The 72089-nt window shown below is 36.2% G+C and overlaps 4 protein-coding genes across 6 annotated transcripts; 2 read left to right on the top strand and 2 right to left on the bottom strand.

Moving 5' to 3' along the window:
* Positions 1-25631: 25631 nt before the first annotated feature.
* Positions 25632-26750, bottom strand: LOC131598100 (uncharacterized). The gene has a single exon (XM_058870734.1). It carries the CDS (start codon positions 26748-26750, stop codon positions 25632-25634), a length of 1119 nt encoding a protein of 372 aa, XP_058726717.1.
* Positions 26751-32493: 5743 nt separating this feature from the next.
* Positions 32494-36971, top strand: LOC131595550 (exosome complex component RRP45A-like). 3 transcript variants are annotated; one of them, XM_058867917.1, is made up of 8 exons: positions 32494-32833; positions 34191-34639; positions 34746-34860; positions 34944-35024; positions 35111-35299; positions 35415-35677; positions 35908-35966; positions 36535-36971. In XM_058867917.1, exons 2-8 carry the CDS (start codon positions 34197-34199, stop codon positions 36732-36734), a joined length of 1350 nt encoding a protein of 449 aa, XP_058723900.1. In that variant the 5' UTR covers positions 32494-32833; positions 34191-34196; the 3' UTR covers positions 36735-36971. The 3 variants fall into 3 exon arrangements, with proteins under 3 accessions (XP_058723900.1, XP_058723901.1, XP_058723899.1); XM_058867918.1 differs by having other exon boundaries at positions 34188-34639; XM_058867916.1 differs by having other exon boundaries at positions 34169-34639.
* Positions 36972-38926: 1955 nt separating this feature from the next.
* Positions 38927-41488, bottom strand: LOC131599972 (uncharacterized). The gene is made up of 5 exons (XM_058872208.1): positions 41113-41488; positions 40872-40983; positions 39896-39988; positions 39365-39565; positions 38927-39259 (listed from the first exon to the last, which is right to left on the bottom strand). Exons 1-5 carry the CDS (start codon positions 41430-41432, stop codon positions 39047-39049), a joined length of 939 nt encoding a protein of 312 aa, XP_058728191.1. The 5' UTR covers positions 41433-41488; the 3' UTR covers positions 38927-39046.
* A 3947-nt stretch (positions 41489-45435) lies between these two features.
* Positions 45436-47763, top strand: LOC131595549 (F-box/kelch-repeat protein At1g30090-like). The gene has a single exon (XM_058867915.1). It carries the CDS (start codon positions 46336-46338, stop codon positions 47551-47553), a length of 1218 nt encoding a protein of 405 aa, XP_058723898.1. The 5' UTR covers positions 45436-46335; the 3' UTR covers positions 47554-47763.
* Positions 47764-72089: the final 24326 nt, after the last annotated feature.

Raw genomic sequence — 72089 nt, 5'->3', positions numbered from 1 at the left:
GTCTTTGACACTCTTTGAACTTGAGGAATTAGGGTTGGCCGTACACAATGATGTGAGAATGAGTGGGAAAGAAAAGAGGAATGATTATGAATGAATGGGGATGGGTCGGGTCGACCAACAGACCCAAATTTGGGAATTTTTGAAGCAGTAGGTCGACCTAAATGAAGGCTGGGTCGACCTAACAGAGAAGCCTTTAAAAAATTGCAGATTAGGTCGACCTAAAAAGAGGGTAGGTCGACGTAACTGGCCATTTTTGGTTTCTGCTGAAAGTTTTCTTCTGTAGGTCGACTCAGATGCAGGTTAGGTCGACCTAAGTTGCTTCAAATGTTTGAAATGCCTTAGGGATGTTACTATATGATGCATTTATGTTTAGTTACTTGCTTGTATGCCCAAAACATGATATGTTATGAATGGAGGTGATAGACACATATATGTAATTGAGATATATAGATAAACATATATGAAGTCACTATAAGCATGTTAATTGATAGCATATTATAGTATCAATAAAAAATTTGGAAGTGAACAATAAACATGTTACCGCTTTCTCAATATGTAGGTGTTTTGTCATCATTGTGTGGAATCCTCTTGTCAGTGTGCCATACTCCTAAATTTGATGATGAATTGTCTTGATAGAATGTTTCATAACTTGATTGCTTGATTTTGCGAAAAACTCATCTAGTATCGATTACTTGATGTTCTCCCGGATGCGGGACAGGGTCCCAAACATTATTCTGCTTAGAATAGGTTTAAATTTCCTTGCAAAGCAACTTGCCAATTGCACATCAAGTAATGCGACCTTTGTGTTTTTCGGGTTAACTTGTATTTGTGATGTGTCTTATACATTAGTGGTGGCCCGGTCACCTACATTTCTTTTGCCAAGAATAGTTCTTCATAGATGACATACCAAAAGTGATATGTCTCCCTTTATGTGTCTTGAGCACCAGCTGTCAAGGAACCACCACCTTTCGGCGATGTCAAGACACTTTTCCTGCAAAATTAATTTAGAATGGAAGGTCCCCAATCTTCATTGGGTCCTAGGTGGTGAGTACAGAAGTTGTTGCACTTAGGCAACCATTGAAATACTCCTTTAGGAACTAAAATTCTCCTAAATTTGCATTTTTCAATGGTATGTCCCTTTTTGCAACAATAATGACAGGTAATGTGATGAGAATATGCTGTTTTTCTAGTTGATACTTTTGGTACAAAAGTGTATTTACTATATAAAGGAGTATACGATCTTTTGAACTTATTTGGATCAACTGCAAAAGTCACTTTTGGTTGTAGAGCCTTGTCTAACTTGGCTTTTAGATCTCTTACTTCTTTTTGCCAAATGTGACATGTCTCACAACCAAACCATGATGTAGGATCTATTTCAACTTTATCCTTTTGAATGTCTAGCATAGATTGTTTTAAAGCTTCCATATCCTTTTCGGTTTTCTCAACTTTTGATTCAAGATATGAAAAGATTTTCTTATTTGAGGCCAAAAGTTTGAAAGCTTTAATTGCATCTCTATGTAATTCTTAAAAAGCAAGTTTTAGTTGAGAATGAGATACCCTATCTACGAGTTCAGGTTTAAGATGACTTACAGCTTTCTTTTTCTTGTGTTGATGAGCCATAAAACATAGGTTTGCTGATTTTGCTTCATCGCTTGATGAGCTTTCACTAGATGAATCACTTTCCCATGCTATGTAGGCTCTCTTAGATTTGTTATGACCTTTGCTTTGGTTCTTCTCTTTTTCCTTCTTAAGGTATGGACAATCAGGTTTGTAGTGACCGGCTTTCCCACAATTAAAGCAAGGGCCTTTGATTTTTCCTTTGTTGTCGTCATCTTGTTTGAACTTGTTTGATTGCTTTCTATAGTTGATCAATCCTTTGTCAGAATGTTTTGCTCCATTTTTCTTTAAATATTTGTTGTATCTTCGCACAAACAGTCCTATTTCCTCATCATCGGAGTCTTCGTCATCACTTGTATCACTGTCCTCTAGCTCTTGTCTTGAGGTCTTGGAGCTTGAAGCTTTTAGAGCTATTGACTTCTTCTCTACCGCTTTCTCCATGTTCTTTTCTTTCTTTGCCCTTTTCTCATGCATGTCAAGGCATTTAAGGTGTTGTTCATGTTCCTCTAGTTTACCAAAGAGAGTGGTAATGTCTAAGGTGTTTAGATCATTTGCTTCCTTTATTGCTGTAACCTTGGGTTGCCATTCCCTGTTCAAGCATCTTAAGATTTTGTTAGTAGCAACTGCATTGGAAACAGGTCTATCAAGAGAATTTAACTGATTTTTCAGGTGAACGAATCTCTTCTGCATGTTTTCGATGGATTCACCATCTTCCATGTGGAAGAGTTCGAACTCTTGAGTTAACGTATTGATCCTAGCTAGTTTGACATCATCCGTTCCCTCGTGGGCAACTTGCAATGTGTCCCACATAGCTTTAGCGGATCTACAATGGGAAACGCGATAGTATTCATCAACTCCTAGAGCTGAGATTAGAATGTTTCTCGCTTTCCAATCGTATGCATATCTCTTTTCATCTTCAACATCCCAAGTATTTTCTGGTTTTGGAACAACTGCACCAGCTGCATTTGTCATGGTGATCTGAAAGGGACCATTGACAATAGCTGTCCAGATGTTCCTATCAATTGCATTGATGTGGACACACATACAATCCTTCCAATAGCCATAGTTTTCACCGTTGAAAACTGGAGCTCTATTGTGAGCCCCTTTAGGTCCGGAAGCCATCTTTCCAATAAGTGTTTCACGTAGCACGGAATAAACCAGAGCTCTTGATGCCACTTGTTAGACGCTGGCCTGAGGATCTAGAGGGGGGGTGAGTAGATCTCACAGAGTTTTTAGGAATTATTTCGAACTAAAGCGAAAGCGGTTCTGAATCGACTTGCGTCTATTCCAGACCTTTATTGCAAGGGTCGAATATGTGACAAAACCACAAAATAATTGAGATTAATGATGAAGTGATATGTTATCGAATCAATACGTTTCACAGCTGAAAATCAATTATCTTCTAAATTGACAAACTTTGGTTTGCAATGCAGTAATAGTGGAATAAGCAAAACGACAAACACTTGGTGATAATGTTCAAATTGATGATGATTCAAGATGTGGTGAATTGTGATGTTTATGCAAAACTTTAATTCACAATTTTAGCACTTGAATCGTTAATCAATTTTGCAATTATGACCAAATATGAACAGAACGTAAATGAAAAGATAAAAGCGACAAGAACACGATATTTGTTCAGGCAGTTCGTCGATCGTCCTCGCTAAGACTACGTCTGCCCCCAATTCCAAATTGAAATTGGGAAATCTTCCATTAATGTTGAAAGTAGTATATACAAAGAAGAAAACAAAGCGATAAACAATAAACCGAATTTGTCGATCCTTTGAATCTTCTTCCCCCTTAATCTTGAGTCAGATCAAGGTGATCTAAGAGCTTCACTTGATCCCTTTTCTGCAGTGTCTTGAATTGCCTTGAACCCTTGTTCTTCAATCTTCACACTCAGATGGATCCTCGATGAAACCTCTTGATAAAAACCCCCAAGAAACACCTATCTTGGAGGACAAAACCCTCGGATTTTATTCACCAAAAACCCCACAAATCTTCACCCACTAGGAATCTTCAATTCCGTTCCATGGACGTTATCGAACTCGATCACTAACCCTCAACGCAAGAATGATTATGTGTAATTGTGTTGGAGATGACGAAGAACGAAGATTAGAAGCCTTTGTGTATCTTTCAGTCGTTGGTGTTGTTTTCAATAATTGAACCTTGGACAATATATATGAGAGCTTTTCAGTTGATGCAGAGAAAACCAGAAATTTTGGCAGTTTTGATCAGATAGGTCGACCTAATTTAGGGCTGGGTCGACCTAACAGAGCTGCATATCCTTTGGAAGTCAGTTTTGATCAGATAGGTCGACCTAATTTAGGGCTGGGTCGACCTAACAGAGCTGCATATCCTTTGGATGTCATTTGTTCCCAGTTAGGTCGACCTGTCAAAGAAGTAGGTCGACCAGAAACCACTTTAGATGCGTTTTGGGGAAATTTTCTCAGATTAGGTCGACCTAGTTGTTGTGTAGGTCGACCTAGCAGAATGATATGTAAATTTCTTCATTTTAGGTCGACCTGTGTTGGGAGTAGGTCGACCTGACTGCTGATTTTCTGAGTTCCTCTTATTTTGCTTGTGTTGAGTCGACCTGTATGCATAGTAGGTCGACCTGCTCTGTTATGAGTGACCAAAGCTTGCTTTTCTTTGAGTTCTTCTGCTTGTACCTTGTTGCTTGTATGCTTGTTGAGTTTGCCATGAATCAAAAATATCTTTGTAAGTGTGATCTTGTATTCACAGCATGGGGACCCCCTATCCCCTTATATTTTTATTCTCATCACTAAAGGCCTATCATCTCTTATTCGAAGATCTGTCGCTTGTGGGGATCTCCACGGGATTCAGATATGCATAGGAGCACCTAGTGTGTCTCAATGCTTTTTGCTGACGATTGTTTTTTGTTTTGCATGGCAAATCTCACTGAGGTTCACAATATTATGGAGACCCTTAATCTTTATGCGGACGCGTCTGGTCAAGACATTAACCTATCAAAATCTGAGGGACTTTTTAGAAGGAATATTAGTATACCCGCTCAGGAGGATCTAGCTAGCATTATGGGGGTTCGTCACGTTCTTGGTACGTGAACTTATCTGGGACTCCCGTTCCTAATAGGTCGAAGTAAGAAGGCCATATTTGGTTATGTGAAGGATAGGATTTGGAAGAATATTAATTCGTGGAGGGGATGACCGATATCTAAAGCAGGGAAGGAAGTGATGATAAAGTAGGTGCTTCAATTTATTCCTACCTATGTTATGAGTCTCTTCATGCTACCCGATGGTATTATGTCTGATATTGAGAAAATTCTTAATTCCTTTTGGTGGGGAGGTGGTAGTAATCAAAATTGTATCAGGTGGATGTCATGGGATAGATTGACAGGTGCTAAGAATGAAGGGGGTTCGGATTTCATGATCTTAAGTCAATTAATATGGATATGATGGCTAATAGAGGGTGGCATCTTTTGTCTATGCCTTATTCTTTAGTTTCCAAAATCTATAAAGTAAGGTACTTTCCTCAAACGTCGTTCTTTGATGCTAATCTGTGTAATAATCCTTGCTTTATCTGGAGAAGTATTTGGTAAGCTATGAAAATATTAACTCTTGGTTGTAGGTGGATCAGCATTGGTGATGGAAGGAACATACCAGTGATGGATGCCCCTTGGCTTAGGGGGAAGAACGAGGGAATATTGAAAGGCCCTCAACGACAAGGTGTATATGATATTACTGTTAATGAGCTCTTGTTTACTAACGGTAAATTTTGGAACGCCCAATTAATAAGGGATCTGTTTGATTATGTAGTTGTGGATGATATCCTCCAAACTCCTTTAGTTGAAGACGTGGCTGAAGACAAATGGGTTTGGAAAGAGGAGTAGAATGGTTGTTATAGTGTTCGGTCAGGGTATAGATTATGGATAAAGGAGCATCGAACACCGGGTTTTAGTGGAGTGGGAGGAGATTGGCGTAGCCTTTGGAATACTAAGGCACCACCAAGAGTAAAACACCTTCTTTAGAGGATTTGTAGGGATTGTCTGCCCAGTAGAATAAGGTTGCAACACGTTTCTTGCCCGGTCGTGTGCTCGTTTTGTGATCATCAAATGGAAGATTCTTGGCATGTCTTCTTCGGTTGTAATACTACTAATCAGAGTTGGCGTACATCAGGTTTGTCTCATATTATTGACCCCCACACTCATACTTTTCATGATCCTTCTTCTTTGATTCTTGATATTTGTAGTCTCGAGGATAGAATGGTGGCGGGGAGAGCCGTAGTTTTAATTGACAGTTTATGAAGAAACCGTAATAACATGATTTTGGTTCATACCCAATTCTTGAAGCGGACGTGTTGGCTCTTAAAGAAGCTATCCATATTACTATATAGCTGCATTTAGAGAATGTTACTGTTGAGAGTGATTCTCAGAATGCGACTCAAGCTATTCGTACGGATCTTATTGGTTCCTCTGAATTTGGTTCTATTATTTATACTATTAGTAATTTATTGTTTAATTATCCTAATTTTGAGGTAAAGTTTGTAAAGCGCCAAGCAAATTCGGGTGCTCACGCCATAACGAAGGCGGCCGATTCTTAGATTTGGCGTAGTTTCTTTCATATGGTACCTCCTTGTATTGAACTTTTGCTTATTAATGATATGAGTTAATTTTCTTTTGGTAAAAAAAATAATCAAAAATTTCTAAAAAATTATGTTATTTCAATTTCATTACCGCACACATATATCATAAATTAAAAAAAAAAAAACAAACAAACTTGTTGATCCTTTAATCAAAATATTTAGTTGAATATTTAAAATAATCACAAACAATTTCAAATCAAGAAAGAGCTTTTCAAATGTACTGGAGATTTTAAATCACTTCATATACTTGTAGTAAAATTCTTGGTTGATATTGAGGGAGAAATTCATAAAAATCACGAAAATAAAATAAAATTTATTATTAATAATTTTAAAACATCAATAAATAACCCTTATTATTGATTATATCCTATCGGATATATCACACATTCTAAGCTAGATTTTATTCATCTAGATGTGTTTAGAATCTTTGAGCCCAAGAATTTTAGACCGCCTGGACAAAAACTTTACACCATTGATTATTCATATGTTTTAATTTTCACACCCTATTTTACTAATTTTTCCCCTAATTTTACCTCTAATTTTGTCGAAAAATTGACTATTAAATTGGGGGGAGTACAAAGAAAATAGGGGTTGAGCTCGGACGCCTGTCCGGGCTAGCTGGGCCTTGGCTCCGCCCCTGCATACATTGAAACTATCTTCTTCAATTTCTTCTGATTCCAGACACTCTTCATCTTCCTGTTTTGGAGAGTGTTCTTTCAAACTATCCAACATAAGACCTTCGTGAATTTTTTCTGACTTAGTGGTGTTTTCTTTTACACGGCCTTCATAAATTTCCTTTGATTTAGAACACTTTCCCTCTTCATGGTTGAAGAGTCTTTGAAAATGTTGTTTTTGACTCTCCATGTAACACTTTCCACAAATTGTTTTGATACCAGCATGGTCATAAATTCCACATCCATTGTTAGAACAGAGCAATGGAACCATGTTTTTGTCAATCAAATTGGCTTCAGAAATAATGATAAAACAAATCACAATCAATGAGAACAAATTATGTGACTAAATATAAGAAAATTTGGTTAACAATTGAATGGGAAGAACTTTATTTATAAATAAATTAATATCATAAATGCATTACTTATTAAAAATAATATCCAAAAGGACCTATCCGAATCTTTTAAAGAATTTCAATAAATAATAATTGTCATTATTATTGAAAATTTCTTTAGCCACCTCCCTATGGGGTCACCCCCAGCGAAAATCCCAAAATACCCCTGCTTCGGAAATGAACTTCTGAAGCGCTTTTTTTTTAAAAAAAAATTTCCATAATTCGGAAGTGCATCTCCGAAAACACCTCATGGGGGGTGTCTTCGGAGATGAACTTCCGAAAACACCTCATGGGGGGTGAATTCGGAAGTTCGTTTCCGAATTATGCAGAAACTGTGTTTTTTTTTTATGTTTTATCTAAAACAGTCTCGCATTTTAATTAAACGTAAACGCCAAATAAAATAAGCAATAGATAAACTGAAAATACTAATATGATAAATAAACAAAAAAAAAATACTAATCCGATGAAAATAATATATAAAAACCGAAACAAATAAAAATAGTGTGCTAAAGATACAATCCGAAAACAAAAAATAAATAAACCCGACCACTACTGGGTGTACCTAACCCTCTCACCCTGGGCCCTCCTCTGTCGCCTGTACCCCGCCGCACGGCCCGCATCAGTGACGATCATCTCCATCACGGCGACTGCATCTGGACCGCCCTGCTGAACGACACCTCGATCCAACGCGTCCCGCCCAAGCATCTCTATCCGCTGGCAGATCGGCAAGAGATCAATGGCGTGGTCATCCTCGGCCTGCTGGTTCTCTAGGATCTCCTCATGTGCTGGCCTAGGAGCGCCGGGAACGTCGGGTCTCAGCAGAGGATGGGACACCCGGTAGAACCATGTGACGTACCCCTCCTCACTGTGCCAGTCCTGTGTGACCCGAGTGAGACGGTACTCCTGCGGTACCACATGATGTTTCCAGTCCTCCCATATGGCAGTGAGCTGCACTCGGGTCACTGTGTCGGGAGCAGCCTCAAAGGGTGACCTGGGTATCCGCTGCACGAATCCGAACTGACGCATGCACCGCTCAGGGAGATACCGGACCATGATGCCGGTCCCACATGCCAACCAGCCTGAATATAGAGCAATGCCGTCAAAGGGGACAATCTAAGCGTAGTCGACGAACGGCCTCCAGGTGACGTCGTCGTGCATCGTGCGGTCCAGGTACAAACGGTATGGTCCCACCGCATCGTTCCCCCTTTGGAGAGCGTATCTGGCGGCCCTGGGCATGGCGTCCACGTACGCAGGATCGATGTGAAAGTCGTGGATGCGGGAGAAGTAGGAGATGATCCAGCTCTGAAACAGAAACACGATAATGTATTAAAAATAAATACGAAACATAAATAAATAAATAAATACGATAATGTGTTAAAATAAAACGTACCGTAAGCAGTGTGCAGGATCCGACCAACTGCCTCGTCCTCCAGTTGGAGGCCTCATTCAGCTTCTGGTAGAGATATGCCAGAGTAGCTGCCCCCCAGTTCCACTGGTGAACGGTATCCAGGTCCATGAAGTAGCGGAGGTAGGTCACGTCGACGTACCTGGCACTCTTATCCACAAAGCATGCAGCGCCTACCACATGCATGTACCAGCACCGGAGAGCGCAGCCGCGGTGATACTCTGTGAATAGCTCGTCACCCTCACCCTCAGCCTCGGCAGCCGCGTCCAGGTGGTGCTCAAAATAAGTGCTTAGTGTGGTGAACCGGACATGAGGCCCAGATGTCGTGACGCACTCAAAGTGAGCAACCTCGTGCTCCATGCCCAAATAGAGCGTCATCCACTCAATGGCCTCGACCCTCTGGATCCGGGAGTGGTGCAACAGTGGCCCCCTAATAGGCAGGTGGAGAAGACACTGCACGTCGTGCAAGGTGATCGTCATCTCCCCAACCGGCAGGTGGAAAGAGGACGTCTCCTTGTGCCAGCGCTCCACAAATGCCCCCTGCATGCCGGTGCTGATGGTGGTGTAACCCGTCATGCAGAGCCCGCAAAGCCCTGAACCTCGCACATGGTCGTTAAACCACTCAGCTGTTGGTTTAAACAGACTAAATATCTTCCGAGCGTGGTTCACCATTTTCAACGGCTCTCGCTTCTGTTGAAAAAAAAACAAATAAACGACATATATTAAATAAGCGACATATATTAAATAAGCGACAAATAAACGGTTAAACTATAAAAAATGGTGACAATTAAATGGTTAAATTAAAAAAAATACCTCTCCCTCCCAGATCCGCCGAGCGACGTGATCGTGGTAGTGAATCAGCACAGAGGTGTCAAAGGGCCCTCCCGGATAGCCGTCCTCCTGCTCATCCTCCTCCCCGGCTGGAGGGTCAACTTCCGGTACCCCCTCCGGCTCGTGGTAAGTCACTGCCGCCACCTCCTCCTCCTCCTCCTCCTCTCGCTGGCGGGAAGAAGATGCCCGAGCCAGCCGACTCCTAGATCCTGAACCAGATGTACCCTCTCCCACGTCCACGGGAACTCGCACACGGCGTCCCCGGCCCTGCCCCCGTCCCTGGGTCGATGCCAGCTGCGCCGCCGCCCGCTCGCGTCTAGCCGACGCAGTCTGGGACTCTCTCCCCTGTCTGATGCGTGCTGGTTGGTTGCCTGACATGTTCCTGTAAACAATCGAAATAGATTAATATGCGAGGCAAATGAAAAAACAAAAAAAAATGAACTTCTGGTACAGTTCGGAAGTTCATTTCCGAAAACTGGGATGGAGGTGTTTTCGGAAATGAACTTCCGAAACACCCCTGCGCAGACCTTCAATACAGCCTCCAATGGCAGACCCAAAAAACCTAAACCAAAACTACTTTTATGCCTACTAAACATCCTAATATCAGTACTAACCTATCTTAATGTGATTTTTTCAGTTTCTAAACACCCTATTAGAGTTTATTCAAATAGATCTAAAACTTGAAAAAAACAATGTAGAACTTACCAATTAGTGTTTGATGATGAGTTTGGAAGAAGACTTGGGAATGCTCTTTGATGTTACACTTGATTTTGGCAGAAAATTTGAAGAGGGGTTGTGTTTTGATTTGAGTTAGGGTAAATGAATGGGGGAGGGGGAGTGTTTTGTTAAATCTGCAAAACGCGCAGTATTTCGGAAGTGAACTTCCGAAATGCTGTTTTCGGAAATGAACTTCCGAAATAAGACAATTTTTTCAAAAAAAAAGGCGCTTTCGGAGATGCATCTCCGAAAACGCCTTTTTCTTGCATTTCGGAAATGAACTTCCGAAGTCAGGGGTAGTTTGGGTTTTTCACCAGAGGTGACCAAGAAGACATGGGGGTTGATAAAGAAATTTTCTTATTATTTAACCATAACGTATTAAAAAATAATTCAGTCAAATCCAATTAGGAAATATATTTAAAAAAAATATGAAACAAAGTGCATTAAAATAAGGGTAATGCTAACTTATGCCCTAAGGGCACAAGTTAAAAAATCTATTTTTAAAAATTTTGTTTTGAAAAATACAATAAAGAAATTAATTTTATACTTTCTTTAAAATCAATGCACGAATTTCAGAATATTCTTTCTTTAATTAGCTCTTAACATAATTAGGTTCGTAATCGTATAGATAGTAAGTAGTTAGAATATTTATAAAAAAATTAAATAGAAAATATAGGTGTACAAAAAGGAATAAAGGAACGTACATGATAACCAATTAACCGGAATATGGAAGAAAATAGCAATTTGGACTAGAAAGTTGGAAGGGGAGGAGGATGATTGCCTTTGAATTTTATAATTGATATTCATTTTGTTGTAAGAAAAAGGTTAAAGATGGTAAGTTAGGAGTTGTTTGACTAGTTACAATTTGATCATTTGGTAGGTTAGAAATGGAATTTGTTTTCGGAATGAAGGATGGAATCTTAACAATAGGTGTGGTATATTAAAATGTTGGTTTGGAAATGGTTCTTTTATGGAGAAATTACTCATCTAAATGGTAGGTTTTACGAATTTAACAAAGACCTTTTGTTATTTTTTTCGTAAATTTAATTGGTTTGTGATCTCTTTTGTCGAATTTTTTTCATTTTCAATGTAGGTTGGAAAACCCTTATTTCTCCCTTGTATTATATTTTACTTAAAAAAACAATATTTTATAAGAAAAACATTTAAACTTATATTTGATTTTATTTACTTCTATACACTCCCTTCATTAAGTACTTATATTTGATATTTTTATAGATTCATTTAATAACTAATAATATATAAATTAAGTACATTATATATAAAAGATACATTTGATATATAAGATAATTATTTAATTATAAATAAAAAATAACTTTTAAAAATAATATCCAAAAGAACATATCACAAAAACTTATTATTTAACCATAACCTATTAAAAAAATAACTCAATCAAACCCAATTAGGAAATCTATGGAGTACATATGAAATAAAGTGCATTTATATACATAACAAGTAATTCGAATATTCTTGGAAAAAATAATTTAGTCAGAAATATATGTAAAAAATGAGTAAAGGAAACATCCAATGCATGATAACAAATTAATAGCTATTTCATAAAAAATACATTTAAATTTATATTTGATTTTATTTATTTCTATGTATTTATTCTCCCTTCATTCTTTATTATACAAAAGGGTTAATAGTAATTCACTCCTGTAATATTAGCGAATTTTGTTTTTTCCCCCCTCTCTATCTTTTGGCAACGGTTTTTTCAAAAAAACCGTTGTCGAAACCTGTCTTTGACAACAGTGGAGATAAACCGAAACACGTTCATATTACAGGAGGATAAACTACTATTAACCCTATACAAAATTATATTTTTTATTGGTTCTGTTTTATAACTTATATATAAATCAAATACATATTATATATATATATATATATATATATATATATATATATATATATATATATATATATATATATATAGGGGACGACTCAGGTGAGAACACTTGGTTATTATGAGAAATGAGAACAATGAATCACGGCCATTAAATTTTGATTTTGTTGATTTTAATGGACTGGATTGGTTTCTCTTTCTAGAATCCTTAATATTTATTTTAAATCAACATAGAAAGAGAAACCAATTCAGTCCATTAAAATCAACAAAATCAAAATTTAATGGCCGTGATTCATTGTTCTCATTTCTCATAATAACCAAGTGTTCTCACCTGAGTCGTCCCCTATATATATATATATATATATATATATATATATATATATATATATATATATATATATATATATATATATATATATATATATATATATATATATATGATATAATATGGAGGATGATTATTTAACTATAAATAAAAAGTAACTTACTAAAAATAATATCCAAAAAAAACCTATCCAAATCTATGAAACAATTACCATAAATAATGATAGTCGTTATTTCTCAACCATTAAACTATTAAAAAATAATTAATATATTCCAATTAGAAAATCTACACTACTGCAAAAACACCTAAACAACAACGTCAAAGTCACTACGGTTCGTCCCAAAACCGTGGTGACACTTCTAGTCTCATGTGCTGACAATTATTTTTTATTTTTTATCAAAAATCTCAAGGTTATAATTACAATTAATTAATTAATCGTGGTGATATAATCCAGCTTTTCTGAGTTTGACCCTCAGATTATTCAAATAGTTAATCTATTTTACGTTAATGTGCGTATATTCAATTTTATTTATATTGAATTAAAAAATAATAGGTATATCACTACGACTCCTTTTTAAAACTGTTGTCACAGCTAACCGTAACATGCATATCTTCTTCTTTTCTGCTTTTCCTTCCAAAGCATTTGTGAAGGGAAAAAAATGGTTTACTCCAACAACATCCTCCTCAATATTCATTTCCAGCCACCCGTATATGTTTCTCCATATTCTCAGGCTGATGATACACTTGAAAATAAGTGCTCTAAATCTTCGAAGTCGTCTCCACATAATACACAAACCTTCTCATTCTAATTATGAATGACCTCTATCCTTACTAATTGATCTTTGAATGTCATTCTATTAAGCAGCACTCTTCACCCGAAAACATTTACTTTTTGAAGGAACGCTACTCTTCCACATCCTCTACAAAGTCTCGTTTGTATCATTAGTCACTACATCTTCGAGATCTTTCTCCCTCAAGCAGTTGTAACAACTCTTCATAGAAAAATAATCATCCTTGTTATGCCGCCATTTATACGAATCATTCTCTTTTGGATTCAAGTCCACCATCATCAATATCTCTAATAAATCGAAGTCTTCCAATGCTTCCTCTGGATCAGCCTAGACTGCATCATCCGCAACATGCATATCCCAGTTCCAACTGTGTGCATTCCTACTCCTCATATCGCAGACTAAACCAGCTGGCTTTGTACAATATTTAAACATCCCAAGGAAAGTGATCTTGAGAGGATATTCATCAAACTATCTGTTGTATCAGAATAGAACAATGCTACTTGCACAAGTATTGAAACTAATACTACTTGTAAAATAGTTAGAAACGTTAGTTTTCACTAAGCTTGCTACTAGCATATTCTTCCACCAAGCATAATCTTTTTTGTTTCTTTTGAAATCCTTGCCCATTATCACATTGTGTTATATATCACCATATCCCGCACTCAAATTTTGTCTCCAAATAGTACCTTCCTCCTTCAATACTCTCCACTTCCACTTGCAAAGCCAGGCTTTGTTGAAATAGCCAATATTTCTTATGCCAAATCCACCTTCCTCTTTTGGTTTACATACGTTGTTCCAACTCACTCAACTAATACACTTCTTACCCTCCTTACCGCACTATAAAAATATGCTATGAATTTTGATCACCTCCTTTATAGTCTTGACATGGGCTCTACAGAATGACATAGTATAAATTGGAATACTATATAAAATTGAGTTCAACAATGTTACCCTCCCCCAATAGATAAGAGATGTGCCTTCCACATTGAAAATTTTTTGTCAGACTATCCACCACAAAGTTCCACGTTGCACATTTGCATGGATTCGCTCCCACTGGTATGCCTAATAATTTAAAGGGATGACATCCATGCAACAATATAGAAAATAGGATTCACACTCCATAAAATCCTCTTTCACGTTCACCTTGTATATTTTTCTTTTTAAAGAATTTGACTTTGAGATGAGAAACAAGCTCGAACCCCCTGGAAATTACCTTAATGCACCAAAGATCTTTCCACCAACCCTTTCCCACAACCACTGTATAGTACGCAAATTGCATGAGCTTTACTTATGTATCTCCATTCACCTTATAACCTTCGAAATGACCTTCCTCCCCAGCTTTTTGAAACAGCCCAGCTAGACCTTCTACTATCAAAGTGAACATGAAAAGGTGATAAGGGGTCACCTTGTCTTATCCCCCTTTCAACCATAAAGTCTCTGGTTGGGCTTTCGTTTACTAAGATTGACATGGTGCTATTGAATATGCACGCTTCCATCCATTGGCACCACTTTGAGCCAGAGCCAAATTTGACAAGCATCTTTCGCAAATAGTTCAAATTAACGCAATCATAGGCTTGTTAGAAGTCCACCTTAAAGATAAAACACTCCTTCTTCTCCTTGGATGCATGATCAATAATTTCATTGAGAGCTAGTACTCCATCTAATATTTTTCTTCTTGGGACAAAAGTTGTTTGAGTTGGTGATATTGTACCATTAAGAACCCTTCTAATTCTGTTGGCACGAATCTTAGACAGAATTTTGTACAAGCACCCCGCTAAACATATTGGCCTTAATTCATTCCGCCCTTGAGGATTAAAATTCTTAGGGATTAAGGCAACGAATGTAACGCCCCGAATAATTCGATTAATTTTTCAATTAATTGTTTCCGAATTATTGGATGAATTGTGAATTATTGAGTTTACGTAATTTCATTGGAATTAACTAATTTATTCGCAATGGAGAAATAAGGAAGTAATTAATTAATTGTCGTTGTTTTGATTTATTGTGATTAATGTTCAAGTGAATTATTGTGATTGATATTCATGTGATTGTCGATTATTATGTTGCGGGTTCGTTGGAGAAATTATGAATCGGAGGAAGTCCGGAAACTAAATTAACAGAACAGATGAGGAGAACAAGAGGAGTTGGCTAAGGAAGAAATAAGAAGGGGTTATGGCGGGGGGGCCATATACCAGGGGTGGGCGCTCCAGGTTACTAGTAAAGAAAGAAAAAAAAGAATTAAAGGACGGGGGCCACAGGAACATGGGGTGGGCGCCCCAGATTGAAGAAGCAAGTGGGGCGGGCGTTTCACATTAGTGGGGTGAAGGCCACTCATTTTATTGCCCTATTGTATTGTTTTATTTATTTTTGTACATGTGGTTAGGAGAAATTCATGTTTTAAACTACTATATAAAATACTATAGTGATATATGGTTGTGAATGATGATTAGTTATGTAGGCACTTGCTTATTAAGGGAAACGAAATCACTTAGTTGCATACTTTAGTGGAGAACATAATGGAGACTAACACAGTAATCTAGTAGTGAAGGTTGATAAGGAAATAAATTAGTGGAGGAATAAAACCGTAACTAGTTGCTAGAATCAATAAGTAGATAATAGCAATTAGAATAATAATCAAAGGTGGAAATTAGAATGGAGTCGTTGACAGTAGTATTAACTAATATAGCAAAAGAAAATATAGTGACAATTGGTGTATTTTAGAAGTGAATATCAGGGGAATAAACTTGAAGTGTTTGGAAGTAGAATAATGGATAAAATAAGAGACTAATACATAGAGAGTTAAGGGACTTTTGGGAATACTTTGTTATGCTGCTATTTTCATTATGATTACTGTCTTGTTCTGTGATGTTTTGTCAATACTATGATGCTGCTTTATTTTGTTGACAACGTGAAGTTGAGTACCTGTTGATGATATTATTGTGACGATGTTGTTTTGATTTTTGCGATGTAATTATATTACTGTGTTGTTGTTATGATGATGCTATGGCAAAGGTGAAACGGTTTATAATGATAAACATGCGACGATGCGATGTTGATGAATTATATCTAATTGTCGGTAATAATAGTGATATAGGTGTATGCCTCGGATAAGTTTCGTTGTGATTTGTGTATGTGATGTTGCATTCATCGAGTCACATACATTTGCATTTTTGTGAAGGCCTGGATTGGTAATAGTGACGAAGGCTTATGCCTTGTTTGATGCCTCTATTAATTGGCAATTGGTGATGGGGGCTGAAGCCTTGTGTACCACATGCATGTGCATTGTTAGCGTCTCATTTTATGATGCATAAGTTTGATTTTGATGTGAATTGCTGTGACTTAAATTGTGACTTGAATTGCTTGTCGGATATAATAATGTAAAGTGAAGTGAATTGTAAGATGTTGATGTCGTGAAGTGGTGATTATAATTACTCGAATTTTGATATATATATATATATATATATATATATATATATTGTTTATCATACACCTGTTTATATAGTTCGATATCTCACCCCTTCTATTTGAATGTTACCCATATGTTGGTAACGCACATGTTAAGAAGATTAGTGCGTGTTCAGAGTGGCTTGGAAGATGTTAATTTTCTTCTATTTACTTCGAGTCGGGTCATGCTCTAATATATAACACTTGGGAAGGGATGAACGTTTGGTTGTTATGATTAGATGTAAAATCTTTCGATAACATTAATACAAATATTTTCCGCTGTGTATTAAAATGTGAAGTTTGATATTTAAGGAAGTTTACTTTGGTTCATCCAAATATAAGTGTTATGTATCCATTTAATTAAAATGAACAGGTTTTGTTACGATGTATGAGTTAATGTGAAGTGTGACATCCCCTTTGTTGTTAAAATTTTTATAACTCTGATTTTGATTATAATAACTGAGGGTAGAATTGGGGTGTTACAATGAAGGATGATGTTATTGCCTTAGGAAGGCACACGTTTAAGTATAACTCATGAAAAAACTTGCCCATGTCCCTTTCTAAAAAGTCCCAACATTCTTGGATAAATTTAAAGTTGATCTCATCTGGTCCAGGGCTTTTGTTACCATCTGAGTCCCAAATAACATCCCTAATTTCCTGCCTTGTGAATTTTGATTCCAATGAGAACCTCTCGACTTCAAATATACTCCTAAAACCAACCCCCTTCATAATAGCTCTTTCCGCCACATCCTCCTTGAATTTCTCCATAAAAACCTTGAAAATCTCACTACAAATACACTCCACATTTTCCATTATCACGCCTTCGCTATTTTGAACCGACAATATAGAATTTCTCCTCATCCTTTCCTTGATAACTGCGTGGAAATATCTGGTGTTTAGATCTCCTTCAGCTAACCATTTATGTTTTGATTTTTGTTTTAGTAAACATTCTTTAAGGTAGAGATGTTTCCATATTGCCTCCTTAGCCTCAACTTTAGAATTCGCCATAGTGTTGCTAACAAATTGTTCCTCATCAATTGTTGCCCTATGACATTCATTCAACTTCAGTACAACCCTATCAACCTTCAAATCCACCCACCCCAAATTAATCCTTATTCCAAACTCTCAACTTATTTCTCAAAACTTTAAATTTTTTCTTCAGAACATAAGCTTGTTTTCCTTCCACTTCAATGGTTTTCCGCGCTTCCCAATCCATATCATTTTCCTTTAACCATATTGGAGCACTATCTGAGATGTCTTTGTCCCTAATACTTTGCCCCAAAATCTTCTAATTATCCACCAAAGCCTTCGATAACAGGAACCTATCCAATATACTCTTAGCACTACCTTCTTTGTTTGACCATGTGAATCTGCCTCCAATGGATGGTACCTTAATCAACTTCATGCAATCATTAAATTCAATCGATTTTGTGCCCCTGAACAAACTATTTATCCCCACCCTTTCAATTTTATCTTTGATTATGTTGAAGTCTCCCCCAATGCACCACCACCCAGGTCCAAGGTTGTTCTTTTTATTCACAAGCTCAGACCACAACACTCTCTTTCTCTCTATCAAACACGGTGAGTATATGTTGACAAAAGAACATACCTGACCCATGTACATTGCACATATCCCCGACAAACCTTCTGTTTGGAAGCTGAATAGAGGTTCCACCACCTTTTTCCTCCACATGATTAGAACACCTCCGAAAGCACCTTCTAAGTCCTTCGCTGCTTGATAGAAGGGTATAATAGTTATTATTTATTATTATTGTTATTGAATTCTAGTTGTATTTGGGCTTTTATTAGGTGTTGGGTTTTTAGGTTTAATATCCATCAATAGTAGTATATATTGTAGTCTCATAGAGACATTTAAAATCATCAAAAGAAATGAAATGAAATTTATTCTTATCCCTTTTATTTTATCTTCTTCATATTTTTGATTTTACAGCTTTTTAGTAGTTTTGTTAGGGTTCTAGATCAAGCATCCTAACATTGGTGCTTTCATCTTTGAATCTCAATCCTTCCATGGCATACTCATATCCCTCATCTTTCACTACATTTTATCCTTATCATCCCAACACCACCACTCTCACTTCCTCACTCCCCTCTTATCCATCGGAAAGTTCTCCATCTTATTCCCCTAACATACCTTTCACTACCCCATCACAAAACTTCTCTTATAACCATGGATACACACCACATCAACAACCACCATTCACCTTGCCTCCCACAACAATACCACTTACAACATCTCCTCCATACACATCATATACACCTTCACAGAACCCACACATTTCATACCAACAACAACCTCAAAATTTCAATTCACAATCAGAAACATTTTATCAAGATCTAGAAACTCTAAAATAATATTTGATTGAAACTCATGAAATCCAAAAAAAATCTAGAGAAGATTTGAAGAAACATATTCAAAATCTTTCTGATTCATTCAAAGAGTCACAAAAGTTTTTGAAAGAAAAATATGTGTTCAAGAAATATGTAGAAAAACCTAAAGCAACAGAAGAAGAATCAAAGGTTGAAGATATTGCTTTCATACAAAAAACTGTCAAAAATAGAACAACTTCACAAGAAACAAATTTCAAAGACCTGATTCAAAAGCCACATCTTGCGCCACCACCACAGTCTTCACCTCTGTCTTCATTGAAACCACCAGATCAACTACGTAACTCATTGTCAAAACCTTCATTTTCAATTTCATCTTCTCCTATTTTTCCTCCACTGCTGCCTATGCCTCCAGATCTAATATTGAAACCATCATTTTTGAAGATACCACAACACAGTAAACCATCACATTCTCTTGAGGTTGGTTTTTCAGGTTCCTCGGATATTTCATGTCTTGAGTACGAGGAAAGATTTTCGACATCGTATGCAATGTCACTGAAGAGGAAGGTAGTGCACGCCATTACCGCAACAGTAAAGTCTCAACAACACGCCAGTTTCACTATCGATCTTTGTGGCAAACAAAGAATCATCTTCGATCCCGGCAAAATGTTGGCAAAGGCCTCATACTTCGACATTAATCACCCTTCCCGAATGCAGATCTTCCATGGTTTTCTGTTTTCTTTTTCTAAATTACTTTTCAGCATATCTCTCTTTGAATTTCTAAAACATGCTTTTAAGAACAAAGTTTGTTTATGTGGTGATGAAGTCTTTGGTGTCGTCTCTAGTTGGCTGTTGGTTCCATGGGATTCAAAAATAAAGATGACGGTTACCTTAGTAAAGTTGAACGAAGAAGAAGGTATAAGGGCAATTTGGAAATTAGAGTCATTAAAATCCTCTTTTGACCTAATGGGCCATTTAAATGTTGGGCCATTTTTGTCGTTATATTTGACTGCCAAAAAGAAGACTGGGGACTTTCTCAGCCAATGGAACAACTTGCAAATTTTTGTAGTATCATCAAGCTTTGTTAATTGGGATCCTGGTGGAAAAATTAGTTCAAAAAGACACTCCAGCCCCTCAATTGATGCTATCAGATATGGACCATTCATCCCTAAACATATTTTTCTACACTCAATTAAATCATCCTTTTCAGAACCGGGCCCCACACAATTTTCTCCTTTTCATAATCACTCTCTACAATGGTCAAATTCAATATTTTTTCCAACACTATTTCTGACCAAACCCTCTCCATCCTTATCCTATTATTATCTCACCATACTCTCTAACTACATGCCATCACATGGACCCCATTCCACTTACAATATGTCACGCAAAAAAAAAATATATCCAGCAATCAACTGTTCATCCAACCAATTCTCTCACCACACTATCTCAAATTGACCCCACCACTTCAATACCACCACCTCCCATGTGCTATGCTTTTGTTTTCAATATTCATAATGAAAACGTAGCATAACTTTTAAATTAAAAAAAAATCAGTCCAAATTCTTCACTCATTATATTATCTTGGCTCATTAATTGGACTATTAAGTTGAATTTTATTTCAATCATATTTTTAGAACCTTGAGGATAAGGTTCAAGTGGACCCGGCGGCAATGATAGGGAGTTTAATAAAATAATTTATTATTAGTTTAATTAGTATTTTGATGTATTAGATGATATAATGTTTTCTAGAATATTCTAATAGTTTTTGGGTTTTTAATAGTTTTTGGGCTTTTAGTTATTTATCCATTAGGAGCATATTATATATGTAGTGTCTTTGACACATTTTAGAGTATCAAAAAGAAATCAAATGAAGTTTAATTTTTCTAGTTAGTTTTTATTGTCTCTTTTATTTTACAGCTTTTCTCTAAGTTTTGTTAGGGTTTAGAGTTGCTTCCTAACATTGGTGCTTTCATTGAGAGTTTCTCTAAGTTTTCAGTTTGTTATACAAACTAAAATGGAAGTCCATGATACTCAACAAGGAAAAGAACCTCACTGCAGTGCTATTTTTTTTTGCTATTCTTTTGCAAATTCCCAAACTATTGACCTTTTAAGTTGTTGTGTGGCAGTCTGTGACATAAAATCAATTTTGATTCTTCTCTTGTTTGGAAACAACACGCATGCTTTCAAAGTGCCTTAAGCCAAAATTCAAGTTAAGGAGTCAAGGGAAAGCTATTTTGGTCATTAATTTAGAGATTTGTCTCAATTACAACCTTGAGGACAAGGTTGTTTTGAAGGGGTAAGCAATGATAGAAGGGTATAATAGTTATTATTTATTATTATTGTTATTGGATTCTAGTTGTATTTGGGCTTTTATTAGGTGTTGGGTTTTTAGGTTTAATATCCATCAATAGTAGTATATATTGTAGTCTCATAGAGACATTTAAAATCATCAAAAGAAATGAAATGAAATTTATTCTTATCCCTTTTATTTTATCTTCTTCATATTTTTGATTTTACAGCTTTTTAGTAGTTTTGTTAGGGTTCTAGATCAAGCATCCTAACACTGCTCACTGAACATCCTTATCTTCCCATAATGATGTAACTATTGCATCGTCCATCCATTGCATTTTTCGTTTCTTGAATGGAAGCCATATCTGTTGTTTCTTAGCTAGAATTTGGGTTAATCTCCTTCACTTTAAGGAGATACTGCATCCTCGAATGTTGAACGATACTATATTTATTTCAACACATTATTCTTCCCCATCCTTGTACTTATTTCGTCTAGATCTCTTTTTTCCATCCCCTAATTGCCTCCACAAAGACCTCCACCTCCCCCTGAAATCCCTAACTGATTGATTTCATTCCAAACTTTGTTAGCCAAATCATCCTTTTTACCTATCTCATTTAGATCATTTCCTTTTATAGTCTTGAAGCCCTTAATTGATTTGCTACAAATAATCGACCCCTTAGATGATTCGACCGAAGAACACACTGAGTTTGTTGTTGTGTTGTTGACTGTACTTTTCAACGCCTTATTACCAATTACCTTCGAGGTGGTTCTCAGAAGAACAGAGAAAACAGATTTGAAAATCTTCATATCACTTTCCCCATGCTTTCCTTTGATTTCATGTATGAGTGAGTGTTTGTGTTGATTGGCAATAAATACACCCGAGTCTTCTTGTTTGATGAAAGATTGTCAAAGAATTAATTGTTTCATCAAAGTATTTACTCCTCCATCCACCTTTCTCTAAAGCGTTGGTCTTTGTCTCTTGGACAAAAGTATCACCCAGTGGCTCTTCGTCTTCCATATTACCTTTCCATTCACCATCTTCTTACTCCGAGGAGTCTCCTGAATCACTACTCACTGAGGAAGTCTTTCTTTCAGAATTCAATGCTATGCGGATGAGACCATGCAAATCTTCGACCACTTTAATTGCAAAGGTGTTATCATTGATTAAGAGGTTGTAGGTTTCATTCAAAACCAAACAATATTTTGTTCTAATAATAATTCTGGCCTCATCCATGTTCGTTTGTCTCGAAGTTCCTTCATCCGCACAAACAAAACAACCCACAATTTTGAGTATAAATTTGAAAACCTTTGGGTTCCAAGCATGGCAAGGTAGACCAAATACTCTTAGCTAGGTTAATCTCTCATTGTCCACATCTTGGGGACGCCATGGTCTAATCTCTACAAACCACTTATTAATCCATTTAGAAGCCTCGTTGACTAGCGCCTTCAAGTTTCTCTATTCTCTTTCTTCAAGTAAGCAAAGGTTGGCTCTCATTGGTGTAACTTTAATCCTAAAATAGCATTCCATTCCAAATAGAATAATGTGATGATTTAAATTATTTTTCAACAATGATCAACGATGCGTGAGTTTTTAGTCAAATTTAACAACATATAAAATGTTGATTTTTTGGTTGACTTTTCAAAAATGAAAGGGTTAATACCACTTTTCACCCCTATAATATAGGCGAAATTCGATTTACCCCCTAGTAATTTTTTTTTTAGTTTCCCCCTGTAATATTTTTTGTTTGGATTACGCCCTTAAATGTACAAATTAAACACCAAATCTGGGAGGAAATCAAACAAAAAATTATTACATTAGGTGATAAAAGACATAGTATTTTTATATTTTATGGGGTGTTTGAAAAAAAAATTACAGAAAAAAACGAATTTCGTCTATATTACAAAGGATTTTGTATATTTAACCCAAAATAAAAATATACATTAAATAAATAAATAAATAAAAGAATATGACATTCACATAAGCTATTATTTGAGACCCTACTATTTTCGTCTATTAAAATATAATAAAATGCGTTAAAAAATATTTATTTAGAGAAATAGCATAAGAATATCAAAATTGAAAAAGGTGAATTTGTAGCTTCACAAATTCAGAAAAAAAATCCAAATAACCATGTTTAAAAAAATATTTACACCAAAAACCAGGTTTTCAGGAAAATTACCTGTATGACCAGGTTTGGGAGGTGGTCTCCACATAGGAGCCACCTCCCGTGGCGCCAACACACAAATCTCCTCCTCATATGTGCCACCTGGGGTGGCGCCATAGTGCATTTTGATGATTCAAGCCACCTGGGGTGGCACATACATGCATGCTCTTTTTTTTTTCTTTTTTTTCTTCTTGTTTTAACATATTTTTTGTTTAATTTTTTTTTTTGATTTTTAAAATTGTTTTTATTTTAACATATTTAAAAAATATATATGTTAAATTAGCGCAGATAAGATCAGTGAATCAGCTAACACGAGCGTTCATGGAAAACATTAATTCATTCATTAATTAAAAGGTACATTGAAAATAACCAACAAAAAAAAACTAAAACATCTAAGAAATTACTACGATTAAAACAATGTCATTGGGTCCATGCATCATTTGAATGCAATCAATGTCGTATTCCACGTTATCCCAGAAACTTATCGTTGCTCCAGTCACAGCATCGACCCTTGTTTTAAGCCTCTTGATGCTTCTTATTTGTTCGCCTGATTCGTACTCCCCCTCTAAAAAAGTCATGAGAGTCCTCTTGAGTTGCTCGACGGAAGAGATATTCCAAAACATAACCGGCATGGGAGGTTTGACGGGAGAGAATATGACATGTCCGTTCCTTCTGCGATACTCCGGTTCAGGTTCGATACGCCATGTTGATCTCCGCGGCGGCGGCTCTGTTGTCCGGTGACATCCATCTGGCCGAATGCGAGACATTGTTGTGTTTGTGTAATTGTTTGGTGTTTGGAGTTTGTGTTTCTGTGTGTAAACTCAACCCTAGGAACCCTGAATTTATAATAGTAGTGGGTAGAAAAGGAGTATTGTTGCGCACTGTTTACAAGCACGCCTAACTTGTATGATAAATGAAGGCACACTGATCAATGCATGGCTTGATGGGACTAGACGAAAGCATGCGTATTTGACTGTCCAAAATACAGACTGAAAGTATGGGTCATGAAGACAATTTCACTACAAGACAAATACATAACTAGTTGATTTAATAAGACATAATACAAATACATAAGCGGTACAAATACAAATACAAATACAAATACTTAAGAAGTACAAATACAAATACAAAATACAAATGACATACAACTAATTGTTGGTGGAGGCTGATCCACGGTTAGGACAGGTATTTTTATAGTGCCCGACTTCACGACATATGCCACACTTTCGTACCATTTTCTCATGATCCATCTCGGTTTTAATCTGGGTGCTGTTTGGTCGACCTCTTTTCTTTCTCCGCATGTTGTCATTATGCCACACCACGTCCCCTTCATAAGCAGGCCAATAATCCTCCTTTGCCATCACTTGAAATACATTGTTGTACACTCTGAGCAAGGTATCCGCCTTGTAAATGGGAGATAAAAGTGATAACGGATCTTGATGCGCATACGAACATGCTGCAATTACATGAGAGCATGGCATGCGAAAGGCTTGAAATTTTCCGCAATCGCACCACCCTTCGTCTGTAAGAACCTTGTATTGTTGTCTCGAAAGGCCCTCGTTATGGTCAATTGTTTCTTTAACACTAAAGGTCCGGTTGAATCGGTCGAAAGATGTCACAATGTGGCTGTTGGCTTTGGCAGATTGCTCTTTCATGAATTTGACGCAGGTTTCGCTGAATACTTGCCCGGATTCTAGAACTGCACTCCAACACTCATCTCTTCGTGCGAAAAGAGAAGCCATCCTATAGTATGTTGCTTGCACCAAGGCCGTAATCGGAAGGTGTCTGATGCCCTTAAACACTCCGTTCATAGACTCCACGAGATTTGTAGTCATGTGCCCCCATCGCTTCCCGTTGTTGTATGATATGGTCCATTTCTCTCTAGCAAGATTGTCTACCCATTTGCCTACATCTGGATTTGCCGCTACAATTTCATTTCGATAATATTGGAACGTCGGTTGAGTCAATGCATATCCGGCATTGACAAGATTCTTCTGAAGAGTTATGTCTTTTATGTCTCGCATGAAATTTTGTGCAATGTGTCGAATACAGTAAACATGCGTTGAAGGTGGGTTTTGCCACCCGTTTGCTGGATTGTTTTACGCACTCTCGATGGAAGCATGTCTGTCTAAAATCAAACAGAGTCCAGGTTAGGGGGCAACGTGTGTCCGAAGATTTCTGAGAAAGAAACCCCAACCTCCAGCAGTTTCTCCTTCCACAAGAGCGAACGCAACAGGAAAAATGTTACAATTTCCGTCTTGTGCCACAGCCATCAACAAGGTCCCTTTATATTTTCTGTACAACCAAGTGCCATCTATTTGAAGAATTGGTTTGCAATACGCAAATCCTTGAACACATGGGCGGAAAGCCCAGAAAAGCCTGTGGAATATCACATTTCCTTGAAGGCACGTTCCGTCTGGAGATTGCGCCGGAAGGGTTTCTAAAATAGTAACGGTTCCAGGAGCATAAATTTGAAGCGCATATAAGAAACGTGGGAGTCGTTTGTACGAATCCTCCCAATTTCCATACACAATTTCGATCGCTTTGGTCTTCGCCAGCCACACCTTTCTATAAGACGGAGTGTAATTGTAAGTTGCAACGATATGAGAGATTATCGTTTTCACCTTTAACGATGGATCTTTGTCAACTAGAGGCAAGATTTCTTGACATATAATGTCATAACTTAGCTTACGGTGATCTTGTGAAACATTTGTGTTAACACACGTGTGATCTTGGGAAATATATCCTATCACCCATGAATAACTTCTCTTTCTGTATGATGCATGCAACCTGAATCCACAAGCAGTGTTTCTACACTTAATTTTGTACCTCTCAACATTGGCGCGATCAACTTTAAAATCAACATTGTTTGCCATATGAAATCTTTTTATGGCCATGATACATGCCTCCTTTGAACGAAACCTGTCTCCTTCTTTTAGCCGTGCATCTGTTTGAGTGTATGGATCATAGAAAATATCTGTCAATGGTTCATCCCCATCAAAGTTCAAGTTCCTCATGTGCGTTGGAGGCATATGCACTTGATCTGGTGGCACAACAACATCCGGTTCTTCTTCACTTTCCTCGTTGACCAAGTTATCAACTTTTATTTCCGGTGCTTCTTCTTCTTCATCTACAATATCGACCTCTGCTTGCTCGTCTTCAAGTGCATCAATGACTTGTGACTCAACCAATTGTGTGGGTTGAACTTCTGGTAGAGTAACATACAGTTCTATGTAGTCGTAACCAGAATACTCATGATTGGCGAACATATTTTGCACGTCTTCATCATCTTTGATCTCAACTTGGATAAAATTGACCGGGTTGTCCCCACGAAGAAATCAATATTGGTAAAAAATTTGGAATACACCACCCAGTGCAAGCTTCGTCTCTAATCTCTCTTTGAAGTAACTGAAATTTGCTTTTCTGCTTAAACAAAATCGTGTAACCTCAGTGTTTCTAAACAGAAAACCAACTTCTTCGTTGTCATATGTCTCTCCAAAAACATAAGCGTTGATAATGTATTGTGGAGGGGCCATTGTTGAGTGTGTAGTCAGATGTGTAATGAGATGTGTAATGAGTTGTGTTATTTTTCACATTAGAGGCTTCCTTTATGTAGATGAACATTGGGTGAAGTCAATTAGGGTTTATGAATGCGAATACTGAGTTGTGCGTACTGTACAATCACATGCGAATAAAGTTGATGGAAAATGAATGCGTGTATCGTCACAGACGTACTGAGTTAATTTGAGGTATGCATGACACTGCTGCATAGTCGACTTGACCATACACAGCCATACTGAGTTGTGCATACTGTATAATCACATGCGAATAAAGTTGATGAAAAATGAATGCCTGTATCATCACAGACGTACTGAGTCGAGTTGCGCATACTGTGCACTAATTATTTGCGGTGAAACAGCAACAAGAAACCCTAAACAAAATAAAAAAAATTAAAAAGCATGTTGGCGCCACCCCAGGTGGCGCATAAGTGAGAAAACTTAACAGGAAGGCGCCACCCCAGGTGGCGCATATGTGTAGTTGTATTTTTTTTGCCCTAATTTTCTTAGTTGGTCCCCACACGTAAAACCCTAATTTGGCCCACTCTTATGCGTGCATGTGATCTACCTGCAACCAAACACTGTATGCATGCATGCTTAGTCAATTCGGCACAGAACACGGGATGCAGGCACGTCTAGTCTATCCTGTACAGAAACAGACACTACTAGAAAATTCGCTTTTAGTGACCGATTTAGTGACCAAAAAATTTTGGTCACTGTAGTGACCGAATTAGCCATCGAAATATGATATTCATGAGCCAATTTTAATAGGTCACTAAATCGGTCACTAAAATACATTAGCCACCGATTTAGAGACCAAAATCTAGTGACCGAAATTTCAGTCACTGTAGTGACCGAATTAGCCACCAAAATTTGATATTCATGAGCAAATTTTAAGAGGTCACTAAATCGGTCACAAAAAATATTTTTTTATGCAATTTAATTTATATATATAAATTAGAGACCGAAATTTCGGTCACTAATATTTTTTGTTTTGTTTTTTATTTTTAATCCTCTTTATTATATTATTATTTCCTTTCCATTTTTTAAAAGATTTTAATTCTCTTTCCATTTTTAATTTTTAATAAAACTTTCATATTTTTTATTGTTTTAACATATAATATATTTGTAAAAAATTATATAAATATATGTTTAAATATAAAATATAAGAATAGATGTAAAGTGGTGTAGTGGTAAGTTCTTCTTAAAATTTGTAGAGGTCACAAGTTCGATTCCTAAGTATCACAACTTTTGATTTTATTTTATGAAAAATAACACTAAAATCGGTCTCTAAATCGGTCACTGAATTCGGTCACAAATTCGGTCTCTAAATTTCGGTCACTAAATTCGTCACAAATGCTTAGCAACTAGCACTTTTTCATCCTAGGTATCACAACTTTTGATTTTATTTTATGAAAAATAACACTAAAATCGGTCTCTAAATCAGCCACTGAATTCGGTCACAAATTCGGTCTCTAAATTTCGGTCACTAAATTCGTCACAAATGCTTAGCGACTAGCACTTTTTCAACCGAAAAATAATGGTCACTAAATCGGTCACTAAACGTTTTAGTGACCGATTTTTAAGCATTTTCGGTCTCTAATTCGGTCACTAAAAGCGAATTTTCTAGTAGTGAGAATGCATGCACGCCTAGTCTATTCTGCCCAAAACACAGAATGCATGTGAACCCATCTTTATTACTTTGAGATCTGTATCACATGCATGCTCACCACTTGGCTGTCATGCACTAAACATCAGCAACAACCATCCCCTCTATAAATACTCTCATAGAATACTCTCCTTTCATCAACATTTCATCTGTTATCTTCACAAACACTTATCATTTTCAAATCCGCAGAAAACTTTCAGAGTTCTTGAAAATGGCTCAACAACTTCTTACCATGGGTGAAACCCACAGAGGAACTAGAGCGAACTTGGCGACATATGTAAGTTCATACTTATTTATTAGAGATTACATCTATACTTATATGATAGCCAGTTTAATCTATTTATTTGTGTTTTTTAGAATGTTGACCGATTCCGTACACGTTCTCACGCCTATGTTGAACTTGACGAGAGGATTATTCCGAATCTACAAGCATGTGGCTTCGGACATGTCATAAAAATGCACAACAACACCATAGACAGAAAATTCATCCTTGCCTTACAAGAGCGATGGAGGCCTGAAACCCACACATTTCATCTTCCAATAGGTGAGTGTACGATTACTCTAGAGGATGTATATATGTTACTTGGCCTGCCCATTGATGGCAAGGCTGTTAATGGATCTGTTCAACATGCTAATTCACTATGTGAGAGAGTGTTGGGAAGAGATCTAGTTGTGACTACTCAAGGTTCAAGAGGCCAGGGTATCAGTCTGGCCTCCCTTAGATCTTATTATGATGAACTCATATTGAGCGACAACTCTACCGAGGACTATGTTTGGTTAATGACTAAGGTCTATATCATGCTGATGTTTGGTAACCTTTTATTCCCAGAGTCGACAGGTAACACTGTCAACTTTTTTTATTTAAGTAAATTTGATAGTATTAGCAAGATTAGGAAATATAGTTGGGGGTCTGCCGTTTTGGCGATGTTATACAAATCGCTTTGTAAGAACGCGGTTGCCGACAAGTGCACCTTCTATGGATGTGCGTTCCTCCTATAAGTATGGGGTTGGTGGAGACTGCCTACGCTATCCCCTGCAGGCAGGAACAACTACACGTTCCCTTATGCAACAAGGTACGTCTTTTTCAACGCTATCCCTTGACTACTAACTCTCTTTTATATAAAAATCTGAAATGACTTGCTCTTTTTTTATAGGTTCTGTGGTCCTAAATTGGATTACAGTAAGAATCCGAGGGGGAGTGTTGTTTTGTATCGGCAACTATTGGATCACCTCCGAGCTGAAGATGTATTACCACTAAACTTTTATATGATCATATAGATGTATTACAATCCATCATCTTTTTTAATAATATATTATTCTTTTCTCCTACGCAGTTTAATTGGAGACCATACTTGATGCTAGACCATGAGCCCAACGAGAGTGACCAAGAAGTTTGGACTGCAGTGACACCTATAATAAGGTTCAACATCATGGAGATGCACCAATCTGACAGTGTGAGACTCCAGTTTGGCATGCATCAACCAATCCCGGATCCCCCCACTAATCTGGGTCGTTGGCATATTAGAAGAGTCAATCACCAATGGGATCACGCAGATTATCATTCATTCGCACCTGAACTTTGTGAGATGTGGAAGCAGCGTCGCCACCGTCTACTACAATTCCTTGTTGCCCAACTCCCCATATATCCAACCGCGGACTATGTTGCTTGGTATAGAACAGTCACAACCCCCGATATGTATGTGTCCGACCCCTACTACCTACACGACCCCCGCCAACAGCAATACAACCAACAACCACCCCAACAACGTCAACAACGCCAACAACGCCAAACCTCCGAACAACCTTACCATGAAGAATATCAAACAACACCAACGCCCTACCAAAGTCAACCCATCCAACAACAATCATGGGGCTTCACCCAACAACTCCATGACGCCGACCCCTCCACTAGGCTACCCATCCAACAACAATTATGGGGCTTCACCCAACAACACTACGACGCCGGCCCCTCCACCTCCACTAGGCAACCCATCCAACAACAATCATGGGGCTTCACCCAACAACACGACGACGCCGGCCCCTCCAACTCCAATAAGCAACCCAGCTCCGACATGGGTCTAGATGACGAATACGACCCAAACGAGCAAATGATCACTCAATCGTCACAATACCAACAACATGGCTACTCCACACCCCAACTATCACAACACCAACAATATGGCTACACCACACCCCAACAAACAATGCCTTTTTTCCAAGGCCAATCAAGCGCTGGGTTTTACCGACCATATGACGCAGCTCCACCGCCAAGACCAATCTTTGAGGGCATGGGGACCCGACTGTTTGACAGCAGGATCCAAGACTACATGTCCAACGAGCGCATGGAGGGGCTAATCCGAGGCCCACCGACCCAGACACAACAAGAACAACCAAGGAATAGGGGGGTCGTGGAGAAGTGGGTCGTCGAGAACCTTCCAACCGGATTCGAACAATTCCAGATTGCGGAACTGGCGGTCAGAGGGGTCATGGTCCGAGGGGTCATGAATAGCATAATATCCATGTTTTAAAAATATTCTTTTTTTTTTCTTTTTCGTATTTGTAATGTTTGTCCCGTACTTCCCGTATTTGTAATGTTTTTTTCTGTATTTCTCGTATTTGTAATGTTTCTTCCCTATTTATATCATTAAACACTACCTGTCTAATTATTTATTTAATAGTTTTTTTTAATTATGTTAAAACAATTTAAGAAAAATCAAAAACCAAATAAAATAAACATGTTAAAACAAGAAAAAAAAACAAGAAAAAAAAAAGAAAAAAAAAAAGAAAATGCATGTATGCGCCACCCCAGGTGGCTTGTTGGTTGGAAATGCACTATGGCGCCACCCCAGGTGGCGCATATGAAGAGGAGATTTGTGTGTTGGCGCCACGGGAGGTGGCTCCTATGTGGAGACCACCTCCCAAACCTGATCATACAGGTAATTTTTCTGAAAACCTGGTTTTTGGTGTAAATTTTTTTTTAAACATGATTATTTGGATTTTTTTTCATAAATTCATCCCCTTTTTCACGATACAAATTTTAAAAACTATTAACAAAACTCATACTGGAGTATCAAAATTAAAAGGGTAAGTTTATTGTATTAGAAACCCACTCATTTCAAAACATAAAATTTAAAAATTAACAAATTTAAATATACTTATTTTACTTAAATAAAACTATACACAACCTAAATAAAATGTTTTTAGAAGATACCTAATTATTATTTAAGTTTAATGATAGTGCATTGTCAGTGTGAAAAATATTACATAGACATGAAATTAAATTATTTTAAAATGCTAAATTATATCAGTAATTTAAAATTTAAAAATTGACTTGATAAGATACATAGTAGTCATTGGTTGAAAATGTAAATTGCACTCTCGGTCCATATTCACTTTTCTCTTATTATTTTATAATTTTCTATCAATTTTGTGTAGGGGTGGCAAACGGGCATGCCCGCCCCGCAAAAGCCCGCAAAAAAACGGGACGGGGCGGGGCGGGCTTTTTTAAGAGTGCGGTTATAAAACCTTGCCCCGCCCCGCAAAAAAGTGAGGGCAGGGCGGAGAAAGCCCGCGGGCATTCGGCTTTTTAAGCCTAAAAATAGAAAAATTCTATGAAAAAACAAATGCTCGCAAAAGCCCACAAAAAAACGGGGCGGACACATTAAAGAGAGCGGGCCTAAAACCTTGCCCCGCCCCGCGAAAAAGTGCGGGTAAAACGGGCTTTCCCCGCGGGCCGGGCCCGTTTTGCCACCCCTAATTTTGTGTGTGACTACTTTACAAGACTAAAATTTTGATTCACTCCAACTAAAACCCTAAAACAATAAAACTCAGCACTGACCTAAGCTTCGCCGTGAAAAGTAAAAGCTGCCGGAAACGCAGCCGGTATCGGAAGTCGGCCGTCAGAACAAGCGAGAACGTGCATCATTATTTCTTCTCCCCGTTCAGCAAACTTCACGCGCATCACTCTTTCTCCTTTCCTTTCAGCAACCACAGCCGCCGCCGCCGTCAATTCTATTGCGCCGCCGTCAATTCTATTGCGCCGCCGTCAATTCTATTGCGCCGCCGTCAACTCCATTGTGTCACTGTTATCTATTCTCCTTAGCAGTTCTATTTTTCTTCAACCGAGGTACTTTTCTCTCTCCATCTCTCTTTAATCTCTAGTTTTTCAAAAATCAACATTCATTCGCACTCACAAGCTGTTTGTGAAAATACCTCAATGAAGTTCATACATGTTACAAAAAAAGAAGATATTACTTCATGATTTTGAATAAACAAGTAGATTGCTATACGATAATATTGGAACTCATACACAACAATCCCTAATTTTGAAATTAGTATAAAATAAATCTTCCTAACTTCTTCTTAGTGAATAAGCAGTTTTCAAGCTTCAAAATGTTAATTCCAAAACAACCCGAAAGTAAATTTTGTTCTGCTTTGATAAACAAAGCAAATATTACTTCTTGGTTTAGATTTCCTTCGTATTAGGTTGCTATAAGATAATATTGGAACTCATACACAATCACCCATTAATGTAAATTTTTGTTATTTCTCCTTTATGTTATGATATTATGAAATAACCCCTTGCTTGTAAAAAGAGTGAATTACATTTTTTTTTGTTTCAGTTACCGTGGCAATTGTTATGAGTTAAGGGTTGTTAATTTTGAACCAAATTGTTCATTCTTGTTAGCAATAGTTATGGCCTAATGGTTGATTTTGTTGAATTTCTTAATAAATTTAACTCTTATTTTCAACATTATCATGGATTATTATGTCTTTGTTATACAAAAATAAAAACAACTTAGAGTTCAAATGTTTTGATTTAGATGTCAAACTTAGATTTTGAAGTTGGATTTGGAATTGTTGTATAAATGATTTTAGTGGCTTAGGTGATATGGGACAATTCAACTTTGAAAAGTTTGGTTCTTAATTGGAGATTCTTATAATGACAGAGGTACCGTTTGTTCTTTCTTGGTCTGCAATTGAAGTTTTGAAATCAGAAAATATGGAAAACTGACTTGCATTGTATTGTGACTTTATTTTGGAGTTTTATGATATGTGAGGGGTTTGGTTTACCTTGGTTTGGTGTTTTGTCGTTTCTGGTTCATGAAAGCATTGTTTTTTTTAATTGCATTCTTACTTGCAATGTAGTCAAGATCGTAAGATTTTACGATCTGAAATTCCCTTTTAGTGCCAAGTTCTTACAAAAAACTTTTTTGTGTGCTTTTGTAGTCAAGATCGAGACCTTTAAGGTAAGATCGTAAAAACCATAGTGCTGGGCCTGTTTTTTTGGGCTTTCTAACCGGGTTGAATTTTTTTAAGTGAACCCATTTTTTTGTTTTACTTAAGTTCTCTCTTTCCTAACCCTAAAACACAAAACGCAACACGACTACAGCATTCATTCCAAATACGATACTCTCCCCCTTCAATGAAAATCTAACTACCTTGCTTACTTGGTTATCAGCCTTTTTCTTTTTGTTAAGCAGAGAGACATGGAGCAGAGATTAGCTAATTGTTGGCGGTTGACAGTTAACGAAAAAAAATTCATTGAAAGTGCTCTACTATCAGATCTTCGAGTGGATGGCCGTGGCCCCTTGGATTATCGCAAGTTAAACATTAAATTTGGAAGGGATAATGGATCCGCAGAGGTCCAATTGGGTGAGACACGTGTGATGGGTTTTGTGAGTGGTCAACTTGTGCAGCCTTACAGAGATAGGCCTAATGAAGGTACATTTTCCATCTTCACTGAATTCTCTCCCATGGCTGATCCTTCCTTTGAGCCTGGCCGTCCTGGAGAATCTGCCGTTGAGTTAGGACGGATTGTAGACCGCGGTTTACGGGAAAGCAGAGCCATTGACACTGAATCACTCTGCATTCTTTCTGCCAAACTTGTCTGGGCTATTCGCATTGATATCCATATATTGGACAATGCAGGGTGAGAATCAGCTTTGCTTCTGTTCTATTTTTCTTTCTAACCAACTTACCAATTTGCTTATATACAAACTAAGACTAATTATTATTATGTTTTAATTTGTGAATAGGAATCTTGTTGATGCTGCAAATATTGCTGCATTGGCTTCTTTGATGACATTCAGAAGGCCTGAATGCTCATTGGGGGGAGAGGATGGTCAACAAGTTGTAGTGCATCCTCCTGAGGTTAGCTTCTTCAGTTTAACAGTTTCTCCTTTCGCCCCCGATTTCTATTTAGCTTCCTTAACTGTTATATATATGCATTGCAGGAGCGCGAGCCACTCCCTTTGATTATACACCATCTTCCAATTGCTGTCACCTTTGGATTTTTCAGTAATGAAAATCTTGTGGTACAGATCTTTCTCTCTCTGTAATTCTTTTGGCACATATGGGAACATATATGATGAGTCCTCTGATTTTATTTGACGCTCAATAGGTCTTGGATCCGACATACCGTGAAGAGGCTGTAATGACCGGACGCATGACTACAACACTTAATGCAAATGGTGATGTTTGTGCCATTCAAAAGCCTGGGGGGCAGGGAGTCTCTCAACGGGTTATCATGCATTGCTTGAAACTTGCTCATGTTAAAGCTGGTGATATTACAGCCAAGATAAAGGACGCAGTGAGTTCTCCTTTTTTATGCTTAAGTTTCGAGGACATCATTTGCTTTTAATGCTTATGAACCGATCGATGCATTTAGTTAGTCATCTCTCTTTTTATTGTCTTAATTGGTATAGGTTGAAAAGCAGAACACTGAAAGAGCACTACAAAAGATTAAACGCCATTCTTCCTCTGTAGCCGTGGATGTATGCGGAACCACTGCCAGATTAGCTCCCAAACAAAATCAATCAGATGCTGATAAAGATGGCAGTAATCTAGCCCAATTGAAGCTAAAAGATGGGGCGAGTTTGATGGAATGTGATGCTACCTCATCAGAACAAGGACAGAATAACAAGAAGGATGGAAGCTCAAAGAATTTCATTGGCGGTCCCTCAAGCTGGTAAGGTGTCAGTTCACCAAGAGCTAATAGCTTCTTGTTTGTTGTTTAGTTCATTCATATAGCCAACATATAGATAATTTGTAAACCTATATGGCATAAGCTGTTAAAGTAACATTCACAGGACGTGAACTGCTGAAGTTAAGTAGTAGTATTATTGGCCGTTTTGGTTTTTACCATTATGAGATTTGGATATATTGAGAATAACGTATACTTGGTCTTTCACTTCTCAGGGATCCCTATTCAGAGTGCGTCAATTCAGATCTTCTAAAAGCTTCTCTAGCTTCTCGTGGTAATTGCTTCTCTTTCATCTTCGTTGTAATTTTGGCTGTTTATGTGGCTTTTGATTGCACCAGGGACTCTATTTGCTTGCACTTGGGATATTTCCAAAATTCCGAAAAACTGAAATCTTGCATTTCTTAGGCTACTAATTTGTTTGAATATGAGTGTCCAATTGGATGTTTTAGAATTATTTGCCACTCATTATGTTTGAAAGACATTCACTTATAAATATTTTGATATTTTGGAGGCTTTGTTGATTGAGAAATTATGCATGCTCAAACAAAACTCTCACAAGTTCAAAACAATAATTTAGTGGCTGAGACTTAAAGTTATCCATAACTTTAAGCAACCATACATCTACACCAGATTCATTATTCTGTGAAGGGTTTGTAAAGTTTTCATTTAAATATGCATCATTTCCCTTGTTGATTTCATCTGTGCTTTTGGTTGGACTCCCCTTTTAAATTTCAATATATTTAATTATCATTGGTGTATGTGCTTCATATAGTTTATGCACGTATTTACGTAGTTTAACGAGTACAAAATTTCACTGACTACAACTGATCTAAAATAAGCAGGACAATCAACTCCTAGTAAACAAAAGGATTCAAGACGGGAGACTAAGGCGGAAGAACCAGCACAGGAAATCAAGGCAGATTCGGAATCAATTGACACAGCTCTAACTGCTGCGCAGAGTAATGAAGGTAAGACTCTGAAGGATGCTGTCAAGCCCAAAAACAAGAGGAAGAAAAAAAGATCTTCCAATAATGGAAATTAAGCGATGAAATGTGCAGTCAGTTGACACATTATGCTGTAAAATTTTGATGGGCAATGAAAGATAGTCTGTTTGTTTGTGAATTTAGGCATGCCAAAATCAGTTTTGACTAAAGAAAGGGGAACTTTTATTAACTGTACTATACCAGAACAGAAGGTACAAAATGGCAATGTAAGAAATTATGATCAACTGGGAGGAATGCTGTAAAATAGTTTCCACATCACAACTTCTTGAATTTCAGACTAGCAGTAAAGTGGTTTTCAAACTCAGGTCTCAGGGTGTTGAACTGAAACTGATATACTAAGGTTCTCTCCAGAATCACTTGTTATGATATTCCAACATCTATGTATATCCTGTCACAGTTCAGTTTCAGGGAGAAGAAAATAATGCAAAGAAGTGACTAAAATTTTATCAGTACATAAATAAAACTAAAGAGCAAATAGCAATTTGAACCATAGTATCCAAAAATCTGGATAAGAAACATTTACATACCGTAAAAGGACTGACATGCAAAGTTTTGGCCACTAAATCAGAAGGTGGATTGAAAACAAAGGTTACTCTTTCTAGAAGTTGAATCAAATTGTGTCCTTTAATTCTTAGATAAAATTCCAATTCCCATTGAAATATCTTTAATTTGCACAATTCTTAAATAAAGATCATTGTTGCATTTTATTCTTTAAAATGCATTTTGTTATTTTAAAATAAATTCTTATTCTTCAACGATTCTAAACAATTGCTATCTCCATCCTAAATATATAAGACATTTTAAAAATTTTACAAAAATTAAAAAAAAAAAATTATATAAAAATGACAAATTATGTATGACTTTACAATATAGTCTTTTATTTATTACACATAAAAGATAAATTTAAAGAATTAAAAAAAAATAGTAAAATGATAGAAGTTATATTGAAATAAATATTATTAATGTTGCATTGTAAAATGTAAACTAACGTTTAATTTGAGACAAATTTTTTTCAATGTGTCTTACAATTTCTCTTAATTTTTTTAAAATATAGTAAATCATACAACCACTTTTCTCTCTTAGAATAGATTGATTTGATGGAACTGAATAAACAAATTTTAAATATTCGTCTTTTAAATGATGGCCGAGTGGAGCGTAAGGTGCATGATTGAGATTAATAAATACATATTGACCGAGTATGAAAAGAAACTGTGAACGAGATGTCTGGCGGCGCTGGTGGTAGTGGTAGATTATAGTATACCTTTATAATTTATTTAATTTTATGCACATAAAACTATAGTAATAGAAAAGAAATGGAGGGTAAGAAATAGAGTGGATCCTACTCTATAGAGAGATGATACTATGATGTTTAGTTTTGATCATTTAGTTGTTGGTTTTTAAATATTAAATTATTGATCCTACTCTATAGAGAGATGATACTATGATGTTTAGTTTTGATCATTTAGTTGTTGGTTTTTAAATATTAAATTATTGATCATGTCATGTGATTCTGCTTTGTTAGAAATTTGGTTTGTTACATTTCAATTACATGTTAGTTATATGCAACTTATATAGATAACTAAATGTCTTTGTTATTTGTGTTGAATTGAATGAGATTTTCTTGCCAAATCTTTCTGTGTGACTATGAGAACTTGATTAATTAGGTTCTATTTTAGTCACAATCATTGAAGATGAAGCCCAGGGCCAACTGATTTTGCTGGGATATTCCTTCTTGGATTTAGAATCTGCTCCCTCCATTTCAAAATCAGAGTCGTTTTAACAAATAAAATTTATTTTAAAATAAATATCATTCTCATCTTTCAATATAATAATGATTATGATTTTTCCAATTTTATCCTATACTTTTTGTTCTCTTCACTACTTTCAACATAAGGTTAATATAAGGTTAATATAGTAAATGTGCAATATCTTATAACACTATAATTACATTCCTTAATCTATATGCAAAAATCTTAAACGACACTCATTTTAAAATGGAGGAAGTTGTTGGTTGGATAAACATTTTCTAAATCTTTACTAAAATAAACATTTATTCATAAACTTGCATAAATTATTTTTATATATTTATAAGTTGCTCACATAAATTATTTTGGAAAAATCGAATTTGTTTTTCCAGTTTTAAAATTGGAACTGTCTGATCAAAATCTGACGGTCAAATACGACTGAATGTGCGAATGAAGGTTGATATGACTGCAGAAAATCAGTGTCCTAAAAAAAAGGGTAATAATGAGACATTTCAAACAAAGTGATGATAGACAATAGTACAGACCAACCAGAATACAAAGTAAAACTACATGTTTAACCTTTGGGAATGTTTGCTTGCTATTTTCTATGACCAAGGCCATTTAGCATCATTCCATCTAAACCACCTGTCTCTAGGTTTTGCTTCAGATAATAAACCATCCTTGTTGTTTTCTCCTAGTGCACTGAATCCACAACACTGCAGAGTTCTATCTCGTATTAAAGCTTCGTCTCTGTACATCGGAGTCGCATATCTAGGGTGTTGTATAAACTGCACATTTTTCCACCACAACTTTATAGCCTGGAGGGTGAACAAATAAAAGACATTATAACATAACAGAAATGGCACAAAATACTTGTCGTTAAAAACACGGAAACAGGATTGTAGAGTAAAACTGAAGCTTACATGCCAATATATCCACACCGCAACCTTATGAGGCATCAACCAAAAGAAAACTGCATGATCTGACGCTGATGACGAGTGCAGCTTTTTGGCTTTCAAACTAGCAGTAAAATAGTTTCCAAACTCAGGATGATGAACTGAAATTGATATGCTAAGATTATCTCCGGGGTCACTTGCTTTAATGTTCCAACTTCCAAGCATATCCTGCCATATAGATCAGGGAGATAAGCTTACCGATAGAATTCAGAAAACTATTTTAATTTATTGTCAGTTTTATATGATGCAAACCGTGATATACGTTGAATGTTGTCAAAATTAGGACTATTTCGTTTATTTATTATCGTTGATACGATTTTCTCAGTTCAAAGCAATACTACACAATGACCACCAGAAGAGGAGAACAAAATAAGAATCAGGTGAAACTCTGAGGAAGTAATTGTTGTTTTCTCATTACATAGATAAAGTTCGAGAACAAATATCAATTTGACCCAAAGGGTCCTAAAATCTGCATAGGAAATGGCACAATTTACATACCATAAAAGGACTGACATGCAAAGCTTTGGCCACTAAATCAGAAAACGGATTGAAAATAAAGGTTACTCTTTCAGCCCATGGTGTATTTGTTACCTGCAACAAACAAACAAAATTAGCAGATTTTCACTATACTCTACTTAATGACAATATTAATAGAAATGGAATTGGACGGTTTTGATTTATCAAATACTCCATTAGAGTTCAAATTAAATATCCCACATAAAAGTTAAAAACACCACAGACTGCTTTTCCCTCAAGAGAAATCCTAGAAAAAAAAGAAAGCATATAAAATGCAGTTGAACACCGAATACCCAAAAAGTGAAACTCAATTCAAGGCCCAAATCTATAGGAAGGCCTTATTATACTACCACGACCTTACTTGAACCGGATCTGTTCTAAAGGCTCTAATGACTGTATCCTTGATTTCTAAGGCTTATTTCTTAGTACTAAAATACTTCTAATCATTGCAAATCTTCTTTTGATCCCTAAATTAAAAGTTGAGAAGGTGTCCCACATTTTGAAACTTTAGGAGTAAAATATCAGATTTACAAAAAGGAAGACAAAATTCGTGGGCGAGAAATAATAGGGGGCTGAAATTGCAATTTAACTAAATTCAGATGCTCTATATTTGAAGGAATAGCAAAATGATAGGATAAACCAGAATCAACAAATTCCTAACCAGAGAGAAAACTTTCCTAACCAACTCTAACAATGCTTATGAATGCGTTTCCTCAACGTTTATTTCCCTATTCGGCTAAATTGTCGAGCTTCCCATAGTACTATCAGTGTCAACGTGTCAGTGTCGAAATGTCTGGTGTATGTGTCTCATAGGTAAATCAGTTTTGGGAGAAAGTAGTCATTGGTTAGAGCAAGTGTGAAATGAAGTTGGTAGTGAAAAAGGATGAACCACTAATGATACATATACAAATTGAAAAAGCATCAGAAACGAATAAAAGAGAGTGCAATTATCACAAACCTCAGCAATGCATTTCTTCAAACATGTGGCAGACTCTTCAACATCATAGCAATAATACACACTCAATGGATTCTGTTCGTATCCCACACTAGGTGGAATCGTCAAAAGCAAACTACAAAATCATGTTCAACAAATCAATCAATTTCAAATCAAAAACTTCTCAACATAGAAAAGTTGAAATTTTGAATGGCTCTGAAGGAACCCAATAGGGAAAAAGTAAAGAATAAAGAAAATGAATTACATGGGTCCATTGGTACCGGTAATTTGACGAGCTTCATCGGGAGAAAAATGATTGGGAGGCGCGTGCGGTGCACGGTCGAGGTCAATGAGCGCGTAGCGAACATGGTATTGAAAGGAGTGGTGAGCTGGGTGACGGCGCTGATGGTAGACTGTACCTTCATAGAGAGATATGGGTTCAGCTTCGTTATTGGAAGAAGAAGAAGAAGCGGCGCGTGAGGATAATAAACGACGCAGTAGCGCGTGAAAAGGAAGAATGAGCGATAGAATAAGAGTTGTGAAGGAAGTGGAGACTATGGAGAATAGAAGATAAAGTAATTCCATTTTTTTTTACGATAAAAAATAATTTCTAGCTTGTGGATGTGGATGTTAATTTTGGGGACTTGAGACAAGTGGCTTAATTTTTGTTTTTAAGTTTATATATACTTGATTCGATATCAATGAAGCATGGATAGACCATACGTTTATGATGATGAAATATTCCTACGTGGACTTACTAAAATCGTGTGATTTTCGTTTTTTAATCTCAAATGTCCCATAAAGTGTAGACTAAGTTTGGAGGAAAATTTGTACTTTAGATCCTCTCCTTCTCTCCTTCCTTCTCCTTCACACAAAACATATCTAAGATGAAAAAGAAAATGAAAAAAAAATTATAAATTAAAGAAGAGAGATAAAATATAAGAGAGATAGAGATGAATTAGTGAGAGAAAAAATGGAAAGAGAGGATCCAAGCCCGAAAATTTGAGTAAAAATAGGTTGGAGGAGAATTTCTTTTTATCAATTTCATACAATATTATCAATTATCAATCTTGAAATTGGATATGAAAATTAGTTTTTTAAAAATGATAAAGTTATGTGCTCTCACTCTCTCTTTTCTGGATCTAGATCGTCTCCAATTTAATCTCTAGTACCCTATAAACAACATTGAATGTGAAATTTAGATTATTTTTTTGGTTTTATCTTTCCTTTAAATAATTAATATTTCATTATTTCTTGACCATTGGATATGGAGTAGCAGGGAGAATTGGAGACAATGGTAGCAGAAGATCCAAACACCTCTTTTCTTCACCACTGAAACATAGTCCTCTTGATTTTGTGCACTAGATGTGGTCTCGAAGAAAAGTGTTTTTCCATTATGTTTCTGACTGCATTGATTTCAGAAACCTTTAATTGCAATTTAAATTTAATCATCCGGATTTCTTCTTGAGCCAAGATGATCCCTCTTGGATAAAAAAACGAGAAACATGGTATGCGTCACAATCTCTTTGTTGTTAGAATTTAGTGGGCTTGGAGAAATCGTAACGCTGTTTGTATCTCTCACAAAATTATTCTAAGATATATACTCTTATTGGCTGCTTGCTCTATGACAAATTCTTTCATCAGTTGCTTCAGCAATCCTTAAACTGAGCACATAGATAGATGATCGTTTCTTCTCTTGGAATTTCCAAAAGTACTCTTGCAATATCATTAACGTGGATGATAGTTGTAATTAAACTCCAACTCAGACTAGCTTTGACGGTACCTTGCGTACATCTAATGGAACTTGGCAATATGGTTTCTCTGGTTTCATACCAAATTCTTCACATACCTCCATGCAGAACTGTAGGTCATATATCAATGCCTTACTTTAGCCAAAGGTATGAGCATTACTGAATCAACTTGCTACTCTGAATCTTCCCTCAATATTAGCCTCATTGAGAACCCCTTGAATAAGTACCATAAACATGTCATATTGATTCAAAATATTAAGGATATTATCTTGGAAAACTCCAAGTTTAGAGTCAACTACACTCTTAGAGAAGGCAAACAAAATATTGATTTCTGGCAAAGCACGAAACCTCTAGTGACATCAATCTTCTGATTCACCCATCTCTCCCTCAAGGATTGAGTAATATCTTTGCAACGGATGTGGCTGAAACTTTCTTTATACAACATGATATGAAATGTGCAATCCTCTTTTCAAGATAACAACTAGGACATCAACATAACAACAACTAACTTAATTTTCGTTGACACTAGGAACCAAAAGCAAAGATTTGTCAAGGAATTAAGCCTTCACCACTGCAAGATCAAACACCAATACTATTCAAAGAAAAATTAACACTTTCTTGTCACTACCAGATTACTATCTATCAAAGATATATTCCTCCATTGCTGCAAGATTAAACGCCAAAATAATTTAGAGCAAAAATACCACAAAAACCATTATGATCCACCACCCGAAAAAATGAACTAACAATTTTAAGCTTTGATTAAGACAACCATTAACTTCTGCAGCAACCTTGATTTTAATCAACAAGAAGCTGATCCATGCCCCACTCCTCGAAACCACGCTGTCTAGCTTCGGACTACATAAAAATAGACCCACTGATTTGCCACTACGAATCGCACCAACATTGAGAAGTCGCACACAAACTTGCTAAAATATTTAAATGTTAAATAAATGCAATCTCAAACTAGAACATTTACACAATGATGACTAAGAATTTGATTCCAAGGCATGTCTTGGTATTCATATACCATTGACCGATTTCATCCAATACTAGGTTGGATTTTACTTTCAACCATTTCCACGAGTACATTTTGGTTGTGATTGTTCTTTCTCCCACAACTTTTTTTGTGTATTTGAAGTTATCAACAAATTCACTAGAATTTATAGAAATTTTCAAAACAATTCTATTAATTTTTCCAAGTAACTCACTCAATGTAACAAAAAGTTCACCATGAGGTAAGTTAAAAAAAATACATCATCATGATCATCATCATCTTCATTCGTTGTGTCATTAAATTACACGCTAGAAGATTTATAGACACCATTAGAGCAACATATATATGTTCCTCTTCTTCATCAACACCGAATCAACAAATAATATCTATGATTCTTTGTGCCTTAACTAGGGAACATACAAGTGAAAGACTTCAAAGAAAATGCTTTGATAAAGTAGTGTAAGTTGTTGAAGGTGAAACAAGATGGAAACATGAAAACCTTATTTTCTAGATTTCAAACTTTAGTCTCTTGACTCATAGTGTTGGACATAAAACTATACTATTGTAGGCCATGTAAAAAAAATATTATGAGGAGGCTTTAAAATAACTGGAGACCAAAAAAAATTGATATTTAAGAAATAAAAAACTTGAATGTCTTAACTCCTGAAAATTATTAGTTCACTTCAAAGTCATGAGAAAAATCTAGATGAAAAATGAACTTTAAAGGAAGCATAATCATATTGCTTTAAAGTAGGGGTGGCAAAACGGGCCGGAGCCCGCCAGGCCGCCCGCGCACCCGCCAAAATTTGGCGGGTTGGGATTTTAGGCTCGCCGATCGCCAAAGCCCGCCCCGCCAAAACCCGCCGCCCTCCATACCCGCCCCGCTAAAGCCCGCCGCTCGCCAAAACCCGCTCCTCCTCCAAAACTCACTCTTTTTTTAGTTAATTCTAGTAATTGCAATTTTTGATGATTTATTTTATACATTTATTTATAAATATATGTAATATTTTTTAGAGTAAATTTGTTAAAAAATTATTTTAAAAAATAAGTGAAAAGTTTAATTAAAAGGTAAAAAAAGCATATTAATCTATTAAAAAAATATAAATAAAAATAGGCGGGTAAGCCCGCCGCCCGCCATCTTGGCGGGGCGGACATGATTTTGATGCCCATTTTACTTGGCGGGCATGCCCGCCCCGCTCGTTTTTTGACGGACATAAGACGGGGCGGGCGGCCGGCAGGGCGGGCGGCCCATTTTGCCACCCCTACTTTAAAGTCTAAAAGAAAGTGAAGGCTCTTTAAGCTGAAAAGTCCGATAATAAAGATCTTGAAGGAAAGATAGTGAACATTTCTTCGTCTTAAGATAAGTACAACATCTATGAACAAGAAAGAAGAATAAATTTTCCGACACAAAATTTAAATATTCCAAAAAAATAAAAGACGAGAAGGAATCTTACAATAAAATTATTTATTATGAATATAAAGAATTTGAACACTTTAAAAATGAATTTCTCAAAGCAGAGAGATCTAAAAAGAGTTAATCGGAAAGAAAAAGAAGAAAATACTTGTATACACATAGAAGTAATCCGACAAATCTTCTAATAAACATGTAAATATTGCTCTAATCACTTCAAAATGGCTTGATATGCAACTTAACAAAACAACATACCATGATAATGATGTAAAAAACGGTGTTCTAAAACTAGGTGTCCTAATAAATTTGACCAAAGACGCAGCACCTAGTAACCCTTTGTTCTAAAATTAGCACATTATATTACTATAGTTATATGCCATAAATAACAACATAACTTAAAAAAACAAAAGTTTAGTACTATCCCTTTGTTTCCTTTTTCCTTTTCGTGTGAAACTATTAACCAAAAAGCGCGTGGTTTTCTTTCCATGTATCTGCTTTACTGGCTCTTCATATTTGCCACACAATAATCATATCAAAACAATCTTCAAACACAGGTAACCCCTTTCCTCTCTAGTGTTTATCTATGTTCTTTCTTTCTTGTCCTAGAAACCAAACTCTACCTTTAATCTCATCTCATCTCTTACTACACACCAACCACTTTTCTTGCTTTTTGTAAGTACTTTTTTGGTCTTTTGCCTCTTCACTTTCCCTTGTCTCTGTCTGTGTTTTAGTTTGGTTTCAGAAAAACATCAACATAAATTTAAGGTTGTCTTTCTTTTGATTCAGAAAAACACTTGTGTTATTTTTCCTAGTGCTGTTTTCAGATAAAGTTGAGATTTTTATTTGATTCTGCTTCTGGGGTGTTGTTTTTAGGAGAATTCTGAATTGGGTTTTTTGCTGTTAGTACAAAATCACAGCTTTTTTGGTTCCCTAGCCTCAGTTCATGATAAAGTTACTAGCTTTTGATGAAGAAGAAACAGGTTCCAACATCTTTTAATAGTGAAATTCTTTTAGTAAAGTTGAGTATTTAAGAAGAGTTATTAGTTTACTTTTTGTTATATTCTATCTGCTTTTAGATCATTGTGGAAGAGGAATAAGTGCTTTTTTTCTTTATTGTGGATTAGGATTTGGAATAGATTCTTATCTCTTGGATTGAAAATTTGGGTGCTAGTTACTATTTAATGTGATGTTATTCCAATCCATTTGAGGCCTAGTAGAAACTTGAAATTGTATATGTTATAGAAAGTTACAGGCTTTAGTGTGTCTTGTTAAGGGTTTGGATTTGTATCTGAGATTTAAAGATAGGCGATCCAGCGAGATAGGTTAAAGATGCAGCGAGTTAGGTTTTCGTCTCAACAAGGGCCGGTTCACAAGCTAGGTGATCCTCAAATGACACTATCTCCTAAGTTTAGGTTAGCCGCGGTTCAATCTGATTTGACAAATCCGTCATTAGAGTTAGATTGTTCTCTACGAGAAGAGCCGTTGATACCGGGCTTACCTGATGATGTTGCACTCAATTGTCTCCTTCGTTTACCGGTTCAGAGTCATTCGTTTTGTAGGGCTGTATGCAAGAGGTGGCATGTGTTGCTTGGTAATAAAGAGAGGTTTTTTACTAATAGGAAGCAATTTGGTTTGAAAGATCCTTGGCTTTTTGTATTTGCTTACCATAAGTGCACCGGAAAGATTCAATGGCAGGTTCTTGATTTGACTCACTTTTCGTGGCATTCTATCCCGTTGATGCCGTGTAAGGACAAGGTTTGTCCTCATGGTTTTAGGTGCGTTTCGATGCCGCACGACGGTACTCTTTATGTATGCGGTGGCATGGTCTCGGATGTGGATTGTCCTCTCGACTTGGTGTTGAAATACGAGATGACGAAAAATCGATGGACCGTGATGAACCGGATGATCAGTGCTAGGTCGTTTTTCGCCACTGGAGTAATCGATGGGATTGTTTATGTAGCTGGGGGGAATAGTAATGATCTTTATGAGCTAGATTCGGCTGAGGTAATGAATCCGATTAATGGGAGTTGGCACACCATTTCCAACATGGGAACGAAAATGGCATCCTACGATGCCGCTGTTCTTAACGGAAAACTTCTTGTAACAGAAGGATGGTTATGGCCTTTTTATGTTTCTCCAAGAGGACAAGTCTACGACCCGAGAACGAATAGTTGGGAAAATATGGCGGTTGGACTTAGAGAAGGATGGACTGGTTCAAGTGTGGTTGTTTACGGCCACTTATTCGTCGTTTCAGAGCTCGAAAGAATGAAGCTAAAGGTTTATGACGCGGAAACTGATACGTGGGAAGCCATCGACGGCCCTCCTTTGCCTGAGCAAATATGCAAACCTTTTGCCGTAAATTCATGTGATTCTCAAATCTACGTCGTTGGCCGAAATCTTCAGGTTGCTGTCGGTCATATCACTAAACTAAACCGAAAAGAAAGTCACAAGGAGAAATGGAACTTCGGCGTTCAATGGCATGTAATCGATGCGCCGAAAAGTTTATCTGACCTGACTCCTTCAAGCTCTCAGGTGCTATTTGCATAGTTTTTTTTTCCTCTCATTATAATGTAATATTATGTTATGAGTGTTGTTTAAGTAAAATGTAAATTAAATATAGTTATGTGAAGGTAAATTTAAGCAGTTTCTGAGTTGTATTAGAATAGCTTTTTTTGGTTGTTTTGGAAAAATGTTGGTTGTATTCTAACACTTAATTTTTTTTTAATCTGTCATTTGTTAAAGTGATTTGCAGGGAAATTCTTTAGATGCATAATTCAATTATTGTTGTTATAGTTAGAATGGTGTGTTCCACGTGCTAAATCTTCACTAGTTGGTTTCTCTTATTGGTTTTGGTTGGTGAAACACATTATGAGGTTGTTTGTTTGGTAGTTGAAACTTGATATCAAAACTCACTTTCGGGTAAGATAAGTTTGGAGTTGTTGAATATGTTTTTTAGTGGATTTTTCTTTTGTCTAAACTTTCTTATTTATAGGAAAAGAGAACTCTAATAATTTAGAGTTTGACATGAAGGTAAGGAACATGTGGTCGTTAGTTTAATTATGATTTGAACTCAAATTAAGGTGAAATGTCACCTATTGGTCAGGAAGGGACATGTGTGGACTACTCTTTTGTTCAAAGGTTCATAACTTTTTGGCAACTTTTTGGGAACGAGAGACAATGAACGTCGTAGAATGGTTTAGAAGGAGAGGTTGAATAGACATTTTGCTTTCTAAAATATTTTTCAAAATAGAGTTGAGAGCGGAAGTAAAAATTTGAAAATGAAAAGTGTTGATATGGTTTCTTGTGGTACAAGTCATCTAGACTAACTAACTAGTTTGGTCACACTAGGTTGCATAATCTCAAAAGTGCATTTGCATTTCATTTGAGTTAGTTAGTTAGACTCTCATTTGAATTCATTTATAGTTATGCCTACATGGTATTAGCGAGAGTTTGTATATAAGAAGTTGCTTGTACAATTCTCTAATGAATAATGAAAATTTAAGATTCATCTGGGTGCTTTCTCTCAATTATGTTCATAGAAACTACTTTGATGGTATCAAAACAAGTTCGTCCTACTCTATTTTTGCTACATAATTTATTGAAATAATCTAGCTCTTGCTAATCTTTCATAGTGATTGAATCAATTAGATCGTAATCATGGTGAGAAACAACAACAATAGTAATGCTCTTCAGAATCAAGCATCAACTCAAGTTCAAGATTAACTTGATCTCTATTATACACACCCTTTAGAAAATTCATCAACTTTATGTGTTACACCAACTTTATTCAGTGATAATTATAATGTGTGGTCAATGAAGATGAGAAAAGCATTGACGATGAAGAACAAGTTCAAGTTTGTAGATGAATCGAATCAAGTTTGCGGCTTACCAAAGGTGCAACAATCTTGTTCATACACGGATTATCAATTTTATCACACCTTCAATTTCACAAAGTGTGGTATTCATTGATAATGCTATAAACATGTGAAATACTCTCAAAAATTGTTTCTTAAGAAGATGACGCGTTAGAGTTGCTCAATTGCATAAGAGATTGGAAATTTGAAGCAAGGTAACCAAAAGATTTGGGCTAAATATGCTTGTGGTCCTCCTAAATATCTCAAATTTCGTTTTTAGCCTCTTAAAATATTTTCTTCAAAGAATGGTCCTCCTAAAATTTTGCATCCACACTTTTGGTCTCTAATTTTAAAATTGTCGCTAATTCAATCGCTAAGTAATAAATTGTTGCTAAAAGTGTCGCTAATTCTTCTGTTAAGTTGTAAAAATTGTCTCTAAGTTGCAAGAGGGGCCAAAAGTGTGTTTAAAATATTTTAGGAGGATATTCTTTGAAGGACTAAAAACAAAATTTAAGATATTTAAGAGAACCACAAACATATTTAACCCAAAATATTTTAGATTATATCATTGAATTGAGAGATTTATGAGAAGAAATATATCAATATAGACCAAATATATCAATATATTGTTAGGAGTAAATTAATGGTAAATTCATGTGTTAATATAAGTGATTTAGTCTCCAAACCAATGTAAAATGTGATAAATCCATAGGTTTTTATTAAGAATTGAACTGAATAAGTTTAGTTCATGTGTAAAGCAAATCGGATCACTTGTGGGTGTTATTGTTGCAGGTTTAGAGCTGAATTGAAGCTTGAGAAGAACATGAGGAGGAAAGGAAGCTGGAAGTTTCAAAGGCAAAAGAAAAAGATGGAATTTGCAAAGGGCGCGCCGCGGAAGTCTTGTGAGGCGCCGCGAAAATATCTCTGTTTAAGGGCGCGCCGCGGGAGTTCTAGTCAGCGCCGCGCCAAAGTTTCTGTTTGTGAGCGCGCCGCGCCAGTCCGATGCCGCGCCGCGGCCTCGGCGTTAAAAGCCCAAAACTTCTATTTAAAAGCCCTAGCTTCCAAGAGAAAAACAACATTGGCAAGAGCGAAATTAGGAGAGCAATCTGAAGGTGCAGCCACAATCATCAATAGAAGACCAATTCTCTATCAAGCGAAGACATTCCTTTGATGAAGATGAATTCTTCCATTAATCTTTGTGTGTTCTTCATGTCTATGGAGAGCTAAATCCCTCTTGTTGAGTCTAAGGTAGTAGTTAACCTATGAATATACAATACCATTGATTAATTCCTGTGAACAATTATTTGAATTCATTATCAATAAGAAACCTTGTTTTTATTCTTAAATTATCGTTGAATCTTTGATCGAAAGAAAGGATTTAACTTTTGCCCTAGGTTACTATATTGATTCAATTGCAATTTGCAGAGATGGAATTGTAATTGGGTTTTCATAATTATCGTTCTTAATTACTATTATTGTTATTGATATTTGGAGAGATCGAATCTCATACCGGTAAAATTTATCTAATTTGATTTGCAGACATGGAATCTTATTTGAGGATAAGTGAAGATAATGATTCAAAGGATTGTTCTATTGTGAATTAATTAATAATTGTATAGGATTAGGTTGATGAACCCTAAAGGCTCAACATCTTTATTTAATTGTTACCACAAAGTCCTTTACTTGCTTTTATTTTATTATTTGCTTTTGATATTAGAAGTATAAAACAAACCAAACTCAATTTTCCTAACTCAAAATAAACAACTATAGAACGGCAGTGATATTAACCAATCCCTGTGGATACGATATATTACCGAAAATATTTACCCAAAAATACTTTCAACAAATTGGCGCCGTTGCCGGGGATTGGTGTCAATATTGCACGCATTGCAATAGTTCTTATTTTGAGTTTTAAGTTTTATTTTCTCTATTTGGTTGTTTCACGTGTTTGCTAGTTTTTGCAGAAGATCGTGTATGCGCAGCAAAGTTTCTAGCGATCAACTTCTTTTTGATCCCGAGATCGAAAGGACCGCTAGGAGGTTAAATAGCAAAGCACGAAGAAGAGCAAACATAGCAAAAGCAAGAGACAACGCAACCGCGACATCGTCACAACAACTTGAAACCATTGACGAGTCGCAAGAAGGATTCTTCTTTCACGAACTATTCACGGAGGAAGAACCGGAAGTTTTTATACAACTTACTGTTGTCAACATGGCTGCTAATGGTCCATGTGCTAATAGTCCAAGACTCAATCCTCAGTTCGCTAGAACTGCCGCCAACGGGCGACTGATAGAACTGAAGACCGGTATCATACAATTGATTTGTGCAAGTCCTTTCGCCGGATTGGACCATGAAGACCCGTACACGCATCTTACTCGATTCTATGAGTTAGCAGGTACTACGGGTGTCGCTCAAGCTGATGAGGAAGCATTATTTAAGAGGTTGTTCCCATACTCTTTGCTATCTAAGGCAAAAGATTGGTATCTGGATCAACCCGAAGCAGTGATGACTAATTGGAACACATTGGAAGAAAAATTTCTGGAAAGGTTTTACTCTCAAAACCGATTCTTTGAAGCAAAAACAGCAATAGCAGTATTTTCTCAAGGTAGTAATGAATCTTTAAATGAAGCATGGGAAAGGTATAAAGCTATGTTGAGAAAGTGCAAAGGACACGGTTTTACAGACGTCGATCAAATCCATATGTTCCGTAACGGTCTCACAGCTACAAACAAGACACTTTTGGACGCCACAGCTGGTGGTTCTCTCATGTCCAAAACACCTGAAGAAGCTACTCAGATAATAGAGCGAATGGCCCTAAATGATCGTCAAGGCAACCATGATCGAACGGTAAGAGATAAGAAACCCGGAGTGTTGGAGCTGAACAACAGTGATGCTCTACTTGCCCAGAATAAATTGCTAACTTCACAAGTGGAAATTTTGACACAACAAATGTCCAATCTACCACAACAACTTAAGGAGCTGAACGGGATATCCAATTCTTATCAGGTTGCGAAGTGTGAATTATGCAAGGGCAATCATCAAACAGGATTCTGTCCGCCAGTCCTAGAAGAAGAAGTAAATTACATGAACAACACTCAAGGACCAAGGCAGAATCAATACCAAAATCAGCCATATCAACAGAATTATCCTCCGAGGAATAGCAACCAAGGGTATCAACAAAGACCCAACAATCAAGGGTACCAGCAACAAACTTTTCAACCATACAATCAACCGCCGCCACAACAACAAGGAGGACAATCTAATTTGGAAGAGACCATGAATCAATTCATGCAAATGTCAATGACAAATCAGAAGAACCAGGAAGCTGCAATTAAAAATCTGGAAACTCAAGTAGGGCAACTGGCTAAACAAATTGCAGCTACTCAGTCAAATGCAACATTCTCCGCCAACACTCAAGATAATCCTAAAGAGCATTGTAAAGCAGTGACGACTAGAACCGGTCAGAAAGGTGCTGAGAAAGAAGTTGAAATCAATGATACCGAGAAAGAGGATAATAATCAGGGTGCGGAAGATGAGGAGAATGAAATCATAGTGAGCACCATGAGCAAAGATGCTGAAAGAGAAATAGATGAGACCAAGAAAGAAAGAGGGATGACGGAGAAAAGAAAAAGTTCTAAGAAAAAGAAGGTAGATCCTGTGATACCAAGCCAACATCTACCATACCCCCACGCTCCGTCAAAGTCAGACAATGCCAGGCAATATAACAGGTTTATGAGTATCTTCAAGCAACTCCATATAAACATACCATTTGCCGAAGCATTAGAGCAAATGCCCAAATATGCTAAATTTATGAAGAAAATGCTCACAAAGAAAAAGGGATGCATAGATGAAGAAACTGTGGTGCTTGATGCTCAATGTAGTGCTATAATCCAAAGAACTACTCTAAGAAAGGAATCCGATCCGGGGCGAGTAACCTTACCATTAAATATTGGAGGTAATTTCACTGGCGATGGGTTAATTGATCTGGGGTCGAGCATCAACCTAATCCCTTTATCTATTGTCAAGAAGCTAGGGAATATTGTGATGAAGCCCACTAGCATGACTTTACAATTGGCCGACAAGTCTATCACTTCACCCTATGGAGTGATTCAGGATCTGCTCATTAAAGTAGACAAATTCTTTTTCCCGGTAGACTTTGTGGTTGTTGACATGGAAGAAGATCATGAGGTACCTGTGATTCTAGGAAGGCCATTCATGAAAACCGCTCGAATGATAATTGATCTGGATGAAGGGATCATGAAAATAAGGGTGCAAGATGAAGAGGTAAAATTTAATATGTTCAAGGCCAAGAAGCATCTTAAGAACAAGAATGATATCTTCCAAATCGATACAACTGAGGGAACAACCAAGGAAGACAAAAATCAACCTCCGAGCTACTTCCAAGTTGGACAAGAGGTACTCCTGTGCAACTCAAAACTAAGATGTCTCTCGGGTAAAGCAACAACAAAATGGTCTGGACCACTGATAGTAAAAGATATATGCGACCACGGTGCCATTATGGTAGAGAATCCACTGACAAAAGAGAGGAGAACCGTTAATGGAAAACGGTTAAAAGATTTCTTCGGGGGAGTGGAGCAACATGCACAATTTTTAGTTCCTTGAAAGCACGACCCGTCGAGCCATGCGACGTTAAACGAAGCACTTCGTGGGAGGTAACCCACACTTCTAATGTTTTATTTTGTTTTGTTTATTTTTATTTCAGGAAATAATAAAGGGGCCCGTCTGGTGAAAGCTAGGAGGCAGCAATTGATATTGCGTTACTCTCTGTAAGTCACCCTCTCGGATTTGTTACGAAACATTGAGGTCAATGTTTAGTTCAGGTTTGGGGGGTGGAGCTATTTATTTTTGAATTGTTCAAATTTTCTGTTTTTATTTAATTATGTACTCCTAGTTAGAGTAAGTAGTCCCATAACAAAACGAGAATCTCAAGCAAAGTATCAACAATGAAGCAACATGTATGAAAGTGGTAGGAAGTGAATGTTCAAAAAATTTCAGTTTCACTCTCTTTTTCAATAAGTAACAAAGCAGGTATGAATTTTCAAACTCAAACTCTTAATGTGTGCAATGAAACTTAAGGTGTTAGTAAATACTGTCAGAAGTTCTTTATGGTACATTGTTTATTGGATCAGCTTAGCCTTAACCATTGTGAGGAAAGCTTTCCATTGTTTACTATATGCAGGAGACCATCAATTATTTTGACTTGTTTGTATCATGCTAAACCGGTTGTTGCATCGTCTGTGGAAATCTGTGAAAGTGATTTAGGCAATTGTTTGAATCTGAGAGTTCTTTTAGCCTATTCTAAACATGCAACTTAATTTCTTCTGTGAGAGTGTGATCTTTTGCTAACCATTCTTTGAGCCTGAGGTCAAGATAAGCATCATAATATGCACCAAGGAATATACCTGGTGAGTTTTGATCTCAATAAAAAGTTTTGTTCTGGATCATCAACCATAAAATTTGGTGATGTGTTTTCTCTTTGACCCTTTTTAGAAAGTAGGGGAGCATTCATATAATCTGAATACAGGTTGATCTCCAAGTTGGGGAGAGTCACATTCAAAAGAAGAGTAAGTACTTATGGTAATCGGTGAAAGATAAAAGAAGTCGTAGCTTGAAAAAAAAAAGAGAGAAGTAACAACGTTTGAATATAACGATTGTTGAAAAAAAGTGAAAAAGAAGAATCAAGCTACGAATGAATGAAAAAAGATGGACAGGTAAAGGAATTAGAGTTTTAGAGAAAAAGAAATAAGTTATGAATTGGATGCTTCCCTATATTAGGAACAACCCTTAATTATCTTCTTTTCTTTGAATCTAAACCACATTACAACCATAGAAAGACCTTCTGATTCTCAGATTCCACAGTACTTGATGCTAGCAATTTGGTGAACGTATGATATGGATTTTTGTTGATTTAATTGTTTGGATGAGTGTTTAACCCCGCTTTGAGTCATCATATTTTCTGATAAGAGTGATTAGTGCTGGTTCAAGCAACTGTGTAGTGTTTTGAACTTCTAGAGGTAATTTGCTTTCAAAGTTTGTTTCATGTGTATATTCTGAGTTTGCAGGTAGAAGAGGAGTATTTGACTTAGTTACTGGATTGAACCACTTGAGAAAAACTTTTTGAAAAACTTGTTGCATGATTGTCGGTATACTTTGCTGGAGGTAAGTAATTTTGTTTAGGGACAAACAAAACTCTAAGTTGGGGAGAGTTTGTTAGGAGTAAATTAATGGTAAATTCATGTGTTAATATAAGTGATTTAGTCTCCAAACCAATGTAAAATGTGATAAATCCATAGGTTTTTATTAAGAATTGAACTGAATAAGTTTAGTTCATGTGTAAAGCAAATCGGATCACTTGTGGGTGTTATTGTTGCAGGTTTAGAGCTGAATTGAAGCTTGAGAAGAACATGAGGAGGAAAGGAAGCTGGAAGTTTCAAAGGCAAAAGAAAAAGATGGAATTTGCAAAGGGCGCGCCGCGGAAGTCTTGTGAGGCGCCGCGAAAATATCTCTGTTTAAGGGCGCGCCGCGGGAGTTCTAGTCAGCGCCGCGCCAAAGTTTCTGTTTGTGAGCGCGCCGCGCCAGTCCGATGCCGCGCCGCGGCCTCGGCGTTAAAAGCCCAAAACTTCTATTTAAAAGCCCTAGCTTCCAAGAGAAAAACAACTTTGGCAAGAGCGAAATTAGGAGAGCAATCTGAAGGTGCAGCCACAATCATCAATAGAAGACCAATTCTCTATCAAGCGAAGACATTCCTTTGATGAAGATGAATTCTTCCATTAATCTTTGTGTGTTCTTCATGTCTATGGAGAGCTAAATCCCTCTTGTTGAGTCTAAGGTAGTAGTTAACCTATGAATATACAATACCATTGATTAATTCCTGTGAACAATTATTTGAATTCATTATCAATAAGAAACCTTGTTTATATTCTTAAATTATCGTTGAATCTTTGATCGAAAGAAAGGATTTAACTTTTGCCCTAGGTTACTATATTGATTCAATTGCAATTTGCAGAGATGGAATTTTAATTGGGTTTTCATAATTATCGTTCTTAATTACTATTATTGTTATTGATATTTGGAGAGATCGAATCTCATACCGGTAAAAGTTATCTAATTTGATTTGCAGACATGGAATCTTATTTGAGGATAAGTGAAGATAATGATTCAAAGGATTGTTCTATTGTGAATTAATTAATAATTGTATAGGATTAGGTTGATGAACCCTAAAGGCTCAACATCTTTATTTAATTGTTACCACAAAGTCCTTTACTTGCTTTTATTTTATTATTTGCTTTTGATATTAGAAGTATAAAACAAACCAAACTCAATTTTCCTAACTCAAAATAAACAACTATAGAAAGGCAGTGATATTAACCAATCCCTGTGGATACGATATATTACCGAAAATATTTACCCAAAAATACTTTCAACATATATGAGGATATAATAATTTAATTGTTGATTGAATTGAATAAAGAAATTTAAGGTGTCGCATCAAAGTGGTGCTCATGGATCCTATGCCATAGATAAATAGAAGGTTTTTTAGTTATGAAAAAAAATTGCAGTATCTATCAACCTCATATAGTGTTACTATGTCTGAGGAGAGCATTGGGTTGGCTAATGTAGTTGATGGACAAAAATTATTTGGTAAGATAGGCCATATTATTTATGGTTGTTACATCCACCTAACTTTGGAAGAGGGGATTCTTATGTGAATTAAGTTGAAGGTAATGAATCAGAGGCAAAATCAATAATAAGATCCACTAGTGACATGACAACATGACGTTGACAAAGGTTCGGTATCAGATTTTGATGATGTTGCTAGAGAAAAGCACATGTTTAGTCAATTTGACTAAGGGAGGTACTTCATATATTTTTAATTTTAACTCAAAACATAGTAATATTATGTCGACCTTGAACCAAGTTTTTACCTAGGGCGGGGAAGGGGCGTGAACCCTTAGGTGGGCACGACCCCATAGACGTCCAATAAAACTTCGGGTACGACCAAGTTTCTAATGCCATACACAAGAGAGGTAGGATAAGATGAGAAAAAAGTGAGCATCATTCTTTATTTATAGATATTGTCCAATCGATTGGGTGAAGCTTCCAATCTATTGGAAGCTTTAAATTTTTGTAGATACTCATTGTTGATAGCCATTGTATTTATTTCCCAACCACCTAATCATTGTTGTGTGCGCAAATTTTCAAATATTTGAATTTTGAGGGCATCGAATCGATTGGGCCATAATTCCAATCGATTGGTAAAGCTATTTTCAGCATTTTGTGATTTTGGGTCCAGTGCTTGATTTGCCTTTGCTTTCTTTTGCACCCCTGCCTAGTTTTATTCACACTTCTTCTTTATAAATGACTAGAAATCTCATTTATCGAGTTAGCAAAATTATTTATTTTAATTAATGAGCAAAATTAAACGCACTATTTTAATGGATTATTTGGTGTTTTGCGATCATTTCAATTTTAAAATAGTGTTCTACCCCAACTATCAATAACCCTTTATAGAAGCTTCCCGCTTTTAAAGGAACACCAACACATTATGGTGTGTTCTTCTCTATGAATTGTCAGATTCGATAGTAGGTTAAACGACGGGATATATATGACCACCACAGACGTATCCATTAAATCTACTATGTGGTTAGCTGATCGTTGAAGATCGAAGATGTTGTGGTCATCCTCAATGGAAAAACTTTGCTATGACCACCATCATTGATATCCACCACCAACGATCATTCATAGATCAGAGACTTTAAATTCACAAACCGTTGTATACTCGTGAGCATACTTTTTGTTTTGCACAACTTTATTTAATATGCGTTAAGGCTTTGAGCTGCAAAACATCCTTGCAAAGCATACTAAGTTTCACCTTAGGTACCCAATTTTCATTGGGTCCAGGTAAGTTAGTGCTTCTATAAGGTCTAGGGTTATTACCTTTAGACCTCTTCGACTTATCGAAGTAAAAAGACTCTAAGTGGCCAAAAATAATGCAATGTGAGCATTTATAAATTGGTCGATTCTTTGTCTTCTTATTTTTAACCTTTACTAGGTGTTTTATCTGATTTAAAACCTAGTCCATTTTTATTTAAGGAAGGCCTTTGACTTGAGAAGATCAAGTCAATGTTTTCTTTTCCCATAGTAAATTTACTTAGGATTTTACGCAGATCTGTTACTTTCTTTTTCAATGAGACACACATCTTACGTGTTTCAGTTGATTCTTAATATTGGTAATTTCGAACTTAAGCTTATTATTACTTTCTTCAAAAAAAATCTATATACTTCTTAAGGTATAATTTATGTTTTTTTAACTTATCATTTTATTCAATTAACTTAACACTTATTTTAATTTATGGTTTTATTACCTTATAATCATTTTTCTCATGTGATGCATTTAAGGAAACTTCATCTTCTTTGTTAGAAGAGGATTCTTCTATGGTACTCCCCGAGGTTGACTCTTCTTCATTTGTTGAGGCTTCGTATTCTCTTCTTCTTTTGAAGACTTCACTATATGATGCTTCTTTTTCACATTCTCTCATAGATGAAGTTCCTTCATTTTATTTTGAATCCTCCAAGGATCATCAACTACTGAGTATGCTTTTTTTTTAAGGAACACATGGGAGTTGTTTAATAGGAGTTTGATGAATTTGTCGAGGATTCTTATTTTTTCAAGCTTATGCCTTCATCTTTAAGTAATTGAACTAATTCGATCAACTTTTCTATAATTTCATTCTTCTTTGATTTTTCCTGAAATTCATAAGTATTCTCATCTCTTGATTTAAGGATTAGATTAAATTTCCAATTCTTAACTCTTAGATATTGGTTAGTAACAAAATTTCCAATATAATTTCTAACATTTCTAAATTTTGAAAAACATTTATGGATGAAAGATTCATCTTCTTCAACTTGTGTGTTCATTTCATCTAGTTCCATACTTGCAGAAGCTTCATATATCGTTTCAAGAATATCTCACATTTCCTTGATGGTTTTGGAATTATAAACATAAAGGAGTTTGCTATCGTCTAAGGACATCACTAAAAAAATTCTTTACTTTGAAATCAATTTCATATTTTCTCTTTTCACCTACGTTCCCAAGAGAATCAGGTTTATCTATTACTTTTCAATCTAATTAGTGAGTATGTAAAAACAAATTGTTGATTAGAGTTTTCCACAATTCAAAATCAATACTTTGAAAAAAATTCTAAACCTAGATTTTTATAATTCAAATCTAACACCATTATACGGCGGAGGTGTGTTTAGGAAATATATCTTATTAACAAAGGTGTTGGAAGTCATCTTTCTCCTTAGACGACTAGTCTTTGAACACGAGTTAGGCTTTGATGTCACTTGTAAGACATGTGAATACACGCACAAGAGGGGGGGATGTAACACCCAAAACCCCAAAACTTATAAATAAAGAATTTCTCGATAATTTAAGGTGTCACTAATGACAACCATTCAAGCAAAACATAAGCATTTAGGAAACATACAGCGGAAAACATAAATCATACATCACTTGTCATCGCATGCTCACCTTCACTTAGGTATCATCGCAATAGAAACAAAAAAATTAACATGCGTCACAATTGAATGGTCTCAATCTAATACTTACATTAAAGTGACTTTCATAAAATACTTCAAAACATAAATAAAGTGTTCCCAGCCCCGATGTTACATGAATTAGAGCATAAGCACTACGAAAATAATGAACTAAATGGAAATAAATTCCAGGGAGTTAATATTCTACTCACTGCAACAACGCCTAATCCTGATTATCTGTAAGATGTCCATGGTGGACAACATCAAAGCAAAGAAGATGCGAATTCACATCAATAATTAAAAGGCATAAGTTTCAAGGTAGAATTCAAACATCTACATCTTACACAATTACAATTACAAATATAACTCATTTATGAAATGCAACTCAACTATGCAACTCGATGCATATATACGTGGTACCAACTCAACATTTTTGTTTTCTCTATGAATCCGTGATACCCCTCTCTGAGCCAGGTCTCCTCTATGAATCCGTGATACCCCTCTCTTAGCTTGGGATAAGCCACTAGTCCCCTCTTTGAACTAACAAACATGCCACTTGACACAACTTGAATGATGCATGATTATATCATCAATATCAATGTGTTAAGACCCCTCTCTGATCCTAACGTAATTCACTAACAACTCTCATAATCCCCTCTATGGATTACAACACAACAACCATATATGCACAATGCAATAGTAAATTAATGCAACTCAGGCATTTCAATAGATTTTCTCAATCCAACTATTATCTCATACACACAACATCAACAAATTTTTACTCAACATGCATAATACATCATATCTTATTCGCAACTCATAAACATACTCATCAGAGCATCATCACCAACATAACATCAATACTACATGTAACTCTAATTAATTACTCATGTTATCATAACATATTCAATTAAGTAACATCACAAACAACAATCAACATAATAATCATCATGCTCACACAACAACACATACTTCTCACAACTTATAATCGTTCAACACAACATTATCAACACATTTTCACCTATTCACCATCCGTCAAATATTTCACAAAATTGATTAAATTACATCAAAGTAACCCAAACTATAGCTAACAACATCCAAACAACCAACAAAACTCGGAAATCAACAATTGCAACTTTCATATAAATAACTCCCATATAAACAACTAAGGCATCCACAACAATCAATGTATTATTAATAGTTCAATATTAATACACCACATTCATCCTCTTAAGGCATCACCATGAGATAATACCACGTGTTAGCTTTCCAACGCTTTAAACCGTGTCTCAAACGGAATCATAAATCTTAAGTTATAGTAAAAACGGTATTTGAACCAAATTTGTTTAGTCGTGGCGGGTAAACCGTCACAAAACTGACGAGCATCATCTCGTTGGACGCTATGACATGTTTTCTGTCACAAGGGTGACGCCTGTCACCCTATTGCAGAATGCAGGATTTCTGCGTTTTTCACCATTTAGGCCTCCTTGACTTCCTGTTTCGATTCCGTAAAAAGCCTTGGTCTCAAAATTTGACATATAAAAATTATCCAATGATTAAAACAATAATTCAACAATATATCACAGATTTCCAACAATAAAATCATATATTTCATAATTTTATAAATTTCATAAAACCCTCAAAAACTCATCAATCGCTTCAAAACATTAACAGTTCCAAAACATAATTTCATACACAATTTGGCACACAAAATTAATCTTCAAAACAACATATATCAACACAACAACCATCAATTTCACAATGTCAATTAAAAACCCAACAATCTTATTGGAGGTTAAGGATTTCTTATTCTACCCTTCACGCATATACTCATTACAGAAGTAGTTCTCCCATTTACCTGGTTATCCTAGTAACAGTTCGAATTCTGATTTTTGAATCTCTAATTCCTTTCAAGCTCTAAGCCTTCTCTTGCACTTTCTCTATCCTCTTCCTCTATTCTCCCATTTTGTTCTTACGTACCTGATAAAAAATCTCCTAAACTTAGGTTATGTTCCTAATTTATATAATTAGGGTAAATTTCATTATAATTATAATTCTTCCCTCACTAACACTTGTTTTTAACTCCTTCCCCCCTTTATTGCTTTTAATTTCCACTTTAACCATAATCTCTCTATTTTCCATGTAATTAATTAAATATAATAAAATACTATTGTTTTAATTATTAAAATAAACTCTAGTAATTATAATTAAATTCTATTAGTCTCTAATTACTCTCTACACCCTCATTTCAAGGTCACACACTCCTATCACCCAAATTAATTTAATTACCACGACACAATAATTACATAAAATATAATCTAATTGTAAATAACTCAAATATAATAGAATAATCTAAATTGGGGTGTTACAAGGGAGGAGACGAATTGTGGATTTTCAAAAAACAAAAGTTTGAAAACCATTTTAAAAATATTTTTTTTAACAAATTACAGTGTAAAGTAAATATACGGAAAGTAAAGAGTAAATGGTAAGAGAAACTACACCAGAGATTTATATAGGCTCAATCAAGAAGACTTAATCATGTCCTCTAAGATTTGATCTTAAGAGTATCTAATAATGCTTAAGAGCTTTTAGTAGGTTAAACTCTCAAACCCCCTTATATAAGGAAAATGAAGTTTTAGAGTAGCTTCCAAACAAACAATGAACAACAGAGAGAAGCGGCTAATCTTCTTTCCAAACGGAAACTTACAGGAGAGAAGCAGTTGATCTTCCTTCCAAACATGAACTTGAGAAGAGAGTAGTTAGTATTCCTTAAAAACATGAACTTGAAGAGTTTAGGCCCCAAGCTAAACCAAGATTTTTCAACAGACTTATCTCAAACCAAGGCGAGCTTTTAAATCAGATTGAACTCACGAACTGAACCAGGGTTTTGACCAGGTTGACTATGAAACAAGATGATATCTTAAACCAGGGTAATGTCGAACCAAAGTGAGCTTTTAAACCAGTCTTAACTCACGAACCAAATTGATATTTTGAACACAGCTGATCTCAAACTAAAGTAAGCTTTTAACTAGGTTGAGCTTACAAACCAAAGTGGTGATTTAGAAACTGAATCCCAAACCAAAGATTTTAAAAGGTTTAGCTCTTATCCCAAACAAACACTCTCCTAAGAACAAACCATTCAAGCAAGAGAAAAACACACCTTGGTGAATTTACAATAGCACCCTTTCAAGAATGCAAATATTTTTAGAGAGAGTGTGAAGAGTGAGATATGAAAATGTTTTCTGGATATGATAATGTGAAAGGAGAGAACCATATCTATAGGCTAGAGGTTGACACAAAAAAGGAAAGATTCATGAGCAAAAAATAATGTGCTAATTGATTGTAAGACCAAAAATAATCGTTTATAAATGTTTAAAAATTAAAGAATGAATACAAAGACTTTGCCCTTCATTAAGACGTTCTAAAGAATGGACAGTACAAAATTTTGTCCAAAACTTTCTGACAGATTCTAAATCAACTAGAACGACTCCAAAACATTTTTAGGGATGTTTTCTTAAGAAATAGAGGCTTGAAAACTTGTTTTAATGTGTGTGATTTATCCGTATAACTTTGCAAAAAAAGCCCTAAATGTTTTTTTACAAAATTTTGTCCAATCAGATGCGACAGGGTGAACTTTCACACTTCCTCTCTTTCACACTTTTGAAGCTTTAAGACTTGCCAAGTAAATCAATCATACAAACACTTGCTTGAATCTTCTTGGAGATGAGGATTGATATTTTTTTAATTTGAATGTCATTATTTAAGGATGTTTGTTGTGATCACTATACCCTAGTTTGTATGCCTGCATCTTTAATCACTTGTAATTATTGAATCCTCGTAGGTTGTAAAGGTTGATATGCAAGTTGTCATGCAAATTATATCATCAAAAGATCTTTTTAGTTGTCATCATCAAAATCACATTATCAAGAGCTCATTTGATTACATATTCAAGTAGCCTGTAAAACATGGTTCCATAGGCTTCTCCCTGCCCAACAGCATAAAAGTCCAAGAGGGTCGATGCCCACGCGTATAGCAAGCCAAATTTGATAACACTTCTTGACAATATTTTTTGGATTTGTAGAAGATTGAAACTCTCTAGCCATTGTAGATCAAGGTGTGCTAATAGCGTATGAGGCAACCCAGTTAGAAATGATGCAGAATCCCCTGTAGAGCAATGTCTCCTTAAGTTCTGCACTAGTAGTCAAGACGCTTAACGATTCTTCCACTTGAGGCTCTTCAGGCTCAGGAATAAGGTTTATATTTCCTCCATCACCGGGTCGTAATAAATAGAGAACATCTTCCACCATAACCCGATCATAAGTAGGGTGTTTATTGGTTCGGGAAAATCTGAACCAAACCGGAATCCAAACCACACCATGGTGTTTAGTGCAGATATTTTTTTAGTTTGGACAAAAACCAAACTAAACCAATGAAACCTGACGTTAATTGGTTTGGGCAATGGATTTCCATAATTCTACCAGCGAGCATGTCTACCCGAATCAACCATATTAATTCATATAATTTATATCATCATTATTATGGAAATTCAACTTCTAGAAGAAAAAAAATTGTCATTTGTGACATTCATAACTTATATGGAGAACAAAAAAAAATTAAAAAATTAATATTATCACGAAAAAATTAGTTGACGTAAATTAGATATTTCTTTAAAATGTTTTTGCAGATTTGTTTCTAATGTATCAGATCAATCCAACCAAAACCAACATGTTGTTTTTTGGTTTTTGGTCCGGTTTGGGTTTTATTGGAAAAAATAAAAATCCAATCCAAATCAATCGATATATTATTGATTGGTTGGGGCATCGAATTCTCTCAAAACCGGTCCGCGAACACCCCTAATCACAAGAATCCCAAATTTTCACATATGTCAAAGTAGGTGTGCCCCAGGTAACCGAAATAGTAGAGACTCTCATTGCTGAAACCTGTAACACCCCATATTATCTAATTTTAATTTAATCGGAAATTAAATTATTATTTAGAATTATTTGGTATTTTTTTGAATTATTGGAGAATTATGGATTAAGGGCCATTGGGCTGGAATGGTGAGATTAGTAGTATGGGGGTGCTAAGTGAGTAAGCCCGCTACTAATTATTTTATGTTTTCATAAAATAAAGGAAATAAAGAAAATTGGGAAAAAGAAAAAAAGGAACGTGAAAAACAGAGCAGAGGAGATGAGAGATTGGAAAGCTGATACGTGAAAGAGGAACAGAAGAGGAAGAGGGCTAATCAAGATCTTTGGCTAAGGTAAGGGGGGACTCTTCCGGTTAACATCTTTTATCGTATTATAGATGATGGGACTGATTTAGATGCATTGTTTGTGTCAATTGGTTATATGTTAGGTTGGGGTTTTGGGATGATTTTGATGGGAATTGTTTGACGTGATGAATTGTATGATTATATGGCTGTTATGATGATTGAATGATCCTCTTTGTGTGTTATATTTGTGTTATAACATGTATGTGGCTGATATGGTGGTATTTGAGGTTCATGATATAACTTGATTTGGGTTTTGGGGATTTTGGGAAGAATCCCGTAATGCTGTCAATCGATGTGAGATCTCTGGTTTTTGCCAGTTCGCGCCGCGAAGGTGGGTGCGCGCCGCGAAGGCGTAACTTTTCTCGTTCTGCGCCGCGAACCTGTGTTTGCGCCGCGAAGGCGTGTTTTCTATTCGTTACGCGCCGTGAACTGTGTGTGGCGCCGCGTGCTGTAGCGATAATTATTTTCTTTGAAAAATGTAAAAATGTGTAACTTTCAAACCGTAAGTCCGTTTTAGACGCCGTTTTGGACGTTGTTCCTTAAATTGAACGTTCTACCATATAAAATAAATATAACAACAATAACTTGATGTTATTTTGAAAAGTATCGTTTTCTCCAAATGTGGTTTATTCTTGTTTTGCATAGTTGATGAGGTGCAATGGTTTGTTGTTTGCATAATTGAATATGTGCAATGATGGGTGTTGTTATAATGTGATTGCTTCTGCTTGTTATGAAAAATGGGTGTTGTTCATGGTAAATATGGTTATCATGTGTTTTGATGAATGATGATGTAAATGCTCTGTCATTGTTGGGTTGATTTGTTGTACTTGGTACACGATTGTGAGGGGTGCTATTGTTGTTGCACTGTGTGGTGAATTTTTTATCTATTATGATGTCGTGGTTGTAATTGGTAATTGATATACATATATTGTTGATGTAAAATATGTATCTATTTATGGTTGAGAAATAGCATAACTGTGTGTGGCTATTGAATATCGTGGTGGTTGATGATTATGACATTGGTTGTTTAATGTTGATGGTGAGCATGTTATGGTTGATACATGCATTTCATAATCATGTTTTGGGCTGTATCCCTTATGGTGGTGGGACAGCGGTAGCTAATTCCCATTGTGTGGAATTGGTGAGAGAAGTAGCCGAATCTTTATATATGGTGGTGGATCGGTGAGATGGGTTATCCCATGTTTGGTACCACATGCATATAGTTGCATTTGCATTAGGTTGTTGTGTATAATTATAACATGAATGGAAGATTGTCCAATGTTATAATATTTGATGATGGTGTAATTGTTATGGTGATGTCTTTTTGTAATGTATTCTATTGTTGTTGTGTGTTGATAAGTACTCCCTGACAATCTGAATATAATGAAATTGGATGAATAATGTGACTATGATGTGTTATTGTTTATGATTCGATAACATTTGTTAATTGTGAATGAGACTCACCCTTACTTTGATGATTTCAGATTGGCGAGTAGCGGCTTTTGGCTCTGGTGAGGATAGCTCATAGGCCAGTTTGTTTAAGTATAATGTCGGTGTCATGCTCTGATATTGTAACACTGGGGAAACGTTAGATTAGAGTTTATGATGATACTCTATCGTGTTGTTATTGTATTAAATTATGTGGGATATTGCATAGATGATGTTATGCTTATCTGTATGATGAATTTTCCGCTGTGTAAACATGAGATGTTTATGTATTATGACAAATTGTTCCTTAGTGAAAGCATGACAATGAATTTATGATAAATTTGTTATAATTGGAATTGTGGCACCCTTGTTTTCATGTTTTACTCTGAGTTATTTTATTAATTTCCGTGGGGTTTAGAAGGGTGTTACAATAGTGGTATCAGAGCAGGTCGGTCCGTCCGGCCAATTGTCGAGTCAGTTGAGTTGCACGACGGTTGAATACTGTCGGCATATTATCCCTTGGTACGCGACATGTGAGTGAATCACTGTCGGTACTTTGTTGTTTGTTGTGGAAGTTGGTTTGAAACAAGTGGGGGAGAAGTTTCACTTCTCAGTTATGTTTCAGTTGTAAGATGATTGATTCAGTCGGCTGTTGTTGGCAACAATGCAAGCATTGTTGGAGTTGTTGTTTTCCGAATCGAAGGTGACTTGGAATTAAGACTTGGCTGGTAATTAAGTTGGAGCATCTTGAAGGAGGATGATTATATGCAATTGATGATTATTTGTAGGAGAGGAAAATTAGAAAGTTGCAATGTATCAGCTCTGCTGGTGTGCTGCGAAGTTGTCAGTTGTGTAGCCTTACACCTCGGAAGAGAGTCAGCTGCAAGTTGCAAAGAGGATTGATGTTGTAATGTTTCAGAAATCGCACTTCGGCGATAGGATGTGTTGCTCAAGTCATAAGAATGTTTGAAAGTGAAGAGATACGATAAGGGGCTGTTTGGAATGTGATAGAGTTGAAGAGAATGAGTTTTGGAGAGAGATTTTCGTAAGCAAAACGCAGGAAAATTGCTGAATAGCTGCGGAACTTCGAAAATTCATAACTGGAGTTCTGGACATCCGAATTGAGTTCCGTTTGAAGCGTCAGAAAGCTAACGAGATGAACTTTGTTATAAAAATAGTTGCAGAAGCTGTAACATATTTAATTGTGACAGGATGACGTTGGAAAGAGGTGGAGTTACGGTTACTCTTGTTCTTATAACTAGACTTGTTTATTGGTACTGCACGGGATGTCAGTGTCAGTGTCAGTGTTGAATGGATCGAAGGAATAATTAGAAGGTTTGTTGAGGAGTAATTTTAAGAATTGAATTTACCAATTGAGGAGTTTTGGATATATCGTATAGAGTGTCGCTGCATGATGTCAGTGTTGCATTTTTCGGGCAACGATTGGAAAATTCATATCTTGAGTTCCGAGTGTCGGATTAACGTGCCGTTTGAACCTATGAAGAGGAGAGATTATGTTCTACATTATGGGAAAGTTATAAGTACAGTAGATTGATCCTATGAGGAGATATTTTGAAGACGGTTAAGGAAGCATGAAACTTGTTGAATAAGAATGCCTACTACCGCGATTGTTTGAAACGAAGTTGAGTAGAACATGTTGTTGATGAATAAGTTGATGAGATGTTCGATCATAAAGATGATTTGAGTACCGATGGATTTTAGTGAGAAGTGAATTAGTAGTAAAGGTGGAATAAACTTTAGAACGGTTGAAGTCGTATTTGTGATGCCAAAGTAACGACAAGTATAAAAGAAGAATTGTAGAGAATTTCTAACACCTATTGATATGAGGAAGACTTTGTTGAGATTCCGAGTGAAATAATATTGGTATGCGAAAGAAGTCATGAGATTGGGAGTGAGACCACGAGTTATGAATGTTGTGTTATTGTGTTGCGTAGGAAGTCTTTAAATACGTCGGTGCTAATGGTGAAGGCGTTGGATTTAATTGGACAATTTAGAGACTTAAGTTGGTATGTGAAGGAACTCGTAATAGTGTTAGATTGGGTATGCTAGGAGATTACTAGTGGTATTCTTGACGAGATTAGAGAAGGTCAGAAAGCTGATGCTGAGTTGATCGACAGGTTGACTTTGAATTACCAAGGTAGAGGCGGTGGATTCAGAATCAACGAGAATAGTATAATGAGGTTGAGTGGTTGAATTTATATTCCTGATGTTTTGAGCTTCGGAAGGATATTCTAGAAGGAGGACACCGTATTGAATTATTGAACTATGACGATGTTAATGAGTTTGGGTGCAAACTCGGAAAGGACACTATTATGTAGTAACGACAGTTTATGCTTAAATATGGATGACGACTATCTATTGACAAATTGAGGACTTGATCACCCTTAATCTCTTGTTGGTAGTAGACGGAAATCATATAAATGAGATGAACTTGTTTTGTTACCTTAATGGTATAAGATGTGATGAATACTAAGCCGTGAAGAATAATCACTCGCTATGTGTGTGAAATTATGAAGAAGTGAATATGGAAGAGTGCAACATGATGGGCAAATGACTTAAAACGGGTAATCAGAGTCGCGCAGCGAAAGTGCGATGTGGAGTAGTGTTATGAGTACTACTCGCGGGAAGCAAGGAATTAATATGTCGGAAGCCTACATAGAGAATATGTATTGATCTATATGTTGGATTTAGAACCCAGTGGATGTAAGGATGTCGGGTCGAAGAATTATAAATCTTTTGAATAATTGCCGAGATGATGAATATGTTATTATGGTTGTAAGTAGTTAACGAGTATGTATTCGGCGGAATTAAAACGAAGAGTTGATGTTATATGATGCTGTAATAATTTTGTGCTGTTAATAAGGTGATATTGTATATTCCAGATATAATGAGGAATTATACTCCATGAAGGACGAAGTTGATTTAATTATTAGAAAAGAGCGAGACTCAGTTTAAGCTATTTTGTAAGCGATGGTATATTAAGGTTGATGAATGTGATTATAACTACTTGGGTGTACTCGTTCCAATGGTTGGAATGTTTTAATAGATGTAGTAACTTAGGAATTTGTTTTTGAGTGCGAGTAAGTATTGATAAGTGGTAGATTAGTACCATGAATGGTAAAGAATGATTCTTGAACGAATGAGTAAAGAGAGTTGGAATCGGTTAAAACTCAGAAATCTAATTGGTGTAGATGGTTGTAATGAGTAATCGGAGTAGTGTAGCGGAAGTAGAATGCAGGGGCGGAGCTAGGATCTAAATTCAGGGGATTCCCATAATGAGTAAAATATAAAAATAAAAAATGTATGAAAAAAATTAATGAAAAAAAATAAGATAATATTACTTAATGAAAATGTACTAATATTTCAATTACAACTCAAAATTTCAAATCACAAATTCGTTACAGTTAGTTGAATTGAAAATTACAAGTAATAATAAGTTGAATTAAAAATTACAGTAAGTTGAATTGAAAATCACAAATTCACAATAATCACAAATCCAATTAATAGTAGTAAGTAACAAAAAGAAATTGGAATGAGATGTGAGTTGAATTCAAAATTTTATAATAGCAGTAAGTTGAATTCAAAATCCAATTGAAAACTACAAGACAGTAACAAAAAGAGTTAATAGCAGTAAGTTTAATTAAAAATTATCATCAAAACTTACAAGAAATTGGAATGAAATGTTGTTGGCTCTGGCTGGTGCGGCTGCTTCCTTGGATTGGGATTTGGGAGTGTGATTGCTTTGTTAAACCTAAAAGTAATAATAGCAATAAAAAAAGTGTTAAAATAGGGGAGGATAAATTGGTAAAAATGAAAAAAAAAAGGGTATTCCAGGGAATACCCTGTACCCCCTTGGATCCGCCCCTGGTAGAATGTAAAGTGTTGGGTGATTGATGGAGTGACTTAAGAGGAGCCAGATAATTGGAATTCAATGATATAGGAATACGAGTATTGAGTTTCTTGAAGAAAGCAGTTGGTGAAAAGTGTAAGTGTTATTTTATCGCTCAGATGGAAAAAGTGTCTAAGGATGGTAAGTTCGGTAGATGGGATCCATTACTGTATTGTTGATCAAGTGTGATCATACTATACATTGTGTAATTGCATTACTCGGTTGTTGAGCGTATTGTATAGGTTGTACCTCAATGTTCTGTTGTTGTTAACCTTTTGGAGATATAGCGAGTGATATACTTTTGAATAGTCAAATGCGACGTAAGAACTGGGATTTGAATGTATGGAACATGTTTCCTGTGGGTTATGTCAGATGGATTTTCGAGGAGTGACTGATGGTAATGTTGATTGGGAGCTGGAGAGTCAGGTGAAGGACTCTTATACGAGCTGGTTACTTGAGGTATGTTTTCGAGGACGAAAACTCTTTTAGTGGGGGAGAGTTGTAACACCCCATATTTTCTAATTTTAATTTAATCGGAAATTAAATTATTATTTAGAATTATTTGGTATTTTGTTGAATTATTGGAGAATTATGGATTAAGGGCCATTGGGCTGGAATGGTGAGATTAGTAGTATGGGGGTGCTAAGTGAGTAAGCCCGCTACTAATTATTTTATGTTTTCATAAAATAAAGGAAATAAAGAAAATTGGGAAAAAGAAAAAAAGGAACGTGAAAAACAGAGCAGAGGAGATGAGAGATTGGAAAGCTGATACGTGAAAGAGGAACAGAAGAGGAAGAGGGCTAATCAAGATCTTTGGCTAAGGTAAGGGGGGACTCTTCCGGTTAACATCTTTTATCGTATTATAGATGATGGGACTGATTTAGATGCATTGTTTGTGTCAATTGGTTATATGTTAGGTTGGGGTTTTGGGATGATTTTGATGGGAATTGTTTGACGTGATGAATTGTATGATTATATGGCTGTTATGATGATTGAATGATCCTCTTTGTGTGTTATATTTGTGTTATAACATGTATGTGGCTGATATGGTGGTATTTGAGGTTCATGATATAACTTGATTTGGGTTTTGGGGATTTTGGGAAGAATCCCGTAATGCTGTCAATCGATGTGAGATCTCTGGTTTTTGCCAGTTCGCGCCGCGAAGGTGGGTGCGCGCCGCGAAGGCGTAACTTTTCTCGTTCTGCGCCGCGAACCTGTGTTTGCGCCGCGAAGGCGTGTTTTCTATTCGTTATGCGCCGTGAACTGTGTGTGGCGCCGCGTGCTGTAGCGATAATTATTTTCTTTGAAAAATGTAAAAATGTGTAACTTTCAAACCGTAAGTCCGTTTTAGACGCCGTTTTGGACGTTGTTCCTTAAATTGAACGTTCTACCATATAAAATAAATATAACAACAATAACTTGATGTTATTTTGAAAAGTATCGTTTTCTCCAAATGTGGTTTATTCTTGTTTTGCATAGTTGATGAGGTGCAATGGTTTGTTGTTTGCATAATTGAATATGTGCAATGATGGGTGTTGTTATAATGTGATTGCTTCTGCTTGTTATGAAAAATGGGTGTTGTTCATGGTAAATATGGTTATCATGTGTTTTGATGAATGATGATGTAAATGCTCTGTCATTGTTGGGTTGATTTGTTGTACTTGGTACACGATTGTGAGGGGTGCTATTGTTGTTGCACTGTGTGGTGAATGTTTTATCTATTATGATGTCGTGGTTGTAATTGGTAATTGATATACATATATTGTTGATGTAAAATATGTATTTATTTATGGTTGAGAAATAGCATAACTGTGTGTGGCTATTGAATATCGTGGTGGTTGATGATTATGACATTGGTTGTTTAATGTTGATGGTGAGCATGTTATGGTTGATACATGCATTTCATAATCATGTTGTGGGCTGTATCCCTTATGGTGGTGGGACAGCGGTAGCTAATTCCCATTGTGTGGAATTGGTGAGAGAAGTAGCCGAATCTTTATGGTGGTGGATCGGTGAGATGGGTTATCCCATGTTTGGTACCACATGCATATAGTTG

The sequence above is a fragment of the Vicia villosa genome, linkage group LG4 (genome assembly GCF_029867415.1).
Source record: "Vicia villosa cultivar HV-30 ecotype Madison, WI linkage group LG4, Vvil1.0, whole genome shotgun sequence".
Lineage (NCBI taxonomy): Eukaryota > Viridiplantae > Streptophyta > Magnoliopsida > Fabales > Fabaceae > Vicia > Vicia villosa.
This window is presented reverse-complemented; position numbering and strand designations above follow the sequence as displayed.

Bases quoted from the DNA above. Each gene is read 5' to 3' on its own strand.
- LOC131598100 (XM_058870734.1), bottom strand. From the start codon at position 26,750: ATGTTCGCCAATCATGAGTATTCTGGTTACGACTACATAGAACTGTAT.
- LOC131595550 (XM_058867917.1), top strand. From the start codon at position 34,197: ATGGAGCAGAGATTAGCTAATTGTTGGCGGTTGACAGTTAACGAAAAA. The intron at 35,025-35,110 runs GTACAGATCTTT...GACGCTCAATAG, and splicing joins TCAGTAATGAAAATCTTGTG to GTCTTGGATCCGACATACCG. The intron at 35,678-35,907 runs GTAAGGTGTCAG...TTCACTTCTCAG, and splicing joins ATTGGCGGTCCCTCAAGCTG to GGATCCCTATTCAGAGTGCG.
- LOC131599972 (XM_058872208.1), bottom strand. From the start codon at position 41,432: ATGGAATTACTTTATCTTCTATTCTCCATAGTCTCCACTTCCTTCACA. The intron at 40,984-41,112 runs GTAATTCATTTT...ATGATTTTGTAG, and splicing joins ACCGGTACCAATGGACCCAT to TTTGCTTTTGACGATTCCAC. The intron at 39,260-39,364 runs GTAAGCTTCAGT...TTCACCCTCCAG, and splicing joins CGGTGTGGATATATTGGCAT to GCTATAAAGTTGTGGTGGAA.
- LOC131595549 (XM_058867915.1), top strand. From the start codon at position 46,336: ATGCAGCGAGTTAGGTTTTCGTCTCAACAAGGGCCGGTTCACAAGCTA.